Raw genomic sequence first — 72089 nt, forward strand, 5'->3', positions numbered from 1 at the left:
TTATAGAGGGAACGGATTGCATGGAGCAGTGGGTGTGCTTCAAAAATAATGAATACTGTTATGCTGAAAATAAAAAATAAATTAAAAAAAGAACAAATTTGCCCAGAAAGTTAACACTGTATATTAAAATTATGAAACATTCATTTAAAAAAATGGAAGAATACAAAGAGATAAGAAGGCAGGGAATTAGGAGGAGGCGCCTTTTTAACCTGTACCCTAAAGTGTGCACATTACCTAACAAAGAACTCCGATCATCCATGAAATCAGACTGAGGTCAGAATTGTACATGTCTGGATCTCTACAGGAGCAGAAGATGCCAGTGGACTGGTAAAGTGGAGTGGTAACATCAGACTGAAATTGGAAGATAAACAAAAGGGGTAGGGAGCAACCAGAGGTGACCAATTGGAGAGTAATACCCCAATACGAGAGTGCCCTGCATCTGGGGACAAGCATTAACTTGGAGTCTGATTGAAAGTACTCAAGAAGAGCAAAGGATAGTGGGGGGAAATTGTGGGAATCGGGGCAGCTAGGGACAGGGTCTTAAGTCCTTGGACTCAGGACAGCCTCCCCTGGTGTTGAGCCAGAGAGAGTGCAGCAGAGAAACCAGGTCTTGGTCCCTGAGCTGCCAGCGCCCTTGAGAATGCGTGGGATCCAGTTCCTGTGAGGGGCTGGGAGCCTCGCCATATGGCAGAATGCGGTGCCATGCTAACAGAGCCTGAGAGCAGTAATCACACACTGATATTTTCCTGCTGGAAGGGAAGGGAGTACTCAGGCTTTTGGGGGACCAGGAGCTCCTGGCTGGTGCCTGTGTGCACCTCTCTCAGAGAAGGGTGAGGGTGTGGGGTGAGTCTCAGCCTCTGATAGCATGGATCGGCGCATGCGTGGGGAATGCAAAAAGGCTGTGTTTCTGCCAGCTAGCAAAGCTCCCAGCCACTTATGGAAACCGCATCCCATGCGCCCTCAGCCGAGTTCCTTCGGGGCTCAGGGACCAATACCTGGTTTCTTCACCAGACTCTCTCTGGCTCAGCGCCAGTGGTGGCTGTCCTTGGTCTGGGGACTTAAGCACCGGTTCATAAACACCCCAATTCCTACAATATCCCTCCATGATTATCTGCCCTTTTTGAGTGCTTTCAACCAGTCTCCAAGTTAATGCTGGGTGCCAGTTTTAGACCAATCTCTTATTGGTGTATTATTTTCCAATGGGTCTCTTTTGGTGGCTCCCTCCAGCTTTTGTTTATCTTCCAATACCAGTCCGATGTTCCCACTCTGCTTTACCAGCCCACTGGTGTCTTCTGCCCTTGTAGAGATCCAGAAGGGAAAATTCAAATCTCATGCTGATTTCCTGGGTGATCAGAGTTCCTTGGTAGGTAATCAGCTCACTTTAGGGTACCTGTTGAAAAGGCACATCCTCCTAGTTCTCCGCCATCGTATCTCCCTCTTCATTTTTAATTTCTTAAGGAATATCCACATTATTTTCCAAAGTGGCTGCACCAGGTTGCATTTCCATCAACAATGTAAGATGGTTCCCTGGTCTCCCCATCCTCTGCAATACATATTGGTCCTGTCTTGCTAATTTTGGCCATTCTAACTGGTGTAAGGTAGTATCTCAATATGGTTTTAATTTGAATCTCCCTGAGGGCTAGTGATGATGAACATTTTTTCATGTGTCTGATAGCCATTTGTATGTTTTCAGTGGATAAGTGTCTATTTGTGTCTTCTGCCCATTTTTTTTATATGATTGTCTGTTTTCTGTGTGTTGAGTTTGAGGAGTTCATTATAGATCCTGGACATCAGCCTTTTGTCTCTACTATCACTTGCAAATATCTTCTCCCATTCCGTGGGTTGCCTCTTGGTTTTGTTGACTGTTTCCTTTGCTGTGCAGAAGCTTTTGGTTTTGAGGAAGTCCCAAAAGTTGATTTTCGCTTTTGTTTCTTTTGCCTTCGGAGACATATCTTGGAAGAAGTTGCTGTGGCTGATATCAAAGAGGTTATTGCCTATGTTCTCCTCTAGGATTCTGATGAATTCCTATCTCACGTTGAGGTCTTTTATCCATTTCAAGTTTATCTTTGTGTACAGTGTAAGAGAATGGTCGAGTTTCATTTTTCTACATATAGCTGTCCAGTTTTCCCAGCACCATTGATTGAAGAGACTTTTTTCCACTGTATATTTTTTCCTGTTTTGTGGAAGATTATTTGACCATAGAGCTGAGGGTCCATATTGGCCTCTCTCCTCTGTTCCACTGGCCTATGTGTCTATTTTTATGCCAGTACCATGCTATCATGGTGATCACAGCTTTGTAGTAAAGCTTGAAATCAGGCAGCATGATGCCGCCAGTTTTGTTTTTCTTTTTCATCATTTCCTTAGTGATTCGGGGTCTCTTCTGATTCCATACAAATTTTAGGATTATTTGCTCCAGCTTTTTGAAGAATACCGGTGGAATTTTGATCAGAATGGCATTAAAAGCATAGATTTCCCTAGGCAGTATAGACATTTTAACAATGTTTATTCTTCCGACCCAAGAGCATGGAATGGTCTTCCATCTTTTGTGTCTTCTTCAATTTCTTTCATGAGTGTTCTGTATTTCCTTGAGTACAGATCCTTTACCTCTTTGATTAGGTTTATTCCCAGGTATCTTATGGTTCTTGGTGCTAGAGTAAATGGAATAGATTCTCTAATTTCCATTTCTGTATTTTCATTGTTAGTATATAGGAAAACAACTAATTTCTGTACATTGACTTTGTATCCTGCCACATTGCTGAATTGTTGTATGAATTCTAGTAGTTTGCGCATGGAGTCTTTTGGGTTTTCCATATAAAGAATCATGTCATCTGTGAAGAGAGAGAGTTTGACTTCTTCATTGCCAATTTGGATACATTTTATTTCTCTTTGTTGTCTTATTGCTGTTGCTAGGACTTCTAATACTATGTTGAACAAGAGTGGTGAGAGTGGGCATCCTTTTTGTGTTCCTTATCTCAATGGGAAGGCTGCGAGCTTTTTCCTATTGAGGATGATATTTGTTGTGTGTTTTTCATAGATAGATTTTATGAAGTTCAGGAATGTTCCCTCTGTCCCTATACTTTGAAGCATTTTCATCAGGAACAGATGTTGGATTTAGTCAATGCTTTTTTTTTTTTCCTGCATCAGTTGAGAGGGCCATGTGTTTCTTCTCTCTTCTCTCTTCTCTTTAATCATTTTGATTCATTTGTTAATGTGAACCATCCTTGCAACCCAAGGATGAATCCCATCTGGCCATTATGGATAATTCTCTTAATGTGCTGTTGGATCGTATTTGCTAAGATCTTGTTGAGAATCCTAGCATCCATATTCATTAGTGGTATTGTTCCGAAATTCTCCTTTTTGGTGTGGTCTTTGCCTGGTTTGGGATCAGGGTAGTGCTTGCTTCATAAAAAGAGTCTGGAACTTTTCCTTTTGCTTTAATTTTTCGAAACAGCTTCAGGAGAATAGGTGTTACTTCTACTTTGAATGTTTCATAGAATTCCCCAGGGAATCCATCAGGTCCTTGGCTCTTGTTTATTTGGAGGTTTTCAATCATGGCTTCTGTCTTGTTATGAGATATTGGTCTATTCAGGCTATCAATTTCTTCCGGGTTATCAATAAACTTAGTTGGAAGTTTATAGTTTTCCAGGAATGTATCCATTTCATCTAGCTTGCTTAACTTGTTGGCATGTAGCTGGTGATAATAATTTGTGATGATTGTGTTAGTTGTGATCTCTTCCTTTTCATTCATAATTTTAGTAATTTGGGCCTTCTCTCTTTTCTTTTGGATTAGTTTCATCAATGGTTTATCCATCTTATTGATTATTTCATAAAACAAGCTTCTAGTTTCATTTTTGCTTTCTAATGTATCGCTAGTTTCTATCTCATTGATCTCTGCTCTAATCTTGATTATTTCCCTCTTGAGTGTGGAGTTGACTTAATTTATTGTTGATTCTCCAGTTCCTTAAGGTATAGAGACATCTGGTGTATTCTGGATTTTTAAAATTTTTTTGAGGGAGTCTTGGGTGGCTTTGTATTACTCCCTAAGTTCTGCCTTTGCCATATCCCATATGTTTTCGACCAAAGTGTCTTCATTCTCATGGTTTTCCATGAATTTTTTAAGTTCTTCTTTGATCTCCTGGCTGATCCAAGCATTCTTAAGCAAGGTGGTCTTATCCTCCAGGTGTTTGATTTCCTTCTGAACTTTTCCTTGTGATGGAGCTCCAGTTTCAAAGCATTGTGATATGAGAATATGCAGGGAATAATCTCAGTTTTTTGGTATCAGTTGAGTCCTGATTTGTGACCCAGAGGTCTATTCTTGAAAAGGTTCCATGTGCACTTGAGAAGAATGAGTATTCTGTTGTTTTAGGGTGGAATGTTCTGTATATATCTATGAGGTCCATCTGTTCCAATGTGTCATTCAATGCTCTTGTTTCTTTATTGATTTTTTTTCATGATCTGTCTATTACTGAGAGTGGCATGACATGATCTCTAAATATTAATGTATTCATATCAATATGACAATTTATATTGAATAACAGTTTTCTTATGTAATCGGCTGATCCCATATTGTGGGCATAATTATTTACAATTGTTAGATCTTCTTGGTGAATTGTCTCTTTAAGAATTATGTAGTGTTGGGGTACCTGGGTGGCTCAGTGTGTTAAGGCCTCTGCCTTCGGCTTGGGCTATTATCCCAGGGTCCTGGCACTGAGCCCCACGTCAGGCTCTCTGCTCAGCAGGGAGCCTGCTTCCTCCTCTTTCTCTGCCTGCCTCATTGCCTACTTGTGATCTCTGCCTGTCAAATAAATAATAAGTAAAATATTTTTAAAAAAGAATTATGTAGTGTCCTTTTGTATCTCTGACTATAGTCTTTAGTTTAAAATCTAATTTATCTGATATAAGAATTGTTACCCTGGCCTTATTTTGAGGCCCATTGGCATGAAAGATGCTTCTCCATCCCCTTATTTTCAGTCTAAATTTATTCTCAGGTTCAAAATAGGTCTTTTGCAGATACATATGGATGGGTCCTGTCATTTTAACCAATCTGCAACCCTGTGAAGTTTAATGGGCACATTTGGCCATTCACATTGAGAGTGATTATTGAGAGATACATTTTCACTGACATCGTGTTGCCTTTGAAGGCTATAGAACAATCTATAGATTGTTTCCATATATTTCTGTTCAATGATATTCTTAGTATTTTTCCTCTTTTATAGAACACCTCTTAATATTTCCTGCAGTGTCAGCTCGGTGGTCTCATACTCTTTTAAACCTTCCATCCTTGGAACTTCTTTTTCTCTCATTTTGAGTGTCAGTCTTGATGGATAAAGTGTTCCTGGCTGCACGTTATTCTCATTTCGTGGCATGAACACGACTTGCCAGCACTTTCTGGCTTGCCAGGTTTCTGTGGACATGACTGATGTTATTCTGTTGGGCTTTACTCTCTACATAAGGAATTTCTTTGCCCTTGCTGCTTTCAAGTGTTCCTGTCTACAATTATGATTCATCATTTTCACTATCAGGTTCTTTCTCAATTCTATGATCTTCGTGGATGGCCTTTCTGCCTCCAGTACAGAAAGCCTGGTTCCATTCATGTGATTGGGAAAATTTTAATGGAGAATTTGTTCATCCATATCTTCTCGTCCTCTTTCTTTCTCTTTCCCTTCAGGGATTCCAGTAATACTGACATTGGAACATTTCATGGCATCATTTATTTCCCTAATTCTGTTTTCATGGATTCTAATCTGTTTGTTTCAGGCTTCCTCCTGATCTTTTTCTCTATCTGTTTTTCTTCCAGATCACTAATTCTATCTTCTGTCTCTGTTACCCTAACTTTTAGAGAATTTAGATTAGATTTGAACTCATTGAGAACTTGGCGAACATCATCCCTGGTGGTTTTTACTTCTGCCCTAATCAATTCCATTTTGTCATCCATGGCTTTCTCCAACCTAGCTATTGCCTGGATAATTGTTAACCTGCATACCCTTTCTCACATATTGTCTATGTCCATATCCATTAGCTCTGTTGCTAAAGGCCCAGTTTCTGTATTTTTCTTCTGTTGGGCATTCCTTCTCCTTTTCATTTTGGTGAGAGCTGGCTGAAGGGATGTGTAGATGAGTGTATTGACCATTGTGCAGGCAAAGTGCACCCTGGAATGCTTCTGGGCAATCAAGTGTCCCCACCCAAATAAAGGAAAAAGAGAGAGGGAGAGAGAGAGAGAAAGAGAGATTTACAGGGGAAAAATAGAAAGATAAAATAAAAGAGAAGGCCCAGGCCAAATGGTCCTCAAGGTAAGATTTATGAAGTATACAAACAAAAAGTGACAAACAAAAAAACCAACAAAAGTTGATAACAAAACAAAAATAAATAAATAAATAAAAACAAGCAAAAAAAAGAACCTCGTCAAAAAGAACCCCAAGTATAAGATTTATATTCTACCAGACAACACTGATGGAAGAAAAATTGGATGAGTGGTTATAAATTCTCAGTGTGGGCCAGGATGGTTATTTTGATTCTTTCTGGATGTATCTTGATATCTTTGACAACTTTCCTAAGACTAAGGTGGGTTAAAAACTGGTTTACCTATATGGGTAGCATTGATTGGGGAAAGGGGATTGCATTGAAGCTTAACTCTATATGAGTAGTTTTTAAAAAAGAATAAACTAAAATAAAATGAAATAAAATTTAAAAATTCAATAATAGAAAAGTAAAAGAAAAACATAGATATATGTATCAAACAGTTCAGGTAAAAGGTTATTATGGAATTTGTTGTACTGGACATTTCACAGTAATGGTCAAATAAGTTAAAAAGTTATATATATATATAAATATATTTATATATATACACAAATATACATGTATATATATGTATGTGTATGTATACATGTACATATATACATACATATATACATGTATATATACATACATATATACATATATATAACATATACATACATACATACACATATACTTACATATATAAAAAGTTATATATATGTATGTATATATATGCATACACATATACGTGTATATGTATGTATGTATGTATGTATAATATATATACATATACATTATGTAATGTATATATACAGTGTACATATACATATATACATTATATAATATATATATTGTACATTATTTTATATATGTATTAATATACAATGTATATATACATTATATACATTATATAATATATATATTAAAAAGTTATAAATATATGTACATATATATAAGTTATATATATGTACACATATATATACACATATATACATATATAAAAGTTATATATATGTACATTTATGCATGTATATATGTATGCATATACATATGTATGTATATACATATGTATGTATGTGTATGCATGTATGTATGTGTATGTATATACGTATATATACATGTATAAATGTACATATATATAACTTATTAACTTATTTGACCATTACAGTGAAATGAAATATATATGTGTGTGTATATTATATATATATATATTTATATTTATATATAAATGAACAATATTAGTGGGAACGAATTAAAAATAAAAGTTGTATCTATGAAGTAGTGGTGGTTGTCTTCTTGCTTTTATCTTTTTTTTAATTTTTCTTTTTTTGGTTGGCTTTTTGGGAGAGGGGCCTGCCCTGTAGGTTTTCAGGGAGTCTTGCTGGAGTTAAGTTCTCCTGCCCCCATCAGGTTTGGGCTCTGAGGAAACTGGTTTTTCAGACTTTTGTTCTCTGGAAGTTTTTTTGTTTGTTTGTTCATTTGTTTTCTTTCCGCTTGGCAGATTTTTATGGTTTTTGGAGGTTTAGAGGAAAGCAAACTGCCTCCAGACCTCCCTCTCTATCCTGTATCTGTTCCTCTCTGGGTGCTGCAGAGCACATAAATTCCCTGGAATTTCTTCTTGGAAAGTAAGGTGGAATTCCCCAGGGAATCCATCAAGTCCTGGGCTCTTGTTTTTTGGAGGTTTTTGATCACTGCTTCAATCTCATTACTAGATATAGGTCAATTCAGGTTGTCAGTTTCTTCCTGGTTCAATTTTGGGAGTTTGTAGTTTTCCTGGAATGCATCCATTTCATCTAGGTTGCTTAGCTTTTGGCATATAACTGTTGATAATAACTTCTGATAATTGTTTCTTCTTCCTTGGCGTTAGTTTTGATCTCTCCTTTTTCATTCATAATTTTATGATTTGGGGCTTTCTGTACTTTCTTTTGGATTAGTGTGATCAATGGTTTATTGATCTTATTGATTCTTTAAAAAAACCAGCTTCTTGTTTCATTGATACATTCTACTGTATCTCTGGCCTCTACCTAATTGATCTCAGGCTCTAATTTTGATTATTTCCCTTTTTATGTGTGGACTTGGTTTGATTGTTTGTTGATTCTCCAGTTCGTTAAGGTGTAGAGACAGCTGGTGTATTCTGGATTTTTCAGTTTTTTTTTTTTTTTTTTTTAAAGCAAGCTTTGTTGGCTATGTATTTCCCCCTTAGGACCGCCTTTGCTGTATCCCATAGGTTTTGGACCAATGTGTCTTCATTTTCATTGGTTTCCATGAATTGTTTCAATTCTTCTTTGATCTCCTCATTGATCCAAACATTCTTAAGCAGGTGGTCTTTAGCTTCCAGGTGTTTGAGTTCCTTCAGAACTTTTCCTTGTGATTGAGCTCCAGTTTCAAAGCATTCTCATCTGAGAATATGCAGGGAATCATCTCAGTCTTTTGGTATTGGTTGAGTCCTGATTTGTGACCCAGTATGTGGTCTATTCTGGAAAAGTACCATGGGCACTTGAGAAAATTGGGTATTCTGTTGTTTTAGGGTGGAATATCCTGTTTGTATCTATGAGGTCCATCTGGTTCAATGTGTCATTCAATGCTCTTGCTTCTTTTTTTGTTTTTCTTTGATTATCTATTTCTGAGAGAGGCGTGTTAAGATGTCCTACTGTTAATGTATTCATATTAATATGACTCTTTATCTTGATTAACAGTTTTCTTATGTAATTGGCTGATCCCATATGGTGTCATAGATATTTACAATTGTTATATCATCTTGGTGGATAGTCCCTTTAAGAATGATATAGTGTCCTTCTATATCTCTGACTCCTGTATTTTGTTTAAAATATAAATTATCTGATATGAGAATCACTATCCCGGCCTTCTTTTGAGTCCCAGTGGCTTGAAAGATGCTTCCCATTTCTCACCAGTAAAAGGAAGGATGGGCCCAGGGGAGAAACAGACCGTCTCTGCCCTAGAGGGAGGCATATCAAATCATGGGACTAGGATGCTGGGTCCAAAGTGGCAGCTTTGCGAGGAAGGCAGGAGACCAGATGTGAGAGCTGCCTGGTGATTGGCCACATAAGAGAGATCGTACCTGAGTGCCCCTTGCTGACTGGTCAGGGAAATGAGGGCAGGGACAGCTGTCTGGCGATTGGCCAGAGTGAGAAGCACCCCAGGTGAGATTACTGGTGATTGGTCCGGGGCCTTGTGGTGACTTAAAGGTCCTGATGCAGGTAGCTACTAAAATCTGTTGCCCAGTGATCCAATAAGGAGCAGCCCCCAAAATCCCTCAGAGAGCCATACATGCCAGCCCACCTCCCCTCTCTAATACTATGGTTTCCAAACCAGAACCCCTGCCTATAAAATGGTGACCCACACAGAGAGCCACTGAAACCTCTGTGCCTTTTCAGGCCCTCCATGCAGCAAAGGCCCCTTGCCAACCCCACTACCCACCCTCTTACACCCACCTTTATGCATCATGGGAGTCCAGTCCCAGGCTTTTCCTTGATGTTCCCAGAAGACTACTCTGCCTGTGGAACTCAACATCCCTGCCTGGTCCAGGTGAGCTGGCTGGAAGTGTCAATCATGAGTCCCTATGCACCACAACTCATGCTGCCTTCCAAGCATATGAGCCTAGAGGTTTCAGACAGTGCACTGGACTCAGGAAACTCTCACTGCCTCCTGCCAACTCACTGTTACCATGTTCTTGGCTCCCAACTTGTGTCCCTATTGCCAGAGAGGGAAGAACTGGCCCCATGGGTCCTCATGTGCCAAGACATTCAGTGACTCTGTAAGACACATGGAAGGTCAAGATATGCAGCACAAAGAACAATCCAAACCCAGAAAAGTGGAACATCTGTACAGAGACATGAGAAACTTGAGATTAGTACCCAGGCACAAATCCTCCTCTCCAGTAGAGGGCCCAGGTGTGGGGTGGTCTGTGAAAGTAAATGTTGTTCCCTCTGTTGGGGACTTACTCCCAAATATCAATAGTTTATAGCTGTATGCCAAGATGTGGCCAGGATTTGTAGCAATTCAGAGTGCAGTACCCACACTGGGTCACTGTGCCCAGGTGATGGGGGTTCCATGGCTTGCAGTCCTCTAGCCTGGATCTGACTTCATCCTGATGTCCTTGTAACATATCAGTTGGTGAGATTTTATCTTTTGGGGCGTTATCTCCTGAGTTAGAAAAAGATGTCAAAACCAAAGACAAGAGAAAGACCAGCACTTGGAGAGCTGTCCATGGGAATCTAAGCCATAGATAGAACTTTAAGAGAATTGGGTAGAAAGCTCAAATTCATATAAACAGCTTTTAACACAAACAAAACAGTAATAAATAACTGTATTAGAAAGAGTATAAGCCAAAGAATTCTTTCACAGTGTTTGTGGAATAACAAAGTTAAAAAAAAAAAAACCCTGATTTTCACTTTATATACAAGGACAAGATTGGAAGACGTTGCCTACTAGGGCTCCATCAACATGGCCCAGCATGAAGAGGGATATGTGAGAAGAAAGGAGACCCCAGGCCCTGGGTACACAGGAATCCTAGGCTGAGCTCCTTCAGCCTGAGGAAAAGTCCTCCCTACTGGAAAGGAGGAGTGGATGGAGGTGTCAGGGACAGGCTGAGATTCCTGAGACTCAGAGCTTCTTTGTCCAAATTTGGGGCATCCTGGTTTTGCCCTCCCGGCTACATTTTCAAATGGGAGAGGTCATCACACATGCCAACCCCAGGAGGAAATGAGAGGGAAGCTGGGCTGCTGTGTGAGTCACCTCCTGGAGTGGAGGTGGCATGAACTTCAGTATATCTATCAGCTTAAAAAAAAAACACAGTTTTATTTAAATGCAGAAGGAGAGTTTCTGGGTTTTTGTGATGCACATCTCAAGATCATACTCACGATGGCACCACACTAGTCACTGCATTCTCCAGATAGTGGGCAGGGGTCTCCATGGCTCTGAGAAAGTGGCTGTCAACCCAAGGAAGCTGACAGCACAACATTCCCATTATAGTCAACATTGTCCACACAAACTGACTCCTCTAGACCTCAAGGTCACACACTGAGGTGGTTGCCAGTCTAACAAAAAGTAAATTGGAAGCAGAGTTTCTATACACAGGTATTTCTACATAGACCACTTCGGACCTGAGAACTCACAGCCTTTGTGGGAAAACTTGGCTCCAAACTTTGGCCATTTAAAGTCTTTGTTTACAACAAGAACATTCACTTTCCATTGACCAAATCAAGTTATACAGTCAAGCCCATTCATTAAAAAAAAGTAAATTATGGTCCGTTGGGAAAGCCATGACCAGGAAGAGAAGATGATAAAATGGTGATACATAATACATTTTATTTTACTTTCCTAGCTTATAATCCCCCAAACAGAAGGATCTTCTTTATTCTTTGTTTCCAGTGCCCAGCACCATGCCTGGCATTAGTAAACAAAGCCAAGAAGCTTGAATGAAAGAATATGGTGATCTTTTTTTCTAAACATGGTTATGGTTCTAATTCTTTAATTTTGTATCCAGAATGATTTAGGTTTGAATCCAAGCATCCTAGTCTGTAGTTCAAGATTTTTGGTAATATTATAAATAATAGTAAAATTAAGGACATATGGTGTTTCTTGAGGGTTTAATGTGCACCAGAAATACTGCAAAGGGTTTTAGGCTTGCAATGTCATTTCAATCTTCAAACACATTAATTAGGTATGCATTGCTATCTCCATGTTATAGATCAGGTGACCGAGAAGCAGAGAGGTTCAGTAATGTATTCAATGTCACACAGCTATAAGGAGGTGGAGCTATGATGAGAATTTCAGGCCCAGTAAGCTCTATAGACTCCTTTTATGCACCATGCTATAGCACCCTTACATGCTAAGGTAAGACCAACCAATGTCAATTTACTCATCTTTAAAATAGGTATAAACAAGAGTATAACCACTCTTAGAATTGTTTCCATGTTCACAGAAAAGTTCTCTATCAATTGCCTGACTCAGTGAAGCTTGTACTCTGACCACTCAACAACTATTATATCCATCTATCCTTTTCCATTTCATGTCTGACTCCTGCTGCCAGATTGATGGAAACTTTGTTCAGGATGTGTTTGTTGTTCATAAGCCACAGTTAAACCTACACTACTCAACCAGTATATCCCTACTGGGCCCTCTACTGATTTTTTTTTTTTCCAAAATTGAACCATTAGCCGTGGATTTCTAAAACCCTTGGGAAGATTGTCCCAGTGGGTCAGCATTTCTTTGCTGCTAAGGTATTTATGACCCTTGTTGGATTCTGGATTCTGAAGTTAGCCACCCCACCAAAGGTGATTTACAGAGGAGGCTTGATCCAGGCATCTTCATGTCTCAGTTGAGTAGGTGGAGATAAAGCAAGCAAGTGGCAAGGGTAAAGTTGACAGAGTGAGGTGTCAAGCCTAGGAGCAGGGAAGTCTTCTCAAACTGCTCAGAAATGTCAGAAATTGAGGGTGGGGGAGCAGTTTGTCTGCAAAATCAAGGTAAAATTATTTTGGAGAGCACAGTGTTGGATAAGACGAGAGGGAAACATTATGAGCACTTACTGTATTCCAGGCTCCTTATACATGTAAGGCTATTGTATCCTGAAATAACATTAATATTCTACAGTCAGGAAATGGGGCCACGGAGAAGTGAAATAACTTGAGGAAGATTATAAAGGTAAAACTCCAAGATGGGAACCTAACTTACCTCACCTAAGGTAAGAACTGAACTCACCTCCATAGACACACAGAATGTACACCTATTTATAGGTGTATCTACAACTTCTGAAGTAGAACTTATGGAAGACTGAACAACTTCTACACAACAGGAGACAGAGAGACAGAGATATCATAACAGAGTAACCACCTCTTCGTAGCCTGCCAACTGCAGTGGGAGGGATAATTCTGGGGGTTGTAAACTGATTTGTCTGCCCTGTGGTATGTAAAAGAAGCTGAAGTTCAGAAAGCAGCTAGAATGTGAAGTATCCACCCCAAGATCCCCTCACCTTGCCATGGAGTGGGGTTGGTGTTGGATATCTTTCTGTGTCGAGATGCTGGCTCACATTCCCCTCCAGTTTTATAGTATGGACAGAAGCACAGTCTGAAACGCCTATACAGCTTATTACCTTGCTGAGTCAGCCCACTCTAGAACCTGCTGTGCCAACAAGGCAGCCCCAACATGGCGCACACTCGGATGACACTAGGCAGCATTCACTACACTTCCAGACATCCCACCAAGGTGGCACAGGTGCTAATCTACCCAGGACACTCTAGGCCTGCAGGCTCCAACTTGCGAGGGTATGCCTGTACAGATGGCTATGTGACCTCCTTGGTCATCTCTGGTTCCATTCGAGCTGCTCTGACAAGGAACTCCCTATGTGGAAATCCCAGGACCCACAGCCCGCACTCTGTCAGGATACTCACAGTGCTGAAGACCTTGGGACACCCTAGCTTTCACCCACTTGAGCTTCAACCATTCTGCTAGGTCATCGTGTGCACAGAGTATAGCCCCCAATCCTGAATTGACCTCAGCTACAGGTACTCTCTCAAAGAGCCTGTGATACCAGCTTATACTCACTTCAATGCCAGCTAATCTGCCCATGTGCCCTCAGTACGTAGAGTCCCAGGACCCACAGTTCCAGGTAATAGCCACTTCATTTTTTGTGTCCTGCTAGTGACATGGGCCCACAGAATAGGTAAAAACAAACAAAAACAAAAGACCCATTTATATGCTGCCTAAATGAGACTCACTTCAGGATGCATATAGACTGTAAGTGAAAATATGGAAATAGATATTCCATGAACATGGAAGAGAAAGAAAAAAAAAACTTTGGAGATTATATATATATATATATATATATATATATATATATTTCAGACAGCACAGACTTAAAAAAAAAAAAGACTGTAACAAGAAGCAAAGAAGGACATTATATAACCACAGAAGAGTCAATCCAAGAAGAAGATATTCAAACTCTATGTATCTATGAAGGTGACCCTCAAGCACCTAAATTCATAAAGCAAATCTTAACAAACATGAAGGGAGAAGGTGAGAGCAATGCAACAACACTAGAGGACTTTAAAACCCAACATACACCAGTGGATAGAACACTCCATCAGAAAGTCAATAAGAAACAGGTCTCAGAATGACACGTTCAACCAAAAGATACTAAAAGATATATCTTTACCTATAGATATAGATAAAGCATTCCATTAGAAAACACCAGAATATACCTGCTTGTCAAGTGCATGCATAACATTCACCAGGATTAAAAAAAAAATCCCCTGGTTAGATCACATGTTAGGCAACAAAATAAGTCTCACTAAACTTAAGATTGAAATCATATCCTGCATCTTTCCCAACCAGAACAGTATGAAACAAGATATCAATTAAGAAAAAAAATGAGAAGCACCCTTACTTTACTTATAATTTAAACAATTAGAAGAAAGAAAACCAACAATGCCCAAGGTGAATAGAAAGAAGGAAATGATAATGATGAGGTAGAAATAAAGGAAAACAGATAAAACAGGGAAAGAAAGAAAGAAAGAAAAGATCAATGAAACCAGGGCTGGTTCATTGGAAAGATAAACAAAATTGATAAACCCTTACCCAGAATCATCAAGAAAACAAGAGAGGGCCCAGTAAGTAAAATCAGAACTAAATGTAGGGGAGTAACAACTGACACCACAGAAATACAAATAATTATAAGAGAATATTATAAAATATCTTATGCCAATAAATTGTACAACTTAGAAGAGATGGATAAGTCAAGAAATCTACATATTTAATGAAATCCCTATCAAAATACCCACAAAATTTTTCACTGAACTAGAATAAATAATCCTAAAATTTGTAGGAACCCAAGAGACCCCCAATAGTCAAAGAAACCCTGAGAAATTAACAAATCTTGAGACATCATGCACCTTTATTTTAAGCTACCCTAATAAAGTTGTAGTCATGAAAATAGTAGAGGGATAATAAAGAAAAATTGGACTTATATATCAGTGGAACACAATAGAGAACCCAAAAACAACTCATGCTTATAGACTCAATTAATATAACTAGGTAGGGAGAGTATATAGTGAGGAAAAGACAGTCTCTTCAACACATGATGCTTAGAAACTGGATAGCTACATGTAGAAGAACAAAACGGGGGTACTTTCTTACCCCACACACAAAAATAAAATCACGTGGATAACACAAGCAAATGTGAGGCATTAAAGCATAAAACCCTCAGAAGAAGTGAGGGACAAGATGGCAGGGAAGTAGGAGGAAGCGCCATTTCAACTTTTACCCTCAAGTGAGCTCATTAACTACCAAAGCGCTCCAATCACCCATGAAACCAGCCAGAGATCAGAATTATACACGTCTGGATATCTACAGGGGCAGAAGACGCCAGTGGGCAGGTAAAGTGGAGTGGGAACCTTGGACTGATATCAGAAGACAATAAAAAGTGGGAGAGAGCCACCAGAGGCGACCGATTGGAAAGTAATGCACCAAATGAGAGTGCCCTGCATCTGGGGACCAACATTAACTTGGATACTCATTGAAAACACTCAAAGAGAGCAAAGGATCACTGGGTGGAGGGCGGGCTAGGAACAGAGGCTTAAGTCCCCGGACCCAGGACACCCTCCCCTGGCACTGAGCCAGAGAGAGTGCAGTGGAGAAACCAGGTCTTGGTTCCTGAGCTACCAATATGCCTAAAAACACATGGGGTCCAGCTCCTGTGAGGGGCTGGGAGACTCACCAGATGGCAGTACACCAAGCCATGGTAACAGAGCCTGAGACGTGTGTGCCCCTCACCCTCCCCTGAGAGAGGTGCACGAAGGCCCAACCTGGTGTTCTTAGACCGCGCCATTGTATCAGAGCCTGAGATGCACACACGACCAACACCCTATCCTGAGAGAGGTGCACAGATGCCCGGCGCTCTTAGACCAAGAAACATCAGGCACTCCCAGCCCAGGAAAGTGGGAAGATCTCAGTGTTCAATCACTGCTTTGAACCTCTCTGGTGGCCTGGAGCTAACCAGACAGCCGCCACTGCCATGGTTTTGGGTACAAGCAGAAGATTTTGCGTCCCCAGTGACCATGACTCAGAACATGCTCTGCCAGTGGCCAAGGGGGAATTTATATAAAAACTGCAGCACCCACAGGGGAACAGACTGAGGCTTCTCTCTGAGAGGGAGGTCAGGGTCAGTTTGCTTTCCTTTTAACCAAAAAAAACATCAAAAGCGGAAAAGGTGAGTGAAAAAATGTGAACAAACATAAAATCCTCCAGAAAACAAAAGCCTGAAAAAACCGGTTTCCTCAGAGCCCACCCTCTTGAGGGGGGTGGCAGGACGTAACTCAGAAAACATCATTGACTGCAAACCTACGTGGCAAGCCCCTCCTCCAGAAAACCAACAAGGAAAGGAAAAAAAAAAAAAAAGACGACAAGAGAACAACCACCACTACTTCATAGGACAACTTTTATTTTTAACTCGTTTCCAATATTCTGGTTCATATTTTTTGATATATAGATTATTTTTAACCTATTTACCAAAACAGTAAGATGTCTAGTACATCAAATTCCATAATAACCTTCTAACATGAACTTTTTGATACAAACACCTGTGTTTTTCTTTTTCATTTCTATTTTTTAATTTTTTAAAAAATTCTAGTTCAGTTTAGTCTAGTTTATTCCTTTTTTATTTTTATTTTCTAATATTCATATAGAGTTAAACTTCAAGGTAATCCTCTTTCCCCAATCAATGGTATCCCTATAGGTAAACTAATTTTTAATCCCCTTCATCTTAGGAAAGTTGAGTCCTTTAACAAAGATATCAAGATATATCCAGGAAGAATCAAAACAAACTTCCTCGCCCACACTGAGAATTTATAACCACTCTCCCATCTTTCCCCCCCCCCCATCGGTGTTTCTGTGTATTTGTGTTTGTCCTGATAGTATATTAATCTTACACTTGGGGTTCTTTTTTTAAAGATTTTATTTATTTATCAGAGAGAGAGAGAGAGGGATAGAGAGCGAGCACAGGCAAACAGAATGGCAGGCAGAGGCAGAGGAAGAAGCAGGCTTCCTGCTGAGCAAGGAGCCTGATGTGGGACTTGATCCCAGGATGCCAGGACCATGACCCGAGCCGAAGGCAGCTGCTAAAAAAACAACCACCCAGGCGTCCCCTTGGAGGTTCTTCTTCCTTTATTTGCACACATATATATATATATTTTTCTCTTGTCATATACTTTTATCAGTCTTTTTGTTTGTCTATTTTTCTTTGTATACTTCATAAATATTACCTTGGGGCCAATTTTGGCTGAACCTTCTTTATCATCTTCCGTTTATTTCCTGTCTCTCTCTCTCTCTCTCTCTCTCTCTCATTTTTTCTACATCTTTTCTTTTTTCTCTCATTTGGGTTGGGAATCCTGATTACTCAGAAGTGTTTCAGGGTACAACTTGACTATTCCATGGTCAATATATCCAGCTACATCCGTTCAGTCACCTCTCACCAAAATGATTAGGAAATCCAAACAGAAGAAAGATACAAAGGATGGGCCTTTTGCAACAGAGCTAATGGCTATTAACATAGACAATATGTCGGAAAGAGAATTCAGGCTAACATTCATCCAGGCAATAGCTAGGTTGGAGAAAGCCATGGATGACCAAACAGAATTGATTAGGGCAGAACTGAAAGCCACCATGGATGATGTTCACAATGCTCTCAATGAATTAAAATCTAATCTAAACTCTCTCAAAGTTAGGATAACTGAGACAGAAGATAGAATTAGTGATCTGGAGGACAAGCAGAGAGAGAGAAAGGATCAGGAGGAAGCCTGGAACAAACAGCTTAGAAACCATGAAAACAGAATCAGGGAAATAAATGATGCCATGAAATGTTCCAATGTCAGAATTATTTGAATCACTGAAGGGGAGGAGAAAGAAAGAAGTCTAGAAGATATAGTGGAACAAGTTCTTCATGAAAATTTTTCCAATCTCATGAATGGAACCAGCATTCATGTACTAAAGCCCAAATGGTCACCACCCAAGATTATAGATTGCAAAAATACATCAAGGCACCTGATAGTCAAATTGAGGAATCATAATTGTAGATACAATCTCTTGAATGCCACTAGGACAAAGAGGCTCCTGACATACAGAGAAAATCCCATCAGAATATCAACAGGCATGTCCACAGAGAACTGACAAGCCAAAAGGGGCTGGAAAGATATATTCAGGGCACTTAATGAGAAGAACATGCATCCAAGAATACTTTATCCAGCAAGACTGACATTGAAAATGGATGGAGAGATAAAGAGTATCCAAGACCGGCAAGGCTTAAAAGACTAGGTAACCACCAAGGCAACACTGCAGGAAATATTAAGGGGGTTTCTATAAATGAGGAAAAATTAATAGCATTGAACAGAAATATAGAGACAATCTACATAAAGAAAGACTTCAAAGGTAACACGATGTCAATAAAAATGTATCAATCAGTAATCACTCTCAAAGTGAATGGCCTAAATGCACCCATAAATTGACACAGTGTTGCAGATTGGATAAAACGACAGGACCAACCATATGTTAACTACAAAAGACACATTTGAACGTAAAGAAACACTCAGATTGAAAGTGAAGGGATGGAGAAGCATCATTGAGTTGGGCCTCAAAAGGCCAGTGTAGTAATTCTCATATCAAACAAATTAGATTTTAAACTCAAGACTGCAGTTAAAGATAAAGTAGGACACTACATAATTCTTAAAGGGACTATCCACCAAGATTATTTAACAATTGTAAATATCTATGCCTCTAAAATGGGAGCAGCCAATAACACAAGAAAACTGTTAATCAAGATAAAGATTCATATTGCTATGAATACATTAACAGTAGGACATCTTAACACACCTCTCTCAGAAATAGACAGATCATCGAAGCAGAAAATCAATAAAGAAACAAAAGCATTGAATGACACATTGGACCAGATGGACCTCATAGATATATACAGAACATTCCACCCTAAAACAGCAGAATACTCATTCTTCTCAAGTGTACATGGAACCTTCTCCAGAATAGACCACATTCTGGGTCACAAATCAGGACTAAACCGATACCAAAAGACTAAGATTCTTCCTTGCACATTCTCAGATCACAATGATTTGAAACTAGAGCTCAATCACAAGGAAAAGTTCCAAAGGAACTCAAAAACCTGGAAGCTAAAGACCACCTTGCTTAAGAATGCTTGGATCAACCAGGAGATCAAAGAAGAACTGAAACAATTCATGGAAACCAACGAGAATGAAGACACTTTGGTCCAAAACCTATTGGATACAGCAAAGGCTGGGAATATACCTGGGAATAAATCTAACCAAAGAAGTAAAGGACCTATACTCAAGGAACTACGGAACATTTATGAAAGAAATTGAAGAAGACACAAAAAGATGGAAGACCATTCCATGCTCTTGATCATAAGAATATACATTGTTAAAAAGGCTATATTTCCTAGAGCAATCTATACTTTAAATGCTATTCCGATCAAAATTCCACCGGTATTCTTCAAAGGGCTGGAGCAAATAATCGAAAATTTTGTATGGAATCAGAAGAGACCATGAATCACTAAGGAAATGTTGAAAAACAAAAACAAAACTGGCGGCATCATGCTACCTGATTTCAAGATTTACTCTAAATCCGTGATCACCAAGACAGCATGGTACTGGCATAAAAACAAACACATAGACCAGTGGAACAGAGTAGAGAGCCCAGATATGGACCCTAAAGTCTATGGGCAAATAATCTTCAAAGCAGGAAAAAATATACACTGGAGAAAAGACAGTCTCTTCAATAAATGGTGCTGGGAAATCTGGACAGCTATATGCAGAAGAATGAAACTCGACCATTCTCTTACACCGTAAACAAAGATAAACTCAAAATGGATAAAAGACCTCAATTTGAGACAAGAAACCATCAGAATCCTGGAGGAGAACATAGGAAGTAATCTCTTCGATAGCAGCCACAGCAACTTCTTTCAAGATATGTCTCCAAAGGAAAAGGAAACAAAAGCAAAGATGAACTTTTGGGACTTCCTCAAAATCAAAAGCTTCTGCACAGCAAAGGAAACAGTCAAGAAAACAAAGAGGCAACCCATGTAATGGGAGAAGATATTTGCAAATGACAGTACAGACAAAAGGTTGATATCCAGGATCTATAAAGAATTCCTCAAACTCAACACACACAAAACAGACAATCATATCAAAAAATGAGCAGAAGATATGAACAGACACTTCTCCAATGAAGACACTCAAATGGCTATCAGACACATGAAAAAATGTTTATCACTAGCCCTCAGGGAGATTCAAATTAAAACCACAGTGAGATATCACCTTACACCAGTTAGAATGGTCAAAATTATCAAGACAGGAAACATGTGTTGGAGGGGATGTGGAGAAAGGGGAACCCTCTTCCACTGTTGGTGGGAATGCAAGTTGGTGCAGCCTCTTTGGAGAACAGTGTGGAGATTCCTCAAGAAATTAAAAATAGAACTTCCCTATGACACTGCAATTTCACTCCTGGGTATTTCCCCCAAAGATACAGATGTCATGAAAAGAAGGGCCATCTGTACCCCAATGTTTATAGCAGCAATGGCCATGGTCGCCAAACTGTGGAAAGAACCAAGATGCCCTTCAACGGATGAATGGATTAGGAATATGTGGTCCATATACAGTATGGAGTATTATGCCTCCATCAGAAAGGATGAATATCCAACTTTTGTAGCAACATGGACGGGACTGGAAGAGGTTATGCTGAGGAAATAAGTCAAGCAGAGAGAGTCAATTATCATATGGTTTCACTTATTTGTGGAGCATAACAAATAGCATGTTGGGCATGGGGAGTTAGAGAGGAGAAGGACGTTGGGGGAAGTTGGAAGCAGGGTAAACCATGAGAGACTATGGACTCTGAAAACCAAACTGAGGGGTTTGAATTGGCGGGGGTGGGGAGGTTAGGGGAACCAGGTGGTGGGTATTATAGAGGGCGTGGATTGCATGAAGCACTGGGTGTGGTGCAAAAATAATGAATACTGTTATGCTGAAAATAAATAAAAAATAAATTTAAGAAATCAAATTATCTCAGGAAGAAAATGAGAAAGTAAAATGGCATACTAAAGACTATAACAATAATTATTTTAAACTTAATTATCTAAATACACCAGTTAAAAAAAAGTTTTTCTATATTTCCATTTTAAATTCATGGTGTCAGGCAGGGGTTGGGCAGGGTGGGTGGGGAGCAGGCTCCCTGCTAAGCAGAGAGCCCAATGCAGGGCTTGATCCCAGGACCATTAGATCATGACCTGAGCCAAAGGCAGAGGCTTGAGACCACTGAGCCACCCAGTGCCCCTTCTTCCACTTTTCTATATCTCTATTCCTCCTGCAATACCATGTTCCTATAACTACAGAGTGAGGGAGAGTAGATACTTCTTAAATATAAGTGTTCCTGTACATGTTTCAGCCTCTTGAAAGGTGGAATTTTATACATAATATAGGCAGAGAAAGTTTGATTTTTCTAGTAGCTTAGTTCTTGTTGATGTGGTGTATCAACTTAAAGTCCATTTTTTACATTCCTAGGTACTTTGATATAATTTTTTAATTTGATATATTTGATATATTTGATAATGATATAATTGTCATTCTCTGTTTGTCTTATTATACTCAGCATAATCTCCTTCAGTTCCATTCATGCCAATGCAAATAGTGGGTGTTCATACTTTTTGATGGATGAGTTATAGTAAATTGTCTTTATGAACCACATCTTCTTTATCCATTTATCTGTTGAAAATTATTTCAAAAGTCTCAACTCCTTTCACAGTTCGGTTATTGTGGACATTGTTGCTATGAACATTGGGGTTCATATGTCCCTTCTTTTCACTATGTCTGTATTTTTTTGGAAAATACCTAGTAGTGCAATTGCTGGGTTTTAAGGTACTTCTATTGTTAACATCTTGAGGAACCTCCTTAATGTTTTCCAATGTATCTTTACCAGCTTGCATTAAAGTGCAAGAGAATTCCCCTTTCTCCATATTGTTACTAACACTACTTATTTCCTCTTTTGTTAATTTTTGCAATTCAAACAGGTGTAAGGTTATATCTCAATGTGGTTTTGATTTGTAATTCCCTGATGATAGTGATGTTGAATATTTTTTCATGTGTCTCTTACCCATGTGCATGTCTTTCTTTGGAGAAGTGTCTGTTCATATCTTATGCCCATTTCCTGACTGGATTTTTTTTTTCTGAGGGTGCTGAGTTTGAGAAGTCTTTTTAGATCTTGGATACCAACTATTTATTTTTATTTCATTATTTTTTATTATTATTTTTAATAAACTTTTTTTTTTTATCCCCAAGGGTACAGGTAAGTGAATCGCCAGGTTTACACACTTCACAGCACTCACCATAGCACATACTCTCCCCAATGTCCATAAATTCACCCCCATTCTCCCCTCCCCGCTCCCCCCTGCAACCCTCAGTTTGTTTTGTGAGATTAAGAGTCACTTATCGTTTATCTCCCTCCCAATCCCATCTTATTTCATTTATTCTTTTCCAATCCCCTTAACCCCCCATGTTGCATCTCCACTTCCTCCTATCAGGGAGATCATATGATAGTTGTCTTTCTCTGCTTGATTTCTTTCGCTAAGCATGATACCCTGTAATTCCATCCACATCGTCGCAAATGGCAAGATTTCATTTCTTTTGAAGGCTGCATAGTTTTCCATTGTGTATATATACCACATCTTCTTGATCCATTCATCTTTTGATGGACATCTAGGTTCTTTCCATAGTTTGACTATTGTAGACATTGCTGCTATAAACATTTGAGTGCATGTACCCCTTCAGATCACTACATTTCTATCTTCACGGTAAATACCCAGTAATGCTATTGCTGGGTCATAGGGTAGTTCTATTTTCAACATTTTGAGGAACCTCCATGTTGTTTTCCAGAGTGGTTACACCAGCTTGCATTCCCACCCACAGTGTAGGAGGGTTCCCCTTTCTCCACAACCGCGCCAGCATCTGTCATTTCCTGACTTGTTAATTTTAGCGATTCTGACTGGTGTGAGGTGATATCTCAATGTGGTTTTGATTGGTATTTCCCTGATGCCGAGTGACATGGAGCACTTTTTCATGTGTCTGATGGCCATCTGGATGTCTTCTTTGCAGAAATGTCTGTTCATGTCCTCTGCCCATTTCTTGAATGGATTATTTGTTCATTGGGTGTTGAGTTTGCTAAGTTCTTTATAGATTTTGGACACTAGCCCTTTATCTGATATGTCATTTGCAAATATCTTCTCCCATTCTGTCAGTTGTCTTTTGGTTTTGTTTGCTGTGCAGAAGCTTTTGATCTTGATAAAATCCCAATCGCTCATTTTTGCCCTTGCTTCCCTTGCCTTTAGCAATGTTCCTAGGAAGATGTTGCTGCAGCTGAGGTTGAAGAGGTTGCTGCCTGTGTTCTCCTCAAAGATTTTGATGGATTCCTTTCTCACATTGAGGTCCTTCATCCATTTTGAGTCTATTTTCGTGTGTGGTGTAAGGAAATGGTCCAATTTCATTTTTCTGGACGTGGCTGTCCAATTTTCCCAACACCATTTATTGAAGAGACTGTCTTTTTTCCATTGGACATTCTTTCCTGCTTTGTCGAAGATTAGTTGACCATAGAGTTGAGGGTTTGTTTCTGGGCTTTCTATTCTTTTCCATTGATCTATGAGTCTGTTTTTGTGCCAGTAACATGCTATCTTTATGATGACAACTTTGTAATAGAGCTTGAAGTCCGGAATTGAGATGCCACAAACTTTGGCTTTCTTTTTCAATATCCCTTTGCCTATTCTAGGTCTTTTCTGGTTCCATATAAATTTTAGGATTATTTGTTCCATTTCTTTGAAAAAGATGGATGGTACTTTGATAGGAATTGCATTAAATGTGTAGATTGCTTTAGGTAGCATAGACATTTTCACAATATTTATTCTTCCAATCCAGGAGCATGGAACATTTTTCCATTTCTTTGTGTCTTCCTCAATTTCTTTTATGAGTACTTTATAGTTTTCTGAGTATAGATTCTTTGCCTCTTTGGCTAGGTTTATTCCTATGTATCTTATGGTTTTGGGTGCAATTGAAAATGGGATTGACTCCTTAATTTCTCTTTCTTCTGTCTTGTTGCTGTAGAGAAATGCAACTGATTTCTTTGCATTGATTTTATATCCTAACACTTTACTGAATTCCTGTACAAGTTTTAGAAGTTTTGGAGTGGAATCTTTTGGGTTTTACACATATAGTATCATATCTTCTTCAAAGAATGATAGTTTGTCCTAGCCTCAGCAATCAGACAACAAAAGGAAATTAAAGGCATCCAAATCGGCAAAGAAGAAGTCAAATTATCACTCTTCGCAGATGATATGATACTATATGTGGAAAACCCAAAAGAATGCACTCCAAAACTGCTAGAACTTATACAGGAATTCAGTAAAGTGTCAGGATATAAAATCAATGCACAGAAATCAGTTGCATTTCTCTACACCAACAGCAAGACAGAAGAAAGAGATATTAAGGAGTCAATCCCATTTACAATTGCATCCAAAACCATAAGATACCTAGGAATAAACCTAACCAAAGAGACACAGAATCTATACTCAGAAAACTATAAAGTACTCATGAAAGAAATTGAGGAAGACACAAAGAAATGGAAAAATGTTCCATGCTCCTGGATTGGAAGAATAAATATTGTGAAAATGTCTATGCTACCTAAAGCAATCTACACATTTAATGCAATTCCTATCAAAGTACCATCCATCTTTTTCAAAGAAATGGAACAAATAATTCTAAAATTTATATGGAACCCAGAAAAGACCTCGAATAGCCAAAGGGATATTGAAAAAGAAAGCCAACGTTGGTGGCATCACAATTCCGGACTTCAAGCTCTATTACAAAGCTGTCATCATCAAGACAGCATGGTACTGGCACAAAAACAGACACATAGATCAATGGAACAGAATAGAGAGCCCAGAAATAGACCCTCAAATCTATGGTCAACTAATCTTCGACAAAGCAGGAAAGAATGTCCAATGGAAAAAAAGACAGCCTTTTCAATAAATGGTGCTGGGAAAATTGGACAGCCACATGCAGAAAAATGAAATTGGACCATTTCCTTACACCACACACAAAAATAGACTCAAAATGGATGAAGGACCTCAATGTACGAAAGGAATCCATCAAAATCCTTGAGGAGAACACGGGCAGCAACCTCTTCGACCTCTGCCGCAGCAACATCTTCCTAGGAACAACGCAAAAAGCAAGGGAAGCAAGGGAAAAAAAAAAATGAACTACTGGGATTTCATCAAGATCAAAAGCTTTTGCACAGCAAAAGGAAACAGTTAACAAAATCAAAAGACAACTGACAGAATGGGAGAGAAGATATTTGCAAACGACATATCAGATAAAGGACTAGTGTCCAGAATCTATAAAGAACTTAGCAAACTCAACACCCAAAGAACAAATAATCCAATCAAGAAATGGGCAGAAGACATGAACAGACATTTCTGCAAAGAAGACATCCAGATGGCCAACAGACACATGAAAAAGTGCTCCATATCACTCGGCATCAGGGAAATACAAATCAAAAAACCACAATGAGATATCACCTCACACCAGTCAGAATGGCTAAAATCAACAAGTCAGGAAATGACAGATGCTGGCGAGGATGCGGGAGAAAGGGGAACCCTCCTACACTGTTGGTGGGAATGCAAGCTGGTGCAGCCACTCTGGAAAACAGCATGGAGGTTCCTCAAAATGTTGAAAATAGAACTGCCCTATGACCCAGCAATTGCACTACTGGGTATTTACCCTAAAGATACAAATGTAGTGATCCAAAGGGACACATGCACCCGAATGTTTATAGCAGCAATGTCCACAATAGCCAAACTATGGAAAGAACCTAGATGTCCATCAACAGATGAATGGATCAAGAAGATGTGGTATATATACACAATGGAATACTATGCAGCCATCAAAAGAAATGAAATCTTGCCATTTGCAACAACATGGATGGAACTAGAGCGTATCATGCTTAGCGAAATAAGTCAAGCAGAGAAAGACAACTATCATATGATCTCCCTGATATGAGGAAGAAGTGGTGATGCAACATGGAGGCTTAAGTGGGTAGAAGAAGAATAAATGAAACAAGATGGGATTGGGAGGGAGACAAACCATAAGTGACTCTTAATCTCACAAAACAAACTGAGGGTTGCCGGGGGGAGGGGGTTTGGGAGAAGGGGGTGGGATTATGGACATTGGGGAGGGTATGTGATTTGGTGAGTGCTGTGAAGTGTGTAAACCTGGTGATTCACAGACCTGTACCCCTGGGGATAAAAATATATGTTTATAAAAATAAAAAATTATAAAAAAAAAAAAAAAAAAAAAAGAATGATAGTTTGACTTCTTCTTTGCTGATTTGGATGCCTTTAATTTCCTTTTGTTGACTTATTGCTGAGGCTCGGACTTCTAGTACTATGTTGAATAGCAGTGGTGATAATGGACATTCCTGCTGTGTTCCTGACCTTAGCAGAAATGCTTTCAGTTTTTCTCCATTGAGAATGATATTTGCGGTGGGTTTTTCATAGATGGCTTTGATAATATTGAGGTATGTGCCCTCTATCCCTACACTCTGAAGAGTTTTGATCAGGATGGGATGCTGTACTTTGTCAAAAGATTTCTCAGCATCTATTGAGAGTATCATATGGTTCTTGTTCTTTCTTTTATTGATGTGTTGTATCATATGGATTGATTTATGGATGTTGAACCAACCTTGCAGCCCTGGAATAAATCCCACTTGGTCGTGGTGAATGATCCTTTTAATGTACTGTTGAATCCTATTGGCTAGGATTTTGGTGAGAATTTTCGCATCTGTGTTCATCAAGGATGTTGATTTCTAGTTCGCTTTTTTGATGGATCCTTGTCTGGTTTTGGGATCAAGGTGATGCTGGCCTCATAAAATGAATTAGAAAGTTTTCCTTCCATTTCTATTTTTTGGAATAGTTTCAGGAGAATAGGAATTAGTTCTTCTTTAAATGTTTGGTACAATTCCCCTGGGAAGCCGTCTGGTCCTGGGCTTTTGTTTGTTTGGAGATTTTTGATGACTGTTTCAATCTCCGTACTGGTAATGGGTCTGTTCAGGCTTTCTATTTCTTCCTGCTTCAGTTGTGGTCGTTTATTTGTTTCTAGGCATGCATCCATTTCTTCCAGGTTGTCAAATTTGTTGGCGTAGAGTTGCTCATAGTATGTTCTTATAATTGTTTGTATTTCTTTGGTGTTAGTTGTGATCTCTCCTCTTTCATTCATGATTTTATTTATTTGGGTCCTTTATCTTTTCTTTTTGATAAGTCTGGCCAGGGGTTTGTCAGTCTTATCAATTCTTTCAAAGAACATGCTCCCAGTTTCGTTGATTTGCTCTATTGATTTTTGGTTTCTATTTCATTGATTTCTGCTCTGACTTTATGATTTCTCTTCTCCTGCTGGGTTTAGGGCTTCTTTCTTGTTCTTTATCCAGCTCCTTTAGGTGTAGGTTTAGGATGTGTACCTGTGACCTTTCTTGTTTCTTGAGAAACGCTTGAACCACTATATATTTTCCTCTCAGGACTGCCTTTGTGGTATCCCACAGATTTTGAACCATTGTGTTTTCATTATCATATGTTTCCATGTATTTTTTCAATTTTTCTTTAATTTCCTGGTTGAACCACTCATTCTTTAGAAGGATGCTGTTTAGTCTCCATGTATTTGGGTTCTTTCCAAATTTCCTCTTGTGACTGAGTTCTAGCTTCAGATCATTGTGGTCTGAAAGTATGCAGGGAAAGATCCCAATCTTTTGATACCAGTTGAGGCCTGATTTAGGACCGAGGATGTGATCTATTCTGGAGAATATTCCATGTGCACTAGAGAAGAATGTGTATTTTGTTGCTTTGGGATGAAATGTTCTGAATATATCTGTGATGTCCATCTGGTCCAGTGTGTCAATTAAGTCCTTTATTTCCTTGTTGATCTTTTGCTTGGACAATCTGTCCATTTCCGTGAGGGGAGTGTTAAAGTCCCCTATTATTATTGTACTATTGTTGATGTGTTTCTTTGATTTTGTTATTAATTGGTTTATATAGTTGGCTGCTCCCACGTTGGGGGTATAGATATTTAAAATTGTTAGATCATCTTGTTGGACAGACCCTTTGAGTATGATATAGTGTCCTTCCTCATCTCTTATTATAGTCTTTGGCTTAAAATCTAATTGATTTGATATAAGGATTTCAACTCCTGGTTTCTTCTGATGTCCGTTAGCATGGTAAATTCTTTTCCACCCCCTTACCAGACCCCTCCCCTAAGGGTCTGGAGGTGTCTTTGGGTTTAAAATGAGTTTCTTGTAGGCAACATATAGATGGGTTTTGTTTTCTTATCCATTCTGATACCCTGTGTCTTTTTATTGGGGGCATTCACATTCAGGGTAACTATTGAGAGAGATGAAATTTGTGCCATTGTATTGCCTGTAAGGTGACTGTTACTGTATATTGTCTCTGTTCCTTTCTGATCTACCACTTGTAGGCTCTCTCTTTTCTTAGAGGACCCCTTTCAATATTTCCTGTAGAGCTGGTTTGGTGTTTGCAAATTCTTTCAGTTTTTGTTTGTCCTGGAAGCTTTTAATCTCTCCTTCTATTTTCAATGGTAGCCTAGCTGGATATAGTATTCTTGGCTGCATCTTTTTCTCCTTTAGTGCTCTAAATATATCATGCCAGCTCTTTCTGGCCTGCCAGGTCTCTGTGGATAAGTCAGCTGCCAATCTAATATTTTTACCATTGTATGTTACAGACTTCTTTTCCCGGGCTTCTTTCAGGATTTTCTCTTTGTAACTAAGATTTATAAATTTTACTATTAGGTGATGGGGTGTGGACCTATTCTTATTGATTTTGAGGGGCATTCTCTGCACCTCGTGGATTTTGATGCTTGTTCCCTTTGCCATATTGGGGAAATTCTCTCCAGTAATTTTCTCCAGTATACCTTCTGCTCCCCTCTCTCTCTTCTTCTTCTAGAATCCCAATTTTTCTAATGTTGTTTCATCTTATGGTGTCACTTATCTCTCGAATTCTCCCCTCATGGTCCAGTAGCTGTTTGTCCCTCTTTTGCTCAGCTTATTTATTCTCTGTCATTTGGTATTCTATATCGCTAATTATTTCTTATGCCTCATTTATCCCAGATGTGATAGCCTCCATTTTTTATTGCACCTCATTAATAGCTTTTTTTTTTATTTCAACTTGGTTAGATTTTAGTTCCTTTATTTCTCTAGGATGGGCTTTTATATCTCCTGAGAGCATTTCTCTAATATCTTCCATGCCTTTTCGAGCCTGGCTAGAACCTTGAGAATCATCATTCTGAACTCTAGATCTGACATATTACCAATGTCTGTATTGATTAGGTCCCTAGCATTCAATACTGCCTCTTGATCTTTTTTTTTTTTTTTTGTGGTGAATTTTTCTGCCTTGTCATTTTATCCAGATAAGAGTATATGAAGGAGCACGTAAAATACCAAAAGGGTGGCAACAACCCCAGGAAAATATCCTCTAACCAAATCAGAAGAGACTCCAAATCATGGGGGGGGGGCGGAGAAAGGGGATAAAAAGAGGTTCAGACAAAAAAAAGACAGAAAAAAAAGAAAAAGAAAAAAATCTAGTTACCTATTTCCTTTGATGTGAAAAGCTTTCTTTTTATCTTGATGAATTCCTAAAATTACATTTTTGTTTTCACTTCCCTTCCCTTTAGAGACATTTTTTTATGAACTTACCTGTCAGACAGAGAAAGAGAAAGAGAGAGAGAGAGAGAGAGAGAATATAACTAGTGAGAGAGGCAGGTAGAGCAGGCAGAGGTAGAAGTAAGCTTTCTGCTTACAATGAGCCTGATGAAGGACTAGATCCCATGACACTGGGATCATAACCTGAGCCAAGACAGACACTTAACTGATTGAGCCACCCAGGCACCCCAAGAGACATGTCTTGAAAGAAGTTATTGTGGCCAATGTTGAAGAGTTACTCTTTATGTTCTCCCATAAGACTTCAAAGAAAATGAATAAAGAAAAAGTATAAAAGTATATAAAGAAATATATATATATATATATATATATATATATATATATATTAGATAAACTAGTTAAAATCGTTAAAAAAGAAAAGGGTAAAAGTTAAAAGAAATTAGCAGAAAAAGAGAAAAATAATTCAAAAAGAAAAAAAATTAAATTAACTACAAGACTAAAGAATCACGGGGAGAAAGCCATGAGTTCCATGCTTTGCTTTCTCCTCCTCTGGAAATCCACTGCTCTCCTTGTATTGAAACTGTACTCCTTGGTAGGTGAACTTGGTCCTGGCTGGATTTCTTGTTTATCTTCTGGGGAAGAGGCCTGTTGTAATGATTCTCAAATGTCTTTGCCCCAGGCAGAATTGCACCGCCCTTACCAGGGGCCATGCTGAGTAAGCCTCTCGGGGTTGCTTTCAGGAGCTTTTGTTCCCTGAGTGCTTTCCATAGATTTCCAGAGGACGGGAATGAAAATGACGGCCTCCTGGTCTCCAGTCTGGGGAAGCTGAGAGCCCGGGGCCCCAGTCCTCAGTGCGCCCTAAGAGAACAGCACCCAATTACTCCCGTCTCCATGGCTTCCAGCTATGCTCCGAGCTCAGCAAGCCTGTGAACAATTCAAGGTAACACGGAGCTGGGAGCTCACTCCTCGGCTCTGTCTCTGTAGCCGCTTCCCCGTTCTAAAACCAGTAAGCTCTGTGACACTCAGTCACCCCCGATCCTTCTGTGACCCTGCAGGACCTGAGACCACGATGACCCTGTGTGGACTTCACACTGGTTTAGCCTCTGGAGTGATGTCCCTCAGTGGAAAAGACTTTTAAAAGTCCCAATTTTGTGCTCCGTTGCTCCGCCACTTGCCGGGAGCTGCCCCTCCCCCCAAGGTCTATCTTCCCATCGCCTTGGATTCACTTTTCCGCCAGTCCTACCTTTCAGAAAGTGGTTGATTTTCTGTTTCTAGAATTCCTGTTCTTTTTCTCTTCGATCTGCCGTTGGATTTGTAGGTGTTTGCAATCTTTAGATAAGCTATCTAGCTGATTGCCTGCTAGCTGAAGTAGTCTCAGCCTTCTAATTCTCCAGCATCTTGACTCCTCCCCTAGATACCAACTCTTTATCTATAATGTCACTCATAAATATCTTCCTCCATTTCATGGATTGCCTCTTAGTTTTGTTACCTATTTCCTTTGATGTGAAAAGCTTTCTTTTTATCTTGATGAATTCCTAAAATTACATTTTTGTTTTCACTTCCCTTCCCTTTAGAGACATTTTTTAAGAACTTACCTGTCAGACAGAGAGAGAGAGAAAGAGAGAGAGAGAGAGAGAGAGAATATAACTAGTGGGAGAGGCAGGTAGAGCAGGCAGAGGTAGAAGTAAGCTTTCTGCTTACAATGAGCCTGATGAAGGACTAGATCCCATGACACTGGGATCATAACCTGAGCCAAGACAGACACTTAACTGATTGAGCCACCCAGGCACCCCAAGAGACATGTCTTGAAAGAAGTTATTGTGGCCAATGTTGAAGAGTTACTCTTTATGTTCTCCCATAAGACTTCAATTGATTCCTTTCTCACATTGAGGTATTTCATCCATTTTGAGTTTATCTCTGTCTATGGTGTAAGAGAATGGATCAGTTTCATTATTCTGCAAATGGCTGTCCAATTTTTTTTTTAATTGAAAAGACTGTCTCTTCTTTGGTATTGTTTCCTGATTTGTAGAAGATTAGTTAACCATAGAGTTGAGGGTCTCTTTCTGGGTTCTCTATTCTGTTCCATTGATGTATATGTGTTCTTGAGTCTATACCATGCTGCCTTGATGACCAAAACTTTGTAAAGTAGTTTGAAGTCAGGCAATGCGATGTCCCCCAAACTATATTTTTATTTTTCAATATTCCTCTGACTTTTCAGAGGGTTTTATGATTCCATACAAATTTTTGGATTGCTTTTCCAGCTCTGTGATAAAAGTCAGTAGGTATTTTGATAGGTATTTTATTTAAAGTGTAGATAATTCTAGGTAGCATAGATATTTTCACAATGTTTATTCTTCCAATCCATGAGCATGGAATATATTTCCATAACTTTGTTTCTTCCTCAATTTCTTACATAAATGTTCTGTAGTTTCTAGAGTGTAGATATTTTACCTCTTTACTTATGTTTATTCTTTTTTCAATATTTGCAAACATTTTATTTGCTTATTTATTTTTTGAATGATTTGATATTTCTATTTTTTTCTTAAAAATCGTTATTTCTTTTCAGAGTTACAGAATTCATTGTTTGTGCACCATACCCACTGCTCCATGCAATATATGCCCTTCATAATACCCACAACCAGTCTCACAAACTCCCACCCTCTTCCCCTCCAAAACCGTCAGTTTCTCAGAGTTCACAGACTCTCATGGGTCAAGTCTGCCTCCAATTTCCCCCAACTCTATTCTCCTCTCCATCTCCCCAAGTCCTCAGTGTTATTCCTTATGCTCCACTAATAAGCTAAACCATATGATAATTGACTTTCTCTGCTTGGCTTATTTTATTTAGCATAATCTCTTCCAGTCCCATCCATGTTGATACAAAATTTGGGTATTCATCTTTCTGACAGAAACATAATACTCCACAGTATGTATGTATGTACATATGTATGTATGTATGTATATACCATATCATCATTATCCATTCATCAGTTGAGGGTATTTTGGTTCTTTCCACAGTTTGGTGACTGTAGCCATTGCTGTTATGTATATCGGGGCACAGATGACCCTTCTTTTCACTACATCTGTATCTTTAGGGAAAATACCCAGTAGTGCGATTGCAGGATCTTTGGGTAGCTCTATTTTTAGTTTCTTAGGAAATCTCCACACTGTTTTCCAAAGTGGCTGCACCAACTTGCATTCCCATCAACTGTGTAAGAGTGTTCCCCTTTCTTCACATCCCCTCCAACACACGTTGCTTCCTGTCTTGTTAATGTTAGCCATTCTAGCTGCTGTAAGGTGGTATCTCAATGCAGTTTTTATTTCAATCTCCCTGGTGGCCAGTGATGAGGAACTTATAAATTTTTTCAGGTGTCTGTTAACAATTTGTATGTCTTCATTGGAGAAGTGTCTGTTCATGTCTTCTGCCCACTTTTTGACATGATCATCTATTTTGTGTGTGTTGAGTTTGAGAAGTTTTTTTATAGATCTTGTATATCAGCCCTTTGTCTGTAATGTCATTTGTGAATATCTTCTCCCATTCTGTGGGTTACCTCTTTGTTTGTTGACTGTTTTCTTTGCTGTGCAGAAGCATTTGATCTTGATGAAGTCCCAAAAGATCATTTTCACTTTTGTTTCCTTTGCCTTTGGAGACATATTTTGAAAGAAGTTGCCGTGGTCAATGTCAAGGACGTTACTGTGCATGTTCTCCTCTATGATTCTGATGGATTCCTACCTCACATTGAGCTTTTTTGTCCATTTTTAGTTTACCTTTGTGTATGGTGTTAGAGCATGTCTCAGTTTCATTCTTCTACACAATGCTGTCCAATTGTCCCAGAACCATTTATTAAAGAGACTAACTTTTTCCCATTGTATATTTTTTCCTGCTTTGTTGATGATTATCAGACCAGATTTTAGGGCCTATATCTGGGGTCTCTACTCTGTTCCACTGGTCTATGTGTCTGTTCTTGTGCCACTACCATGATTTCTTGGTGATTAGAGCTTTGTAGTAAAGCTTGAAATAAGGCAACGTGATGTTTCCAGTTTTGTTTTTCTTTTTCAACATTTCCTTAGCAATTCGGATCTTCTCTGTTTCCATACAAATTATAGGATTGGTTGTTCCAGCTTTTGGAAAAATTCTGGGGTAATTTTTACTGGAATGACATATGAACAAAAAAGGCATATAAAGGCATAAAAAAAAGATAAAGACCAACAAAAGTAAATGACAAGAAAAAAAGAACCCAACCAAAATGAACCCCAAGAATAAGATTTATATAATACTAGAACAAAAACAAATACACAAAAACACTGACAGAAAAAATGGGAGGGTTATTATAAATCCTCAGTGTGGGTGAGGATGCTTAATTTGATTCTTTCCGGATATATCTTGCTATATTGCTATCTTTGTTAAAAGACTTTACCTTCACAAGATAAAGGGGGATTAAAACTGGTTTATATATAGGGGTAATATTGACTGGGGAAATATTATCTTGAAGTTTATCTCTATATGACTATTACAAAAAAATAGAAAAGCAAGAGAAAAACACATGTATGTGTATTAAAAGAGTTCAAGTTAAAAAGTTATTATGAAATTTATTATATTTAACCTCCTGTTGTGGATGGTAAATAGGTTAGAAATTTTAAAAAATATTAAAAAGTACAATATTGGGATTGAGTTAAAAATAAAAGTACGATCCATGAAATATATACATGCTTTAGGGCAATACTGGGAGCTTAATATATTTTTCCCCTGATATTGGGGTTTTCCAGTTTTATGGGGACACTGTGGTGGTTGTCTTCTGAGTTTTGTTTTGTTTTGTTTTGGCTCTCTTTCTGGAGAAGGGGCCTGCAGAGTTGTTTTTCAAGCAGTCCTACTTGGGTTGAGTCTTCCTGCCCCTTATGAATGGGTGGGGCTCTGTGGAAGCCGGTATTTCAGGATTTTGTTCTCTGAAGGGTTTTTGTTGTTGTTTGTTTGTTTGTTTGTTTTGTTTTGTTTTCTATTTGGTGGCTTTTGGTGGTTCTTTGGAGATTTAGAGGAAAGCAAACTTCACCCAGACCTCCATCTAAGAGAGAAGCCTCAGTCTGCTCCCCTCTGGGTGGTCCAGATCACACAGACTACCCCCTGCCACCTCACACCAGCAGGGCATATCCCCAGCCACTGTCTTAAGGGTTGCAGGAGCTCTGCCTTGTCTCTGTACCCCAGTGCTACTAAAACCTCAGTATTGGTACAGTGAGTTCACTTCCAGTGGCTGCCTTTGCTGGGTTGCTGTCTAGACAGTTCCAGACTTCCTGAAATATCCCAAACAGACATAGCATGATTAGATTTTCACACCCAGAGATAGCACGCTGAGATTTTCTAGCCCCACTGTGACTGGGAGTGTTTAGACTCTAGGCTGGTCCTAGAGACCACTGCCTAGCACCTGCATGTACCTCTCTCAGGGGAGGGTGTGGAGCTCAAAATTGGGGAGTGTGGGCATCCATGAGGTCACAAAGTGTGCCTGTAGAGCACAAAAGGCTGTGGTTCAAGAGAGCATTGTCTGGTGTCCACCTAGATTTTCTCACTTGAGCACTGGCAGTTCAGAGACCACAGCCTGGAAGCTTCACCTCAGTCTTTCTGTTATCTGTGGTCCCAGGCGTTGGCCATCCTGGGTCCATGGGCTTAAGCCCATCCCCATGACCACCAGTAACCCCTTAAGATGTTTTGCTCCTTTTGAGTGCTTTTAACTAGATTCCAGGTTAATGCTTGTCCTCAATCGCAGGGCACTCGGGCACTGATGTATTTCATTCCAAAGGGTTATTTCTGGAGGCTTCCTCCCCATTTTGTTTATCCTCCAATATCAGTCCCATGATTGAAAACTCTGCTTTACCTCACCATTAGAGTATTCTTCCCCTAGAGACCCAAAATTGTATAATCTTACATCTCAGGCTGATTTAATGGGTGTTCAGAGTGTTCTGGTAGATAATCAGCTCACTTTATGGAACCAGTTGAAACAGCATTTCCTACTTCTCCACCATCTTGCCCCTTCTACTTAGGTTTATTCTTAAGTATCTTATGACTTTTCATGCTATTGTAAAAGGAATTGATTCCTTAATTACTCTTTTTTCAGTCACACTGTTAGTGTATAGAAATGCAAAAGATTTCTGTGCATTGATTTTGTACCTTGCCATGTTGCTAAATTTTTGTGTAAGTTCTAAGAATTTGGGGGTGAAGTATTTTGGGTTCTCCACACAAAATATCATGTCATCTATGAAGACAGAGAGTTTAACTAATTCTTTGCCCATTTGTATACCTTTTATTTCTTTTTGTTGTCTTATTGCTGAAGCTAGGATTTCTAATACTATGCCGAACAAAATTGGGGAGTGTGGGCATCCATGACATGATGACATGTTCCTGATCTTAAGAGAAAAGCTCTCAATTTTTCTCCATTGAGAATGATATTATATGTAGGCTTTTCATAGATGGTTTTCATAATATTGAGGCATGTTCCCTCCACCCAGAATCTGGAGATGGAACAGGGGAAATTCTGTGCAATGAATTTGGACTCTGATCAGCACCTCTGTGTTGGCTTTCAAACCTAGAAAAAAACGAGAGTCTGACGGTCCACTTTGAGTCTAGGAAGCCATCTTCCAAGGGGAAGAAAACTCTCTGAAGCTCCATGAGCTGCCCGTCCCTCTTCTCTGGTGTCTGGACTTGATGGGTCACACAAGGGCCCATGGGAGGAGCTCGGGAGTCGAGGCTTCAAATCTTGGGCATCAGAAGCTGCCAGGGACCTGTCCTGATTGATATATGTGCAGCTGCTGGCACGTTCCTGAATATGCTGGCTCTCTTCAGCCTCTGCGTTTTTGAACGACATGTCCATCTGTCTGAAACATCATTCTGTTCCAAGCACTTAGAAACCTTCCACTACCTCCTCCTTTGTACAGAATGGATATGACCACAAGGCATCAGTAGCCCAAGAAGGCCGGGGGCCAACGTAACTGTGAACAAGAGAGATATGGTAGCTAACCAAGCCTGGGCAGATTAAGGTAACAGTAGGGTATGAGAAAGTTCAGCTTCCTCCAGCAAGGGGAGGATGGTTCCATGTTACACAGGGTGTCGCGTACACTCATCTGAGAATATCGGGTAAGAACCCTATGATTGTCTACGGCCATACCACCCTGTACACATCCGATATCATCTGATCCTGGAAGCTAAGCAGGGTCGGGCCTGGTTAGTACTTGGATGGAAGACTGCCTGGGAATACCAGGTGCTGTAGGCTTTGATCTCCAAGAGGGAGTTTCTTGGGATGGTGGGCTACTGCAGGCTGTGGATGCCACCTTCATGGAGATGGCACAACCTCTCTATGAACTGGCTAAGGGAGGACTCATTATGGTAGAGTGTGGACAGCTGAGGCAGAAGGAGCATTTTGGGAATTACAAAGAGCCTTACTGAGTGCCCCAGCATTGGTCATCCCAGATGTTACCAAGCCCTTCCACTTGTATGTGGATGGAAAGGCAGGGCTGACTAAAGGAGTTTTGACTCAGACTCTGGGGCCTTGGTGAAGGCCAGTGGCCTATCTTAGCAAGAAACTAGATCCAGTAGCAGCTGGGTTCCCCCCCTTGCTTCTGCATAATTGCTGCCACGGCTCTCCTGGTCAAGGATGCATGCAAATTGACTCTGGGTCAAAATCTCATATTGACCACCACCCACGTTATCAAGGGCCTTCTCCAGACTCCACCAGACCGGTAGATAACAAATGCCTGAGTGACGGGGTATCAGGCCCTCCTCCTCAACAAACCAAAAGTGATCTTCCTGCCCCCCCGAGGTGCTAAATCCAGCCACGTTGCTACCAGAGGTGCTGGCTGACCACCCACACAACTGTGGGAAGGTCCTAACCCAAGTGATGGGAATAAGGCCGGATCTCAGAGACACTCCCCTCCCGGATGCAGAAATGACTCTGTTCACAGAAGGGAGTACTTACATGGCCAGTGGAAAGAGGTATTCAGGGGCTGCAATGGTTTCTCCTGAGCAGGGACTCTGGACGACAGCCCTGCCACACAGGACCTCAGCAGAAAAGCGAAGCTGATTGCATTCACCAAGACTCTACAGATGGCCAAGGCCGTGGGCACTAATTGGAAACTACAGTGTGCCTACTGGCCTCAGAGTTCTGAGCAAGGAGAAAGAATGAACCAGACTCTCAAAGAGATCTTGACAAAGTTAATTCTGGAGCCTGGCGGTGGATGGATGGATCTCCTTCCTTTTGCTCTCCTCAGGGTGTGATGTACACCCTATTTAAAAAAGGTGACCCCATTCAAAATAATGTTTGGGAGGACCCCCCCTCGCTCTGTCCTCGGGTACAGGAGGTTGTCCTAGCAGAAATGACTGATCATTCTATACTCCAGTCACTGCAGGCATTACAGTCTGTCTTAAAAAGAACTCACACAGGGATCCAAACTGCCCACACTGGGACAGAGAGAGTGGTGGAACCACATCCCAGGGTCTTGATCTGGATACGTCACTATCAAGTGGGGAACTTGGAGCCTTGTTGGAAGGGACCATTTACTGTTATCCTAACCACCCCCACAGCAGTAAAAGTAGAAGGCATTAGGGCCTGGGTTCATGCGGGTCATGTCAAATGAGCCGAGAGTAAGGATGACCCCCAGAGATGGGAGCTGCAGCCGACAGACCCCGCTGACCATGGACTAAAACTAAGACTAAAAAAAATTGTAAGTTTATTATTGTTGTACTAAAGAAAATTGGAGCAACAAAATGTTAGTCTTATATGCTCAATATAAGATAGGACTATCTGAAAAGTCAAGGATTTGACTAATCTCCAAAGAAAAGGGGGGGAATGTAAGGGCCTGCCCCTCCCAGAGGAACTTGCTTGTGGACCCCGGATGTAGGGGCGTGGCAGGCCAGGTGGAGATGTCCAAACGGTGGGGAGCCTGTATATCCACTAGGGTGAATTGAGATCAGATTGGCCACCTGTGGAGGGGTGGTGCTCAACCAACCCCATAAAGGTTGGTGTGCGAGGCTGTCAGGGGAGCAGGAAATCTGTCTGCTGCGGGAGCAGAAGGAAGAGTCTGCGGGAGTGGAAGAGTCTGTGGGAGTGAAGAGTCAGAGGAGCAGAAGAGCTGTAACAGCTCTTGTAAGAGCTATAACCATCGCCAGCAGTCCTGCCACCGGCGGTCCCTCCTCTGGCAGTCTCCAGCCACCTACAGCCTCCAGCCACCTGTGATCCAGCCTTTGGAGGTCCCACCTCCGGCGGCCCGAGCAGCCGCCTGCAGCCTCCTGACGCCTGCAGCCCCTGGACGCCAGCTGTCCAAAGACGCCAGTGATCCAGAGGTCAGTGGTCCCGATGCCTGCAGCCCCTGGATGCCAGCAGTCCAGAGACACCAGCGGTCCAGCGGTCCAGCGGTCAGCGGTCCCAACTCCTGCAGCCCCTAGACACCAGCGGTCCCAAGACGCCAGTTTTCCAGTGGTCAGCAGTCCTGACGCCTGCAGCCCCTGGACGCCAGTGGTCCCAAGACACCAGCGGTCCAGCAGTCCAACAGTCAGCGGTCTCGATGCCTGCAGCCCCTGGACACCAGTGGTCCTGAGACGCCAGCGGTCCAGCGGTCAGCGGTTGCGAGAGGCCAGTGGTCCAGCGGTCAGCGGTCTTGTCCAGAATGGCCCCTTCTTGGGAGCAGCCTTGTCTGGGGAGCAACCTCATCGAGCAGCGGCCTCATCCTGGGAGTGGCCTTGTCTGGAGTGGCATCTTCTTGGGAGTGGCTCCAGTCATGGAGCAGCCTCATCTGTGGAGCACCCTCATCTAGAGCAGCCTCCTCCAGAGCGGCCTTCTTGGGAGTGACCTCGTCGGGATCATTGTCGTCGCCTTTTCGTAAGAGATAACCCTGACCGGTCAGTTTGATTCTTGATGCTTGGCGCGAAATAAAGTTTTGTTTGACCTTCACTTTGTATCAGTCTCGTTCCTTTCATCACGGACCCTAACATTTGCAATCTTTAGATAAGCTATCTAGCTGATCTCCTGCTACCTGAAGTAGTCTCAGCCTGCTACTTCTCCACCATCTTGACTCCTCTCTCCAACAATTCTTATATATATATATACATATATACATATATATGTATATATATATATTTCTTTTTTTCATGCTTCAGCATTTTTAATTGACTTCAACCATTTTATTATATCTAAACTTTGTTATCCTCAATATACTCATACTTTGATCGAAGTGTGATTTCATTAAATATTTTATTTATTTAGTTATTTTAAGATAAATAAATTGAATTAGTTAAACCTTCATTGGGATGGAATAAAAATAGTTTATCATCATAAAATTAATAGAAATAACAATAAAAGTAAACATGAAATGTCTTTCATTAATTAATTACTTTGTTCATTTTGCTTAACACTTCACTTTCATATTCTTATTTTAATGATTACAATAACCTGATGAGGTATAACCTGATGAGGTATATGCAGTGTTCTCACATTTGAAAAAGGGAGTTAAATGTATTAACACAAAACTTCATGGTTCTCTTTCACGGAGATCTTAATTCAGTTGTCTGCTTTTAGACAGCTTGCAGTTAGGAAAGGGCAGTTGTGAAAGGAGGACTGGGCATTCACAACATCCCTCATAGACACACAACACACAAACCCATGCGACTTAAACATCTTTCCCTTCTTAAAGAACAGGATATTTTCAGTGAAGCCCCTATGTTGGGTTTAAATAGGTAAGAATTTCTAAGGGAGATTGTGTTTACATTGGAACATGAATTCTGACACCAGAACTTCAGGACTTGAATCCTTGGTTAAGTCAGATAACTTGGGTATGTTGTCTGATCTTGTAGGACCACATATATTTTCAGTGATAATTAACAACTATAAGATGTTAACCAATTCTAGACACTTTAAATCTTCTCTGATATTCAAAAAATATTAATTAATATAGCTGTCATCATAATTATATGTAAGACCAGTAAATTAACTGTTTTGTTATGTTTACTTTTATATTTAGTTTATTATCATTTAATTGACTTATGGACCTATCAAGAATAAAAATAAGTATTATTACTTATATAAAACAACTTCATCTTTTTATGTATCTTTCCACAGTAGGCTGTATACGAGATAAGTAGGTTCATTCATTCACTCTGGAAACATCCAGGAGACTGTCAATGCTGCAGTAATGAAATTGCCCTAGTGGCCTTCCTTGAACTTCTGATATAAGAGACAGGCCATGCACAGTTCCTTTAACCAATAGTGAGCTCTCAGGGCCCCCCAAATGGGTATAAAATATGCTCAGAAGAAAATGCGTAATGGGAAAGGGTTCAGAAATGTAGGCCTTTTTTTTTTTTTAACAAATTTTTCATCTCACTTTATTCAATCAATCTGAAATACTTAAGTCTGAATTTATTCAATCTGAACTCCCTTCTCCCTTTCACACCAGGATTTTTTCTACAGTAGATAAAGAATTCTTGTCTGTCCCAGTGTCCCCACTCTACTTCACACAAATGATTTCTTCATGTTCTCTTGCCAGCTCTCCTCTGAAAACACAAGAGACTTATGTCACCCATCAGAGGATGGCTACTTTAACCTCCAGAAGCTACATAATACAGGAATTGACCTTAGTAGGTGTCCTCCCTTCTTCTTTTGTCCTTCCAAATTATTTATCCCATGCATACTGGCAAACTCTCAGCCGCTTTGAAGCAAATTCCAGTATGGGGCATAACCCCATGCCTCTCGGTCATCCTGGTCATCTGTGACATTGCAACAGACACACAAATGGTGTTAGCAATTGCTTGGCACCAATAAGAAAGGGCTTGCTGGTATCTTGTGGGAAGCCAGTCAGACAAGTGTGTTAGATGTGAAAGAACTCACCAATGTTCTGTCCTATGTAGTGTGAAATTGGTAAAGTTTAATGAAGCCAGAGAAGAATACCTTTGGGAGACATTGGAGGCCAGGTCAGGAAAGAATCAGCAGGTCACATTCAAAGTATGTAGAGCAAACATAAACTTATTGCAGCTTTAGATGATACAGGATACACTGACAGAGTTACCCAATTCTACACAAGAAAGATAAGAAAGAAGGAAGGATATTTTTACATCAAACCCTAGATATGGGAAGGCTTCAAAGACCTTAGAAATGGTGGGAATGACTGTTTATGTGTAAGAAAAAATACAGGTTTGGAAAAGATGCAGGAAAGACAATGTCATGGAAATATAAATAGATTCAATGGAAATGGGAACTAGAGATAAATTCCCAAAAACAAAGTCTTTGTTTTTCTTTGTTTGTTTGTTTGGTTATTTTACTATTTTTAATGCAAATTTAATAGAATTTGCATATTGTGTAACCTAGAAGATTATCTGCATACTCAAAACAGTGCTCCAGAAAGAATAAACTTGACTACACAAAAGATCTATTCATAAAGGAAGATATTGAAGGCAGACATTTATTTGAATTATTATTACAATGTTGTATAATCTTTTGTACTTCTATGTCATAAAACTATGTGTTAGGCATTTTGAATAAAACACACTGGATTTATCCTAGATCCATTATACCCAAAATATAAGACCCAATATGAATGTTAAGGATAGCAATAACATCTCACAGGACAGCCTCTTGCCTTTTCTCGTTCCAAATTATTCTTTTGAAAATTTGGTGAGTTATTTTTCATTAATATTCACATATTATCATGATGAATATATTGCCTGGTAACTGACACGTTTTGTTCCTAAATTCCTGGGTTTTATTTTCTGTACAGCTCTTGCAGAAAGAATCAGGACCACACATCATTACATATAGGTGAAACTCACAGAATAAAAATTAGAAGAATGTGATATTCCAGTCCCAAAACACTTCCATTGTCATTTTCTGAAATTTACTTCATTAGCCACACTCTTCTGACTTCTAGAAAAGCTGTGAAGTGTCTGATCCTGTGTAGATGTTACTAAACCCATACAGATAAAGACATTCTACTGACATAGGACAGAATAGATGTTTAGAATGACCACGACAACACATGGAATGTAGCAGCAAGAGGAGGAATAACCAAAGGTGTGGCGATTATGTAGGGAGAGAAGGTAGGACAATAGTGATTTTTATATGGAAGAGTGCAGAGATAAAGGAAATTTGGGATAATTTTTTTTTTCTGATTTCTGGCTTGGGCTATTATAAATTGTGGTACCAATTGTACCACATGCTTCAGAGGACTTTGGAAGTTTCTTTTTAGGCATGATGGATTTGATATCACTGAAACAATCCTCACAAGAATCCCTTACACTGACATGACAGCAAGAACAAATATATATAAGGTAGCCATGAAATAATATTTTTGGTGGATGATTTGGTGTCCTGAAAGGTCAAAAGGACAAAAAATAGTTAATTATAAGGTCAAGTGTCCAGTAGATATGCAACTTTGAGTAACTCAGCTGATGTGTTTTATAGTAAGGACCATTACTTTGCTCTCTCACACATGCCTGTATGTGTGTATATGGGTGGGAAGCAAACCACACATTGTCATTCAACATACTGCATTTCCTTTTCCCTCAGAGAACCTCAGGGAGCAATTTCACCAGGCACCTAGTGCACAATATACTTCTGATTCAAAGCATTGAATTGCAGTTCTTAACTCATTTATATACTCTCATATCCTGAATCTTTCTTTCTCTCTATATATATTATCTATAAATAAATAATCATAAAACAATGAAATTAATAATAAACAATGATAGAAATACTAATATAGTAATTTCAGAAAGAATAATAATCACAACAACAGTAATAATCATTACTTCTGTGTAACTACTAAGTGTTAAGCTTTGTTTTATGGGGGTGTGTGTGTGTGTGTGTGTGTTATAATGTGTTGCTTCACTTACTTGTCAAAACAGCCTTTTGAGGCAAGTACCATTATCTTACTGATTTGATAAATACTAATTTTAGATAGACTTTTGTGTCTAATCTATGTGTTCTATTACAATAAGACATAATATGGAGAACCTAGATGTCCATTAACAGATGAATGGATTAAGAAGATACACACACACACACACACACATACACACATAATGGAATACTAAGCAGCCATCAAAAATGAAATCTTGCCTTTTGCAACAATGTGGATGGAACAAGAGGATATTATGCTGAGTGAAATAAATCAATCAGAGAAAAAGAATCATCATATAATCTCCCTGATATGAAGAATTTGACAGGCTACATGGGGGGTGTAGGGGGGAAGGAAGGAAAAAATGAAACAAGATGGGATCAGGATGGGGACAAACCATAAGAGACTCTTAATCTAACAAGACAAACTGAGGGTTTTTGGGGGGAGGGGGGAGCGAGAGGGTGGTTGGGTTATGCAAATTGGGGAGGATATGTGCTATGGTGAGTGCTGTGAAGTGTATAAACCTGGTGATTCAGCTCTGGTACAGAGCTGTACCCCTGGGGCTAATAATACATTATATGTTAATAAAAATTAAAAAAAAAATAAAGGACATAACATGGAAAAAATAAATATGTTTATATATAATGATTTTATTTATTTGACAGAGATCACAAGTAGGCATAGAGGCAAGCAGAGAGAGGGAGGGAAGCAAGCTCCCTGCTGAACAGAGAGCCCAATACAGGGCCTGATCCCATGATGCTGGGATCATGATCTGAGCCAAAGGCAGAGGCTTTAACCCACTGAGCCACCCAGGTGCCCCAATATATAGTATTTTAAAGAAACTGTATTTGCATTACATTTTCTATTTTATTTCTTCAAATTGCATAAGTTTTTAGCTTATATTTCTACTTTATTAATATAATTATTTGGATCAGTAGCATACCCAACCCTAGGCAAAGTAATGTCTAGCATACATTTATGATATGCATTTTCCATGTCAATTTCTTCAAATAAATAATGATTTTATTCCATCCATATTTAGAGAAATACATTGCCAGACTTCTGCTTATTCTATGAAATTCTATAAAACTGAATTCTCAGTAGCTACATCTTAGTTGGAATCATTTGCTCATCATTATGGAAATCTGACATTTGATATTTTTTAAAAGATTTTTTTTATTTATTTGACAGAGAGAGCAAGAGACACAAGCAGGCAGAGCAGCAGAGGGAGAGGGAGAATCAGGCTCCCCACTGAGCAGAGAGCCAAATGCAGGGCTAGATCCCAGGATCCTGAGATCATAACCTGAGCCAAAGTCAGTCGAGTAAACAACTGAGCCACCCAGGCACCCATGACGTTTGAATTTTTATCATAGACTGTATAATTACCATATCAATTGGGTCATTGATGTTTTAGTTCTTTAGAATATATCTAGAAATAAAAGTAGCATTGTATTTTAGTGTAATTTATAAGTGCATACTTAATGTTCCTCAGGATTACAGTATCAATTACTTTTTAAAATAAACATTTTGCAGGAAGAAATGATTGCTGCATTTGTCTTTTATTTTACAGTTGAAATTTTAATAGACAGATGTATGGGATGGGTACCTCAGTGCTCAGTGAGTTAAACATCTGTCTTTGGCTAAGGTCATGATCTCAGGGTCATGGGGTTTAGCCCTGCATTGGGCTCTCTGCTCAGCAGGGAGACTGCATCTCCCTGTCCCTCTATGTCCATCTCTCTCTCTGAAAAATAAATAAATAAATAAATAAAGACATAAATAAATAAATGAATAAATGAATAAATAAAATCTTTAAAAAGATTAGGGGAGAATTATATAAATAATTAAATAAATGTAAAGTTTTACTGGTATTATTGGATAAATTATTTCTATTTAAATGTAAATTTCCCTCATATAAATTTAAGGAATCATACTGAATGATTTATTTTCATACTTAATAACTTTTTTACATATTTTATTTATTTATTTGTCAGAGAGAGAGAGAGAGCACCAGGAGGAAGATTGGCAGACAGAAGCAGAGAGAGAAGCAGGCAGAGGAGAAGCAAGGAGTCCGATGTGGGACTTGATCCCAGGACCCTGAGATCAGGACCTTTGCCAAAGGCAGGGGAGTAACCAAATGAACCACCCAGGTGTCCCCATACTGCAAGATTTCATAGAGAAATTAAAAATATACTTTGGATCTAGTTAAATCAAAATTAATAGCTACATAGCTCACTTTGAAAATCTTGATAATTGTGAAATAGTAAAGATTATTTGAACATTCACTGAATAATGGAATGAAAACCTATCTTTTACCTGAGAGGAAAGATTGAGATATAACAGTGTTAACTTCTAGGTGATAGGAGGGTGTAAACTGAATGTTACATCCCCTTAAATTTAGCATTATTAAACAAAGAACATTTGATGCTATGTGGAAAGAATAAGTTATTTTTTGATAAAGGTTATACATATTTGGAAGTGTTTACATGATATGTATCATGTGTTTCCTAAGTTTTCAACTTAGTTTTAGGAAACTCACCACTAGAGCATACCATTTTGGATTCAAAAATATATTTCATTGAACATTGTGGATGGCATAGAAGATGTACTTTTATCCATTATTGTAGCATCTTGGGAGGAAATACTAGGTTCCTGATTAACTGGTTAGGTAAAATGTCCTAAAGAATGGTTGCAGGGGTCCCTGGGCGGCTCAGTGGGTTAATGCTTCTGCCTTCGGCTCAGGTTATGATCCCAGGGTCCTGGGATTCAGCCCCACATCGGGTTATCTGGACTCAGCAGGGAGCCTGCTTACTCCTCGTTCTCTGCTTGCCTCTCTGCCTACTTGTGATCTCTGTCTGTCAAATAAATAAATAAAATCTTAAAAAAAAAAGAATGGTTGCAGATGTCCCTGAACTTTATGAAAGTGGAAAAAACCTAGTAGATGTAAAATGATGAAGAAATTATGGAGTTAATAATAATTATGAAGGTCTTTAATATCTGAAAACAAAAATATAAACATTCTTGTGGTGAGGACGAACACTTATAAACAAGAAAATTGATGTATTGTAGAAAAGTTTTGATAACAGAGTCCATAGTTAAAATTACCTTAATAAGAATTTATTGAGAACACACAACAGGCCAGGGTCTGCTATGTAATGGGGATTCCATAGAAAATAGACATTACCCATCCTTCCTTAAAATAAATAGGGTATGGATTTTTTTTAAATAAGAATGAATGTAACAAAGTAAAACATTAATTTGAAAAAGAAAATGAGAATGAAAAAATTATGATGATGATAATGATATTTTTGGCCGTGGGAAAAAGTCAATGACTTTAGATAATGATATATTGAATCTGAGTTTTCAGTAATATTCACAGATTTTAGAGAATTACTTACCAGCTCTTGGAAGACATCACTGCACTTAAATCTCAATTTATGTCCATACCAAATTTTACTGAGTTTTAGGTCAAACCAGGAAATACAGAACTACTTATACATGCATATATCTGCAACTTCATTCAAATGTTAATCTTTAAATATTCCTAACATTATTGCAAAACAGTGTTCACATTCCAGGGTATCAAAATACAATTCGTTTTATTTCATAATAAAAAATCTTGATTTCAGTAAAATAAAATAAAAAAGAAAAAGAAAAATTATTTGTATTTTATCCGGGACATATTTGCACATTTGCATCCCTAAACTGAAAACCAAAACAGATTTCATTTATAAAATTACACTTATGAGTAGTACTAAAAGATAATAAATGACTTGTTTTATGTTATTTATTTTTCATGATCTGCAGCAGTGTTTTCCTAAATTGTACTTGTGTGTGTTTGTGTGTGTGTGTGTGTCTGTAAGTATGTAAGTGTGTATATCTATTTATTGAGGGATAAATCATACATATGCAGTATGTGCACATAATAGGAAAGGAAGGGAACAGTTAAAAAGCCACTATCCACATATAAATATTATTATTTAGGAAAAAACTATGATTCCCTATATAAAGTATTGATAAAGCCTAATTCAATTTCTAGAATTTAATAAACCTGACCAATGTAAAATATAGTCATATTTTAATGAATGAAATTTTGATTTTAATACTCCTATTCAAATTATAGATACACATTATGATGATTTTACAGCATTTTACTACTTACTACTTTAGAAAGATTTAGAAATAATACCTTTCATTTTTTAAGCTTTATACAAATAAAAAATGAGACAGAAAAGTGAGTTCCATAAACTATTAATTTATTCATGCATTTAAAATATATTACTGAGTAACCATTATGAACCAGGCATTATTTTAGCCATTCAGTTTACACAGGGGTCAAAACAAGAATTTCCACTTGTGAAGATCAAGTTCCAGTCAGTGAGAATTCCAATAAATAATAAATATAGCTCATAAGTTTATTTTACATGTAAAGGATGGAAAGTTATTTGCAAGATACATCAAAGGATAGGACAATAGTTTAGGGGAGGGGATAATGAGATTTTAAGTATGCTGTTCAGGGGTTGGTCTCTTTTAAATGGTGACATTTGACAAAACACTGAATTTGACTTATCAATATGGAAATAAGACTCTGAGATTACATGGAGCTAACAGCTTACTTGATATACCGAATATCATCAGTTGATTCAAACAAATAAATGGCCATGTTGTAAAACAAGCCCATTTCAAAAGTTGGTTGAGAATCTATTCATTTTAATTGCAAAATATTCATCACTCTCATTTTATTATGTTTCTAAATATAAATGAGTTTGAGATTTGCACTACTACTGCATTTTAGCTTTTTTTTTTTTTCTAATTTAGGGGGAAAATGTGTTATTCATGATGGAGCATGAGAATCACAGTTCCACCAGTGATTTCATTCTTTTAGGATTCTTTTCTTCTTTGCATTCAAGTCCAGTTTTGTTCTCCTTTATATTAATCATTTTTTTTTATTATGGCTATTACATAAAACACAGTCATGATCCTCCTTATCCACAGGAACTCAAGACTCCACACTCCAATGTATTTCCTGCTCAGCCATCTGTCTTTCATGGACATTTTGCATATTTCCAATATTATTCCAAAAATGTCAGGCAACAGAACTATTTCATTTGCAGGTTGTGGCTTCCAGATATTTCTATACCTCACCCTCCTGGGTGGTCAGTGTCTTCTCCTGGAAGCAATGACTTATGACTGCTATGTAGTCATCTATTATCTACTGCATTATCCAATTTTTATGAGTGACTATGTCTGTATCCTCATGGCTGGAGGGTCCTGACTTGTTGGCACTGTCAACTCCATAGTCCTCACAGCTTATGCCACCCACTTTCCCTCCTGTGACTCAAGAGTCATCGATCACCTTTTCTGTGAAGTACCTGCCATGTTGAAGTCCTGTGTGGACACAATGAGGAGCTTATGTAAGTGCCATATTTTTTTCTGTTTACCCTTGTCTCCTTAATCTTTGCTTCTTATGTCTAAATTCTCCTTACTATCCTTCAAATGAAATCACCAGAAGCACCGAAAAAGTAATTTTCTACCTGTTCCTTCCACATGATTTTGGTCACAATGTACTATGGGTCATTTATTTTCACATACATGAGACCCAAATCATACCACATTTGTTGCAGCCGGCATGACAAATCGACCAGGAATGTGAGGGTAAGAGGATGGTGAAAAGAAATTAAGAGACAAAGAGATGGGGGCAGGAGGAGCACCAAGGAGGATGTCTATCCAATAGTGCCAAAGTTTATTTTGCAGAGTTCTGATTTATACCACACAGTAAGGGAATCACCTCCTGTACATCTGGTGTTAGTTTCTATTTTGGCCTGAGAGTAGCTGGCCATGCAGAGGTATCAGACAGCCTGGACCTTCGTGGTTTGGACACTTGGACCATAACTCAATATTCACAAAACACAGGAGCCTTATTAGCTTAGTCTTGAGACAGCAGCTGCAATGGCAACAAGCCAAACCTCACAATGTTCTCATAACAATCACCAGGGAGACACGGTAGCACTCTAGCTTGCCACCTGTGAATGTCCTCGGTTGAAGAGGTTACCAAGAACTGTTGCTCTATTGGGTTGACCCCTTCTAGGCAGGAGGCCCCCAACACACATTCTAGTCCAGGACAAATATTTAGCAATATTCTATATCATCCTCACATGCACACTGAACCTTATCATCTATAGCTTTAGGAATAAATATGTTCTGGAGGTAATGAGAAATATGCTCTAAAATAACTTTCTCCATTAAAGATAATAAGAAAAATTCTTGTGTTTTCTAAATATTCAATACTTAATGTTATCCATTATTTATGTGTCTGGAAAGAAAATCAATGTTTGTATCCATTAAGAGTGGAAAGTGGATATTCCCAAAACCCTGCTGATAATAAACAAATTTTATAGGCATTTGCTTTATACATACATACATCTAAAAATGTATTTTTCCTTCCTACTAAAATTCTAAGTAGCTTTAAAAATTGACTTTTACACTACAGTAACATTTTATGGTATCTATTTATCATTTTTATCTTATTAAACAGTAAAAATTATAATGCCAATATTGCAACAGTTGTCAAAAATTCATAAAAAATATATGCAAAGTGGGTGTAGGTGTGAAAAACACAAAAACTTCTATTTATAAGATACATAAGTTAAAAATACGTAAGTACTGCAATATAATCAACATCATGATAACTATAGTTAATAATGTCTTATTGTATATAAAGAAGTTAGTAAAAGATTAGGTTTTAGAAGTTCTCATGGTAAGAATATAAATTGTAACTATGAATGGTGATAGGTCATAATGAAATATTGTGAAAATCATTTTACAATATGTAAATATATCAAAATTTTCTGTGGTAAACCAAAGAATGGTACAATTAAATCAATTGTATTTCAGTAGAACAGAAAAAAAATCAATGAATGTATCTTTATTACTTAATATTTAAGTGTGAATTATTTATATTATTAAATATGTATTTAATATAGTAATTCATTTTGTAATACATTCAACATACTCCATGCATTGAACACTAGTTAGTTAATAATATTCCTAAGAATAACATTCATTAAAAGGTATTTAATAAAGCATTCAGTTTTATTAGTGTGGGTTCTAAGTAGTGTAAACATTTCATTTTTGAAATCCACAATCCACATTTTCTGGCACAATGATATGAGCAAGTACTGCATGTGATAATTGCCATACATCAACTGCATCCTTGCCCTAGTACTCTTGTATCTTTTATTTATGTTTTTATTGTGAGTATCTGAGCAAGAGGGCTACACTTATGTACAGTGAAAGTGATGTAGAGAAGGATGAAAAACAGTCTAGCGGGCAGAGGCAATTTCTATTCTTGCTCCCTTTCAAGCTTAATTTAAAAGGAGTTTGGGAAACAGAATATCAGAAATATATTAAATCTCAAACCAATGCAACTTCATGCATCACTCTGTCCTCACTTGCAAGTTTTTAAAAATAAACCATGAGAGACTATGGACTCTGAGAAACAAACTTAGGGTTTTGGAGGTAAGAGGGGTGAGTGGTTAGGTGAACCTGGTGGTTGGTATTAAGTAGGGCATGTATTCCAAGAAGCATTGGGTGTGGTGCATAAATGATGGATTTGGAACATTGAAAAAATAAAATTAAAAAAAATCAAAAGCTTCTGCACAGCAAAGGAAACAGTCAAAAAAACAAAGAGGCAACCCACGGAATGGGAGAAGATATTTGCAAATGAGAGTACAGACAAAAGGTTGATATCCAAGATCTATAATGAACTCCTCAAACTAAACACACATGAAACAGGCAAACATCAAAAAATGGGCAGAAGATATGAACAGACACTTCTCTAATCAAGACATACAAATGGCTATCAGATACATGAAAAAATGTTCATCATCACTAGTCCTCAGGGAGATTCAAATTAAAACCACATTGAGATATCACCTTACACCAGTTATAATGGCCAAAATTAATAAAACAGAAAACAACATGTGTTGGAGAGGATGTGGAGAAAGGGGATCCCTCTTCCACTGTTGGTGGGAATGCAAGTTGGTGCAGCCTATTTGGAGAACAGTGTGAAGATTCCTCAAGAAATTAAAAATAGAACTTCCCTATGACCCTGTAGTTGCACTCCTGGGTATTTACCCCAAAGATACAGATGTGGTTAAAAGAAGGGCCATCTGTACCCCAATGTTTATAGCAGCAATGGCCACAGTCGCCAAACTATGGAAAGAACCAAGATCTTCTTCAATGGACGAATGGATAAGGATGATGTGGTCCTTATACACTATGTAGCATTATACCTCCATCAGAAAGGAAGAATACCCAACTTTTGTAGCAACATGGACGAGACTGGAAGAGATTATGCTGAGTGAAATAAGTCAAGCAGAGAGCGTCAATTATCATATTGTCTCACTTATTTTAGAAGCATAACAAAAAGCATGGAGGACAGGGTTGTTAGAGAGGAGAATGGAGTTGGGAGAAATTGGAAGGGGAGGTGAACCATGAGATACTATGGACTCTGAAAAACAATCTGAGGGGTTTGAAGTGGCATGGGTGTGGGAGGTTGGGGTACCAGGTGGTGGGTATTATGGAGGGCACGGATTGCATGGAGCACTGGGTGTGGTGAAAAAAAATAATGAATATTGTTTTCTGAAAATAAATAAATTAATTTATAAAAAAAAACAACTAAAAATAATTTCCAAACTCCACTTGAAATATCCACTTTTTATCACTTTTTGAAACCTTTGTTACTGAAGTGAGAAATATATAAACAACAACAAAATATATATATATATATATATATACACATTAATTGTGAAAAAAACAAAAGTGATGACCCTTTGCTAGAAGCAAACACATAGTATTAATAAATGAATCCTAACAGTTGTATCTTGTTTTACATTCACACACAGATTTATAATTATAAATCTGTTATCATTTCATCTTTAAGAATATTGTAAGCAAATAAGGTTTCTATGAAGAACTAATTCAAATGCTTTTATCTTAACAAAAACTACACTACATTTAATAAGGTAATCATTTTATTTATTTTTTACTAGAAATTGAAATCTTTATTGATATGGCAATGAGAATGTAGCAGAAACAAGTAATACCCATTGTATTAACTAATTAATTAATGAAGGAATTGTCTAAAAGTCAGAAAAAAAGGCAGGAATTCCCCCTGATTACTACTAGCATCCAACCTTGTTATGGAAACTATAGTCAGTGAAAAATGGGATAAAATGGAATAAAATATACATAGATTGGAAAGGATGATGCAAATATAATTATTTCCCAAGGTACATTTTCATACAGAGAAAACCCAAGATAATAAGCTAAAATAATATTGAAACCAATACGTATGGTCAGTAAAGTGTAGAGAAAAAAATAGGTAAGAAGCCCAATTGCTTTTCTTCACACTTCAATTGTCTGTTAGAAAATTTAATGGAAAGGAGAGCCATTCATGATACAGTGAAATCATTAAATACAATATACTTAAAAAGAAATGTGAAAAATCTTTTTGAGGAAACCTAATTTCCCTGATAAAAATAAAGAGATGAAAGACAAATAGGTGAAGTGAAGAATGAAGTAGCAGTGGTCAATGACTTAGGTTACTCTGGTAGGATAGGTTTTACCATATATCTCACTAGCTAAATGAAAAAGCAAATAACAGCATAGGGTTCTATATAATGTGATCAGAAAATCTCATTAATGTGGCATCAAAATTCCAGATTCAATAAGTTTCTGAATCATTTAACAATGTTCAATACCTTGTAATACATAAAATTAACTAATTTTATTGAATAAATATAATATATATAATATAGATTATATATATACCACAAATATATACTGTGTGTTCTTCATTCCATTGATTCAGTCATTCACTGATAGACATTTAGGTTGTTTTTATTATCTTGGCTGCTGTGTATAAAATCACAATGAATATGGGTTGGCTATATCTTTGAGATTTTGATTTCATTCTCCTTTGATATATGCCCAGAATTGGAATTGCTAGATAATAATAAAGTTCTAATTTTTATTAATTTATTTATTTTCAGCATAACAGTAATCATTATTTTTTACCACACCCACTGCTCCATGTAATCCGTGCCCTCTAAAATACCCACCACCTGGTACCCCGACCTCCCACTCCCCTGCCACTTCAAACTCCTCAGATTGTTTTTCAGAGTCCATAGTTCATAGTCTCTCATGATTCACCTCCCCTTCCAACTTACCCCAACTCCCTTCTCCTCTCTAACTCCCCATGTCTTCCATGCTATTTGTTATGCTCCACAAATAAGTGAAACCATATGATAATATGGTTGGGGAAAATAGACAGAAAGCAGCAAAAGAATATTCTTACACCATGCACAAAAATAAATTCAAAATGGATGAAAGACATAAATGTGAGACAGGAACCATTGAAATCCCAAGAACACAGTCAACATCCTTTTTGGCATTGGCCTTAACAAGTTATTACCAGAAATGTCTCCAGAATCAAAGCAAACAAAAGAAGTGTTGGGAATTCATCAACATATCTTTCTTTTTAATTAATATAGACATTCATTGCTAAAAAACATAGCTCTTACAATTGTTTTGAAGAGGTTCCTGGTTGAACCCTTTGGTTTTGGGTTCTGAGATCTGGCCCCTGTTGGTTAATTTTCACCTATCTGAAATTTCCAGCCTTACTCCTGCTATTATTTCTAGTTTCATGCAATTGTGGTTAGAAAAGTTATTGGATATGACTTCAATCTTATTAAATTTATAAAGATTTTTAATCTATAATACTATCTGTCCATAATATTCCATGTGTAATTGTTAAAAACTATCTTTCTGTTTCCATTGAATGGAACATTTTGTTTATGGCAATTATGTCCATTTTGCCTCAAGTAATAAGTCAAACAATCCCTTGTTGATTTTCTGTCTGTGTGTTATTGTTAAATTGGGGTATTGAAGTGCATTAATATCACTGTATTGCACAGTTTTTTAGTTCTTTAATACATTAGGCTCCTCTATGTTTGATGCATCTATATTTATTATTGTTATATTTTCCTGATCAATTGACATTTTTTATCATTGTATAATGTCCTTTGTCTTTTGTTACTATTTATGGCTTAAGGCCTCTCTTCTCTTTTATAAGTATGGTCACTGCTGTTCTCTTTTGGTTTCTATTTTCATGAAATGTCCTTATCCATCCTTTCACTATTATACTACATGTGTCTATTTTTTAAAGTTCCTACTTTATTAATCCTTTCAAGAAAAATCTGTACAATCATGACAGATTAAATCCCTGAAGAATTATTCCTTCCTTTGTCCAATCTCCAGATCACTTTTTGCCAACGTCATCATTGACGTTTGCAATGCTAAAATTTTGTTTCTTCATTCCATTCTTGTGTTCCTGTTGCTGTTTTCTTGAGGTCTTTTCCCTCTTATGTAGGCCATGTCTTGCAAGTCTACATCTGGATGTCTAGGTTCACTTTCCTTTCTTCCTTCCTCCCTCCCTTCCTTCCTTCCTTCCTTCCTTCCTTCCTTCCTTCCTTTCTTTCTTCCTTTCTTTTTCTTTCTTTCTTTTTCTTTCTTTCTTTCTTTCTTTCTTTCTTTCTTTCTTTCTTTCTTTCTTTCTTTCTTCTTCTTTCTTTCTTATGCTGGGGTTTAATTTTCTTGGCACAATCCAAGGAATCATAAACTTTCCCAAAGCCAGTTGTCTTGCCACCACTGAAAGGAGTTCTGAATCAAAATTCAAAGATAACTGATGTAGTCTTTGTGCATTTTGGCTATATTCTCACAAATTTCTCTTTTAGGTAGTGTTGGCTTCTGGAATAAAGTACATCAATGACCATTTTTTTTTCTGCCAAAGTATTCAGTTGCTCATGAACTTCCTGGTCTGGGTAGTTACTGTGTCATTCGTGACGGCAGCCAACCTTCAAACACGGGGAAAAGAACATATATGCATCTTTATTTTTATTTTTAAGAGTTATTATTTACTTATTTGACAGAAAGAGAGAGAATAAACAAGGGGGGCCCACAGACAGATGGAGAAATGGGCTCCATGCATGGCTGGATCGAAGGGCTTTGGGATCAAGACCTGAGCAGGAGACAGACACTTAACGAATGAACTGAACCATCAAGGTGCCCCTGTATGTCTTTTTAAAGTTGAATAATTCTTCTGTAGGCAGCATATATATAGTCCTTGTTGCTCCTCTTGTTTTTAAATCTGTATGACAAAAACAACAACAAAACAAAAAGAACAAACAAAAGGAAGCCACCAAATCAAATAAAAACAAAAGAAAACATCTGTATGACCACACTATGTCCTTTGATAAGTTAATTTAATTAATTTATATTTAATTCATTATATTTAAAGTAATTTTCAATAGGTAAGATCCTTTATAGATCCTCGATATCAGCCCTTTGTCTGTATTGTCATTTGCGAATCTCTTCTCCCATCCCATGGGTTGCCTCTTTGTTTTATTGACTGTTTCCTTTGCTGTGCAGAAGCTTCTGATCTTGATGAAGTCCCACAGTTCATTTTCACTTTTGTTTCCTTTGCCTTTGAAGAGATGTCTTAAAAGAAGTTGTTGTGACCAATGTCGAAGAGGTTACTTCCTATGTTCTCCACTAGGATTTTGATAGATATGTATTTCTCATTTATTTTTGTGTATAGTGTAAGATAATGGTCACGTTCCATTCTTCTATACATAGCTGTCTAGTTTTCCCAGCATCATTTATTGAATGTCTTTTATCCACTGAATATTTTTTTCCTGTTTTGTCAGAGATATTTGACCATAGGGTTGCAGGTCCATATCTGGACTCTCCACTCTATTCCAATGGTCTATGTGTCTGTTTTTGTGCCAGTGCCATGCTTGGTGATTGCAGCTTTGTTAAAGCTTGAAATCAGGTTACTTGATGCCCCAGCTTTCTTTTTTTGTTTTTAACATTTCCTTGGAGATTCTGTGTCTTTTCTCATTCCAGAAAAATTTCAGGATTGTTTGTTCCAATACTTCGAAAAATGCTGCTGGTTTTTTTGTTTGTTTGTTTTGTTTTGTTTTGTTTTGTTGTTCCATATGGCACTGAAGCTATAGGTTGCTCTCAGCAGCATAGACAAGTTAACAATATTTATTCTTCTGATCCATGAGCATGGAAAGCTTTTTCATCTTTTTGTGTTTACTTTAATTTCCTTCATGAGTGTTCTGTACTTCCTAAAGTAAAGATACTTTACCTCTTTGGGTAGGTTTATTCCAAGGTTATCTTACAGTTTTTGGTGCTATTATAAGTGGAATATAATCTCTAATTGCCCTTTCTATGGTTTCATTGTTAGTTTATACAAAGAAAACTAATTACTGTACAATGATTTTATATCCTGTTATATTACTGATTGTTGTATGAGTTCTAGTAATTGGGGGCTGGACTCTGTTGGATTTACCACATAAAGTCATGTCATCTGTGAGGAGAGGACGTTTGGCTTCTTTTTAGCCACTTTGAATACATTTTATTGCTTTTTCTTGACAGATTGCTGTTGCTAGGACATCTAGTACTATGTTGAACAAGAGTGGTCGGAGTGGGCATTCTTTTTGTCTTCCTGATCTCAAAGGGAAGGCTGTTAGCTTTTCTCCATTGAGAATTAGATTTTCTGTGGATTTTTCACTGGTGGGTCTTATGAAGTTGAAGAATATTCCCTCTAGCTCTGTACTTTGGTGAGTTTTAATCAGGAAAAGATGCTGTATTTTGTTAAAAGCTTTTTCTGCATCACTTGAGAAGACCAAATGGTTCCATTTCCTCTTTTATTGATCTGTTCTTTCACACTGATTAATTTGTGAATGTTGAACCACCCTTGTACCGAGGGATGAATCTCATCAGGTCATGGTGGATAATTTTTTTAATGTACTGCTGGATACTATTAGCTAGGATCTTGTTGAGAATTTTGGTGTCTATATTAATCATGGATATTGGTATAATATTCTCCTTTTTCATGGGGTCTTTGAATTGTTTGTGGAACAGGGTAGTGCTGCCTTCATAGAAAGAGTCTGGAGACTTTTCCTATGTTTCTATTTTTGGAAACAGCTTCAGGAGAATAGATTTTATTTCTTCTTTGAATGTTTCATTGAATTCCCCAGGGAATCCATCAAGTCCTGGCCTCTTGTTTTGTAGGTGTTTTTTGATCACTGCTTCAATCTCCTTACTAGATATTAGTCTTTTCAGGTTGTAAATTTCTTCCTGTTTCAGCCTTGGAAGTTTATAGGTTTCCAGGAATGCATCCATTTATTCTAGGTTGCTTATGTTATTGCCATATAACTGTTGATAATAATTGTGATTTTTTCTATTTCCTTTGTGTTATTTGTGATCTTTCCCCTTCCATTCATAATTTTATTAATTTGGGTCCTCTCTCTTTTCTTTTGTATTAGTTGACCAGTGGTTTATTGATCTTATTGATACTTTCAAATAACCAACTTCTGCTTTTATTGATGTGTTCTACTGCACCTCTAATTTCTAACTCATTGCTCTCTGCTCTAATATTGATTATTTCCCTTCTTGTGCAGGGAGATAGTGTAAATTGCTGTTGATTTTTCAGTTATTTAGGGCATGAAGGGAACTTGTGTATTCTGGATTTTTCAATGTACTTGAGTAGGCTTGGATAACTGTGTATTTCCCCCTCAGGACCACTGTTGCCATATTCCATAAGTTTTGGGCTAAAGTGTCTTTATTCTCATTGGTTTCCATGAATTCTTTAAGTTCTTCTTTGATTTCCTGGTTGATCCAAACATTCTTAAACAGGATGGTCTTTAGCTTCCAAGTTTTTTAATTCCTTCCAAAATTTTTCTTATGTTTGAGTTCCAGTTTCAAAACACTGTGGTCTAAGAATATTCAGGGAGTAATATCAATCTTTTGGTACACATTGAGTCCTGAATTGTGACCCAGTATGTATTCTACCCTGGAGAAAGTTCCATGTGTGTTCAAGAAGAATGTGTGGTCTGTTGTTTTAGGGTGGAGTGTTCTGTATATATCTATGAGGTCCATCTGATTCAATATGTCATTCAAAGCTCTTCTTTTTTTGATTTTTTTGCTTTTATGATCTGTCTGTTACTGAAAGTGAAGTGTTAAGATCCCCCACAATTAATGTTTTCATATAAGTATGACTATTTTGATTAACAGTTGGGTTAAGTAGATGGCTGCTCCCATAGTGGGGGCATAAATATTTATGATGGTTTGATCTTCTTGGTGGAAGATGTGATGTAGTGTCTTTCTGTGTCTCTGACTACAGCCTTTACCTTAAAGTGTAATTTATCTGATATGAGAATCACTACCCCAACTTTCATTTGAGGCCCATTGGCATGAATGATGCTTATCCATCCCTTCATTTCAGTCTGGATATATCTTTAGGTTACACATGTGTCTCTTTTAGACAGTATATGGACGGGTCCTGTTGTTTTATCCAGTATGCAACCCTGTTCCATTTTCTGGGAGCATTTAGGCCATTCAAATTGAGAGTGATCTTTGAAAGATAAGTTTTTATTGACCTCATGTTAACTGTGAAGTCCTTGTTTCTATAGATCGTCTCTGTAAATTTCTGTTCTATGTCACTTGGGCCCTTTCTTCTTTTATGAACCCTTCCCCTTAATATTTCTTGTAGTGTCAGTTTGGTGGTCATACACCCTTTTAAACCTTGTCAGTCTTGGAAGATCTTTATCTCTCTATCCATTTTGAATGTCAGCTTTCCTGTATAAATTATTCTTGTTTGCATGGTCTTCTTATATATTGTCCTGAACATATTTTGCCAGCCCTTTCTGGCTTGCCAGGTTTTGGTGGAGAGGTCTGTCGCCCTCGGCCCGCAAGAACTACAATCAGCCTGGTATGGTGTTAAAGCTTCATCCGTTTATTTCATCAACTTCCTTAGCTTATATGCAGCAGGGTGACCAATAAGGGGCCAAGCAATGGGGAGAGCCAATGAGAGTCCTATTACTATGCTGATTAAATTTAAAACAGCCAATAACTATATCCTCCTTTAGGCAGGCTTCACCAGAACGTTCATTGTTTACTTGCAGTGTATTTTGCTGGCAGTGAGCCAAGTGCCATCTTGTAATGGCGGGGACTTTCCCGGCCAAAGGCAGTCCCTGACATCTCCCCCTTTTTTGTTTTATGGCAGAGATCATGCCTGACTTAGTTCGTCAGTACCGGAAAACATCCTTACCCATCATCAGACACAAGATATCAATGATCTCTGTCCTGTCTTAGGTTGGTATGTTTCTCTACTGATCTTACCCATCTTTGACTACTGATCTAGCATGCTTAGCCATATCTGGGGAGATGTCCCAGCCTCTATTGACATAAGGGCTTGTACTATAGCTCGGCTCTGCTCTCGCTGCTGTGTTCTCCATTGGTGAACTTTTCTGAATAGAAGCAGAATGACAATAAGAAGGAGGACAAGAAGACCAATTGTGTCAGCCCATTGTTTGGTGAACTGGAACATATGGCAGAATGTTTGAAATAGCTCTGGGAGGGAAGCTGGTTGCACATGCGTACTATTTACTCGAGTTATCTCAGCCAGAAGGATTCGTGTGAAATTTTGAAAATCGTCAGACCAAGCACCCTGCAAATACTGGGAGAGCTGTTGGGAGGAATTCCTGGCCTTATTAAATTGAGAGAATTTTACAGGGGTAACACAAAGGGCGGGGTAGGGAACGAGGCAACCAACACTCATAATATCTGCCAGGATGTCTACTTGTTCTTGCAGTAGGTCCACTTGTTGATTGAGAATTAATAAACCAGCCTTAAGGTGGGCATTCAACTGCGACTGCGTTTGTAAGGCAACTGCGGTACCCTCAGCTAAAGTATTTAAGACCTCTGCGGAGGCTGCAACAGCGGCTATTATGGCAGCAGTGATTCCGAAGTCTCTTTTTTGTCGTGAGAGAAGAACTATGGATACATCATCTGTAATAGAAACAGGGACTGGAATGTTAGTGGGAATATGCATGACAACAGCAAGCGAAAGTTGGTACCGTTCCAGCATTGGGATAAGGAGCAATTGTCATTTGAGCAATTGAGATGATCATCATTGAGATTGCTGCCATTAAAGAGGAGGAAAAGAAAAGGAGGGGCTATGCAAACAGGTGTTGGGGAGAAGGTCATATTTTGATTGCAATTGTTCACTTACTGCAGGTTACCGGCTACGGTGTTGCGCCAAGCAACATCTTGAGAGTGTTCTTGCCATGCTGTCTTCCATACCAAGTATTGTCCCCCAGAAAGTGCGGCCCTTGCTAGATTCCCCCAGTCTTCTGTAATTAAGTTAATTCCTGCTATAGACTCCACTAAGGAGATAGTAAAAGCCGCTTGAGGGCCATACTGCATAACTACTCCCTTCAATTGCTTGACTAACTTAAAGTCAAGCGGCTGGTGGTATCATTGGTGATTTTGGTCCTCTAAAACTGGGAAAGCTGAGGTGAGACCAGCTTCTTTCCATTTAGTTGTCCAACTCTCACTAGTAGGTGCATGACAACCACATATATCCTTATTCGTACAAGTGTTATACGGTGGTGGGGCTCAGGTTTCTGCCCCACCTTTTGCTCTAACTCCTCCCCTGACATTTCCTCTTCCTCTTAGCTAGAACTGTTTCTTTCTGAAGCACGAGATGACCATTCTTCTTTAACTTCCTCAAGGGCCTCAGCTCCCTCCTGAATAGCTGACTCACATCTCAGCTTATGTCTCCCAAGGCATCCTCTGCTAATGTTCCGGGAGGCAATGGTTTGCTTTTATCTCTTTTCTTAAGATCCTCTCCTAAATGGTCCCATTGCAGAATATTTAACAAACCCTCATCCAAAAACCAACGTGCAATGGTTTCCACTGTAGTTAGAAATGCTCTGGCGGTTTTTTATTTCCGAGGTGCACCGTTGGCTTTGAGAAGGTCCTTTAAAGAACCCTCCAATCTAGATTTTGATAATTCAGAACCCATCTGGCCACTTAGGTTAATTAAGAAAATCCCGGCTCTATGGCCGCCCCGCTTCTTGTTGCGGTCTTGTACAAGATTCCCACCACTTTGATCATGGTCCCTTCCCTGCTTACCTGCGGTTTTTCTCCTTGTAAGGTTTACTACTCGTTAACAATTCCCGGGTGCCAGCACCATTTGTCGCCCGTGGCCCGCAAGAACGACAATCAGCCTGGTATGGTGTTGATGCTTCATCCGTTTATTTCATCAACTTCCTTAGCTTATATGCAGCAGCATGACCAATAAGGGGCCAAGCAATGGGGAGAGCCAATGAGAGTCCTATTACTATGTTGATTAAATTTAAAACAGCCAATAACTATATCCTCCTTTAGGCAGGCTTCACCAGAACGTTTGTTGTTTACTTGCAGCATATTTTGCTGGCAGTGAGCCAAGTGCCATCTTGTAATGGGGGGGACTTTCCCAGCCAGAGGCGGTCCCCGACACAGGTCTGATCTTATTCTGATGGACCTTCTTCTGTATGAAAGGAATCTCTTTCAACTATCTGTCCTTAGGAACTCATGTCTACAATTATGCTTCATGAATTTCACAATCAAGTGTCTGGTGGTTTTTCTAGATTCATTGATCTTGGGAGGTGACCTTTCTGCATTGAGGACATGAACACTTGTTCCATTCCCCTGATTGGGGAAATATTCATCCAGAATCTTTGAGTATATATTCTAGTCTTCTCTCTTTCTCCACCCCCTCAGGCATCCCAATAATTCTGACGTTGGAATGTTTCATGGTGTCATTTTCCCCCTAATTCTGTTTTCATGCCTTCTAAGCTATTTGTTCCAAGCCTCCTCCTGATCCTTCTTCTCTATCAGTTTGTCCTCTTGAGCACTAATTCTTTCTTCTGCCTCAATTGACCTAGGTGTTAGAGTATTTAGATTATATTGAATCTCTCTGATAGCCTTTTTAACTTCTGCCAGATCTGTTCACACTTATGCTTTGGAGATTCCATATCATCACTAACTATTTACTCCATAGCCTAGCCATAGTCTGGATAATTATTAGCCATAGTCTGGATAATTGTTACCCTGAATTCCCTTTCTGACATACCATTTATGTCCATATACAATATTTCTGTCAGAGAAGGCATCATCTCTGAATTTTTCCACTGTTGGGTGTTACTCCTCCAAGTCATTTTGTTTAGAGATGGTTGAGGAGATGTATAGCTGAATATATCAACCACAATCCAGGCAAGCTGCACCCTGGAAAGTTTTGGAACAATCAGTAGTCACTGCCAAAAAGAGGAAAAAAAAAAGAAAGAAAGAAAGAAAAAAGAAAAAGAAAATAAAGAGAGAGATAAAAGAAAAAAAAAAAAAGAGAGAACCCAGCCAAAATCAGCCCCAAAAGTAAGATTTATTAGGCATATAAGGTAAAACAAACAAACAAAAATACCAACAAAATAAATGCGAAGAAAAAAAAAAAGGATGAACCTAACCAAAATAAACCCAACAATAATATTCACATAATACCAGAATAAAATAATATACACCAAAACACTGACAAAAGAATAAGATGAGAGGGCAGTTCTAAATCCTCAATGTGGGTGAGGAAGTTCATTTTGGTTCTTCCTGGGTGAATCTTGATATCTTTGTTAAGGGATTCAATTTTCCATAGATAAAGGGAAATTATAACTGGTTTATATATAGGAGTATTATTGAATAGGGAAAAAGTTTTACCTCGACGTTTATATCTATATGTATATTAAAAAAAAAAAAAAGGAAAGAAAAAGAAAAAGAAACCCTGGCATATACATGAATAAAGTTCAAGTTAAAAAGTTATTATGGAATATGTTGTACTAAACCTCTAGTTGTAATGGTAAGTAGGTTAAAAAAGTAAAAGAACAAGAATCACGAGAGTTAATTAAACATTGTGTCTATGAAATATACAGGTTTTAGGGCAATACCAGGAGCTTAATATTTTGTTTTCCCCTCATATTGGGGTTTTACAGCTTCATGGGGACCCCGTGGTGGTTGCCTTCTTGTTCTTTTGGCTTGCCATTTTGGGGAGGGTCCTGCTGAGTTGTTCCCCCTTCAGTTTTGCTTGGGTTGTTATGCCCTGCAGGTTCTCAAGGGGATGGGTTCTGTGTAAACTGTTTATTCGGGCTTTTGTTCTCTGGAGGTTTTTGTTTGGGGTTTTTGATGCTTTTAAGAGGTTCAGTGGAAAGAAAATTGTCTGTGCCCAGATCTCCATCTCAGAGAGAAGACTCAGTCTGTTTCCCTCTTGGTGGTCCAGAGCACACAGCCTCCACCCACCCCCTGCAAACTCCACTGAACAGCACAATCTCCCACAGGTGGTGTGCACCCCAGGGAATGTCCCAGCAGTCAACTGAGGCTCCCGCTTGTCTCTAAACCCCTGTGTCACTAAAAATGCAAGTGATATTGCTACATAGAGTCTGCTTCCAATGGATTCCTTGCTGGAACTGCTGTATCGAGTTCAGGCCCACACGAAGTGTGCTCAGACACAGTGGTCACAAAGGTCACAGGAGTCACCTCTGAGGGATCCCGACCAGAGATTGCATCTGGTTTTCTCAGGCATGGTCTAGGCATGTTCAAACCATGTGGCTGGTCATAGAAGGCTGTAGTCCTTCTATGAGACCACTAGCTGGGGCCCACATGGGGCTCTCTCAGGCATGGGCAGGAGTGTTCCCAGCTAAGCAGTAGCGCTAGCAGTAGAAAGACATGGGCTCAGGGACAAGGGACTGGAGGCTGGTTCTGGAGGTTCTGGTGGACTCTCTCTGGCAAGGGTGGTCACCAACAGAGAACATCATGGGTCTGTGGGCTTAGGTCCATGCCTGCTCCTGCCTGATTATTCCAGTGGACCCTTAAGATCTTTTGCTCTTTTTGAGTGCTTTCAACCAGAATTCAAATTAATGCTGGTCTCCAATCACAGGACACTTTCATATTGGGTTTTTACTATCAATGGATCACTTCTGGTGGCTCCTTCCCCCTTCTGGTTATCCTCAGATATCAGTCCCAGCATTCCCACTATGGTTTACCTCTCCACTTGTTGGACCCATTATCAAAGGAACAAGACTGAGACAACATTACGCAAAGCCTTATTCTATGCCAAGCATTAGAAATCAGACTAACTGGCCAGGACCACCTTCAAAGAGACGGATGCCCCTTGGTCTTACAGGCTAGTTTTTATAGGGCACAATCGCAGACATCTACATATGTGGCTTTGGCTGATTAGATGTCTCCTACCTGTGTGTTTTAGTAACGGTTACCTGGAATGATACTAGTAACTGTTGAGGCGTTTATTAAACAACAAAATGGCCTTGTTTTAGGTGTGTGTTTTAGCAACAGTTACCTAGAACTGATATCAATAACTCTTGAGGCATTTATTACACAATGAAATGTCTACCTAGGCAACATGGAATCTCTATGGCTAAGTAGGCTCAGGCAGGCCCTAGGGGTTTAACATGTTTTAACTTGGAATTGACCCCAACACATTGATGTCTTCTTTTCCCGTAGAGATCCAGAAGTATATAATCTTACATCTCAGGCTGACTTTATGGGAGTTCAGAGTGTTCTGGTAGATATTTATCACACTTTAGGGGAAGGGTCGAAACATGGCCTCCTAATTCTTTGCCACCTTGCCCCTCCTCCATAATAAGATATTATAAAGATACAGCACAAATCAAAAGTCTTGGCGACAAATGAAAAGATGTATAATTAAAATAATATAATTTATGATCCCAAGGTATATTTTTATTGTGATGAAAACTTGAGTATCTTTGTGTGTTGTAGCCAGGAGTTGGGCTGTGAACTGAGTAGCCTACACAGGATGCAGGAAACTTGGATTTTTTTTTATACTTCTGTGACAAATCATCTAAAACAAAATAGAAATTTCTCTGTTGATGACCTCTTCTGTTACACATAGAAGAAATAGAAATCTAATTACATGAAATGAGAGAACACTTTTTACTCACTTATAGAGTTTAGTTCAAATATTCTCAAGATACACCATTTATTACAAATAAAAATATATTATTATTTTACCCTTTTTATGCACTTTTTTAAACTTAAAACATTATGGTTTTTTTTTCCATATACTAACTCCTGAGATAGCCTAAATTAATATAATGGGGTGGTTTAAGTAAGTATTTTGCAAAATTTTTGTATTTGGCTGAATTTGTGTTGTACCTGTCAGTTCTCAATTTTGCAACTAAAGTTTTTATATGTCCCTGAGAGAATAGAAGTCCAAAAAATAAAATAAAATAAAATTCAAGAAAAGAAAGTTATTGTCAATAAAAATTTATATTTCAGTATGTGACAAAGTCTAGAGTAGCCTTCACTCAGAAAATAGATAAAATTAAGAAAGAAAATTATTTTAACTTTGTGATTGTGTATATTAATTGAATGATAAATTTCTATTAGTGCTAATAATATACATTAAAATAGTAACAAAATATAACTTATTTATTTATTTAAACTTGCTTGAAAGCACTTACATTTTAAAATTTGTTTTATTTCTGATTACATAAACATATATTATAAAAGCTTGTTTATTTTGTCAATGAATTTAGTAGAAAGAAAATCCATCCTTTTCTGGGTGCATTTGAAATATATGTGTTAATCATTTTCAAATAACCAGTATCATCTACTCCTTAACTGATACATATGTTCATAAAGTAAAATATTAGCATTTAATATTTTTTTGCTTGCAAGAAAACACTGTGAATAAGCTTATTGAGCAAAAATCATGTATATTTCCCTTCTGATTCCATCTTGTTTCATTTATTTTTATCTATCCTCCAAACCCCTCACATTGCTTCTCTACTTCCTCATAACAGGGAGATCATATAATAGTTTTTTTTCTCCAATTGACTTATTTTGTTAAGCATAATACCCTCTAGTTCCATCCATGCCATGGCTGTATAGTATTCATATGGATATCTATATCTATATCTATATCTATATATCTATTTGAAGGCTGCATAGTATTCATATAGATATCTATATCTATATGAATACTATGCAGCCTTCAAAACAAATGAAATCTTGCCATTTGCAATGCAAATAAATATATATATATATATATATATATATATATATATATATAATGTCTTCTTTATCCATTCATCTGTTGATAGACATCTAGGTTCTTTCCATACTTTGGCTATTGTGGACATTGCTTCTATAAACATTCAGGTGCAAATGCCCATTTGGATCACTATGTTTGTATCTTTAGAGTAAATACCCAGTGGTGCAATTGTTGGGTCATAAGGTAGTTCTATTTTCAACTTTTTGAGGAACCTCTTTGCTGTTTTCCAGAGTGGTTGCACCAGTTTGTATTCCCAGCAAAGTGTAGGAGGGTTCCCATTTCTCCACATCCTCGACAGAGGAGACAAATCATAACAGACTCTTAATCTCACAAAACAAACTGGGGGTTGCCAGAGGGAGTGAGGGTAGGGAGAGGGTGGTAGGGTTATGGACATTGGGGAGGGTATGTGCTATGGTGAGTGCCGTGAAGTGTATAAACCTGGGGATAAACAGACCTGTACCTCTGTGGCTAATAATACATTATATGTTTATAAAAACATGTTGTCATTGTTTGAAATGTAATATCTGTACATTTACATATGCATTTGTGGTACAGTCCCTCATTAGAATGCAGGTTTCTGAACATTAAAAAATAATGCCATTTACTCTTCTAGTTGTTAAACCTAAATTAGGAGTTGACAACATGAATGACATAACTTTCAATGAAAAAAATTTTGAATTCAAAAATGTTGAATTCAAAAAAATTTAAAAGTGGTACATCTTTGGAATCTGCAATTATTAAAATTTGTTTAAATATAACATTCACTTACCTACTGATAGATTCAATTTTCTGGTATTTTATTTATCATAATGAATTATATTCATGAGTAACATTTGTGCAAATGTACACATTTGTATTCTTTTTATTTTCGTAAACTTTATTTTTAGAGTAGTTTCTGATTCACAACAAAATTGCAAGGAAGATACAAAAATTTTCATATACCGCTTCCCCACACATCCCTGGTCTCACTCATTATAAACATCCCTCATCATGGCGTTACATTTGTTACATTTGATAAGCCCACAGTGATGCATATCAATTACCAAAAAGCATAGTTAACCTTAGGGTTACGTCTGGTATTATATATTCTATAGGTTTGAACAAATATATAATGGCTTGGATCCATTACTATAGTATCATACAGGATAGACTCATCATCCCAAAAAAGTTCTGTTTTCCACTTTTTACCCCTTTACCCTCCCCAATCCCTATCTCCATAGTTTTGTCCTTTTGACAAGAAATATTATATAGCTGAAATCATACATTATGTGGCCTTTTCATTTTGGGTTCTTTCATTTCTTAATATGCGTTTAAGGTTCTTTCATGTCTTTTTATATCTTGATAGTTGCTTGTTACTTTTAGTGTAGAACAATATTTCATTTTCCGGATATACCATGATTTACTTAACCATTCACTTACCAGAGGACTTGAGAGTTGCTTCTGAGTTTTATCAATTATGAATAATATCCACATGAGGTTTTTGTGTGAACAATGAATTTTCAATTATTTTGGATAATTGCTAGATTGTGTGGTGAGAGTTTGTTGAGTTTTATGAGAAACTGAAAAGCTATCTTTGAAAATGGCTATAAAATTTTGCTTTCCTACCAGCAATGAATGAGAGTCACTGTTGCTTCAAGTCCAGGTCCACATTGCATGTTGTTAGTGCTCTGGATTTCGGATATTCTGATAGATGTACAATGTATGTTAATGTATTTTCATGTAACATAATATGTGAAGTATCTTATCACATCCTTATTTTCCATCTCTATTTATTTATTTATTTAAAAATTTTTTGGGTGTAGTGCCTGTTATGGTATTTGGTCCATTTTTTAAAAATCAAAGTGTTTCTTTATTGTTGACTTTAAGAATTCTTTGAATAGGGGATCCTGGGTAGTTCAGTGGGTTAAAGTCCCTGCCTTTGGCTCAGGTCATGATCCCAGTGTCCTGGGATCGAGCTCCACTTCAGATTCTCTGCTCATCAGGGAGTCTGCTTCCCTTCCTCTTTCTTTCTGACTACCTTGCTTACTACTTGAGATCTCTGTCAGGTAAATAAATAAATAAAATCTTAAAAAAATAATTATGTGAATATTTTGCATAACATATGTGGTTCTGCTAATAAGTTCTCACAATATGCTTCCTACATCCTTAATCTCTAGACATAGTCTTTCACTTAGCAAAAGTTTTCAATTCTAATGATATTCACCTACTTTATTATGGAGAAATGAAGAATTCATTCTTATGTGCATGCAGTTCTTCCAGCATCTTTGTTGAAAAGACTACATTTCTCCATTTGTTTTGGTTTTACGTATTTGTCAAGGATCAAGTTATTATATTAATGTGTGTCTATCTCTGGGTTCTATTCTTTTCTGATGATCTACATGTCTACTATTTTGCCAAAATCACACTGCCCTTGATTACTGCAGCTTTATAACAATTCTTGTTATTTTGTTGTATCAGTCCAACTTTGTTCTTTTCTTTAATATATTGTTGGTTATTCTGGGTCTTTTACTTACCCATACAAATTCTAGAAAAAATTTACCTTTTATTATATTCCATAATATTTTCCTAATTTTCATTTTTTTGGACATTCTCACACGGTTCCTACTTCAGGAAATTACTTCAGTTCCTTTGAACACTTTATTATCATGCATATGCATATTCACTTTTAATTTTCTTAGTTCTCTAATGAAATATCTCTATAAGAATATTTGTCCCCGTTCCTCCAATTTAAACACACCGTTTTTCCACATGTTGTACTTTTGGTTTATTAGAAATTTTGTTTGTTTGTTTTGTTCCATTTTTGTATTTTGCTTTACTTTTTCCTCTCATAAAGTGGCATTATCTGTGTTTGTGTTTGTTTCTGTCTCTGTATACTCAAGTGAATATACATTAAAAGTTGGCCTCTATATCTGACAAATAGCTAATTCCATATAATATTTATTGAAAAAAACTGAACAGAATTTGCATAGATTAAATTATTAGTTAATAAATATTAACTTACTCCCAAATACACCCCTGTTCCAAATATATGGGATAAGTAGGTTTTCCTGATTCCTCAACACAAGCAATAGCCATATGACTTAGCTAATAAAATGTGGATACTTATATCAAACTTAAAGGGACTGTCTAACAAAAAGAACTAACAATTTTAAATATCTATGCCCTAACATGGTAGCAGGTAACTATATAAATCAATTAATAACAAAACCAAAGAAACACATGAATAAAACAATAATAGTAGGGGACTTGAACATGCCCCTCACTGAAATGGACAGATCATCTAAGCAAAAGATCAACAAGGAAAGAAAAGGGTTTAAATGATGCATTGGACCAGATGGACACCACAGATATACTCAGAACATTCCATCCCAAAACAACAGAATGCACAGTCTTCTCTAGTGCACATGGAACATTTCCCAGAATAGATAAAATCCCAGATCATAAATCAGGTTTCAACTGGTATCAAAATATTGGGATCATACCCTGCAATTTTTCAGACTGCAGTGCTTTGATACTAGAGCTCAAGCACAAGAGGAAAGTTGGAAAGAACTCAAATATAGAAGCTAAAGAGCATTCTACTAAGGAATGAATCTGTCAACCAGGAAATTAATGAAGAAATAAGGAAAATCGGGGAGGGACAAGATGGTGGGGGAGTAGGAGGATGCGCCTTTTCAGCCAGTACCCCAAAGTGAGCTGATTACCTATCAAAGAACTCCATTCACCCATGAAATCAGCCTGAGATCAGAATCATACACATCTGGATCTCTACAGGGGCAGAAAACGTCAGTGGGCAGGTAAAGCAGACTGGGAACAGAGGACTGATATCGGAAGATAAACAAAAGGGGGAGGGAGCCACCAGAGACGATCAGTTGGAAAGTAATACCCCAATACGAGCGAGAGTGCCCTGCATCTGGGGACCAGCATTAACTTGGAGACTGGCTGAAAGCACTCCAAAAGAGCAAAGGATCGCGGGAGGAAATTGTGGGAATTGGGGTAGCTAGGGACAGGGGCTTAAATCTGCGGTCCGAGGACAGCCTCCCTGGCGCTGAGGCAGAGAGAGTGCAGGGACATTGGGGAGGGTCTTGGTCCCTAAGGTGCCAGTGTACCAGGAATATGTGCGTTATGGCTCCTGTGAGGGGATGGGAGTCACGTAGGTCAGCAGAACGCATGAACCCTAACTACAAAGCCTGAGATATGCGTGCACGTCCCTCATGCTCCCTGAGAAAGTTACAAAGGCCCGGCCAGTGCTCTTTGACCCACACCATTGTTTCCAAAGCCTAAGCCGTGCACCCCAAACTCTCCCCTGACAGAGGTGCGCAAAAGCCCAGCCTGGTGCTTTCGGACCTGCGCCCATTCTCAGTGCCTGAGATGCGCACACGACCCATAGCTGCCCCTGAAAGAGGTGCGCCCAAGCTGGGTGCTCTTAAACCCAGAAAGACCAGGCACTCCCAGCCTGGGCCAGCGGGAAAATCTCAGTGAGCGATTGCTGCTTGGAACCTCTCTGACGGTTGGAGGCTCCCAGACAGCCACCACTGCCTTGGCTTTGGGTACAAGCAAAAGATCCTGCATTCCCAGGGTCTACAACTTGCAACCTGCTCTGCCAGCAGCCAAGGGGGAACTTATTTAGGCTCTGCACCCAGACTGAGGATTCTCTTTGAGAGGGAGATCAGGGTGCAGTGTGTTTTCCTCTAAAACTACAAAAACCATCAAAGGCGGTCAAGGTGAGAGGGAAAAAAAAACGTGAACAAACATAAAAACCGCCAGAGAACAAAAGCCTGAAAAAAACCAGTTTCCAAAGAGACCGCCCCCTTGAGGGGGGCGAGAGGACTTAACTCAGGAAACATCATTGAGGTACAACCCACGAGGCAGGCCCATCCCCCAGAAAACAAAAAAAGAAAAAAAAAAGATGGAAAAAAAAAGACTACAAGAGAACAACCACTACTTCATAGGAAAATTTTTATTTTTCACTTGTTCCCACTATTCTGGTTCATTCATTTTTTTACACATAGGTATTTTTTTAACCTATTTACCATCACAGCAAGCTGTACAATACATCAAATTCCATAATACCCTTCTAAGCTGAACTTTTTGATACATACACCTATGTTTTTCTTTTGCATTTTATTTTTTGAATTCCTCT

The 72089-nt window shown here is 38.3% G+C and overlaps 2 pseudogenes; both read left to right on the plus strand.

Annotated features, from left to right (window-relative positions):
• Positions 1 to 37197: 37197 nt before the first annotated feature.
• Positions 37198 to 37316, plus strand: LOC123388872 (annotated as a pseudogene).
• An 11443-nt stretch (positions 37317 to 48759) lies between these two features.
• LOC123388869 lies at positions 48760 to 59575 on the plus strand (annotated as a pseudogene).
• Positions 59576 to 72089: the final 12514 nt, after the last annotated feature.

Source organism: Mustela putorius, unplaced genomic scaffold (assembly GCF_011764305.1).
Source record: "Mustela putorius furo isolate JIRA1106 unplaced genomic scaffold, ASM1176430v1.1 tig00003914_pilon_pilon_pilon, whole genome shotgun sequence".
Classification (NCBI taxonomy): domain Eukaryota; kingdom Metazoa; phylum Chordata; class Mammalia; order Carnivora; family Mustelidae; genus Mustela; species Mustela putorius.